Consider the following 72,089-nt stretch of genomic DNA (forward strand, 5'->3'; position numbering starts at 1 on the left):
TTATTGTCTGGCACCGGCTGAAATGCAGGAACTTTCCAGTCGACTTAACGAACTTCTCAAGAAGGGATTCATTCGACCCAACTTCTCACCATGGGGAGCACCGGTCTTGTTCGTCAAGAAGAAAGATGGATCGTTTCGCATGTGCATCGACTATAGAGAACTCAACAAACTTACCATTAAAAATCGTTATCCCTTGCCCCGCATTGACGATTTATTTGATCAACTTCAAGGAGCCAACTACTTCTCAAAGATAGATCTGCGATCCGGATATCACCAACTACGAGTATTAGAGGAGGATGTTCCCATGACAGCCTTCCGAACTCGTTATGGACACTACGAGTTTGTAGTGATGCCATTCGGATTAACTAACGCACCCGCAGTATTCATGGATCTGATGAACAGGGTGTGTCGTCCTTACTTGGATCAGTTCGTCATCGTCTTCATTGATGACATACTCATCTACTCTCGAAGTAAGGAGGAGCATAGTCAACATCTCCGTAAAATCTTAGAAACATTGCGATCGGAGAAGCTCTACGCGAAGTTCTCAAAGTGCGAATTTTGGATTTGGCGAGTCGAATTCTTGGGCCATGTGGTTAGCGAAGAAGGTTTACACGTGGACCCTTCCAAAATTAAGGCCATCGAGAACTGGTCAGCACCAAAGACACCTACTGAAATTCGTCAATTTCTAGGTCTAGCTGGCTACTATCGCAGGTTCATTCAGAACTTCTCCAGCATAGTGAAACCTCTTACAACCCTGACCCAGAAAGGCGTGGCCTTCGACTGGGAAGAGAAACAGGAAAGAGCGTTCCAAACGCTCAAACGAGCCTTGTGCACCGCCCCGATACTATCCCTTAACGAAAGGATAGAAGACTTCATTGTCTATTGCGATGCATCCAATCAAGGACTCAGATGTGTTCTGATGCAGCGAGGTAAAATCATAGCCTATGCCTCGAGACAGCTGAAGACACACGAGGTTAACTACACAACCCACGATCTCGAACTAGGAGCAGTTGTGTTTGCTCTGAAGATCTGGCGACATTACCTGTACGATACAAAAAGCACGATCTTTACAGACCATAAGAGTCTACAACACATCTTCGACCAGAAAGAGCTCAACATGAGACAACGACGGTGGGTCGAGCTACTTAGTGATTACGAGTGCGAAATTCGTTATCATCCGGGTAAAGACAATGTAGTAGCCGACGCCCTAAGTCGGAAAGAATATACTAGTCGTAGAGTCAAGTCTTTGACTCTAACTATCCATTCACACTTGTCCACGCAAATAAAGGAGGCTCAGCTCTACGCTTTGAAACCTGAAAACGTGGCGGGTGAATCCCTTAGAGGGATGGATAAGAACTTGGAAGTCAAGGGTGGCGGAGCCTTATACCTCATGGATCGGATCTGGACACCGAAACACGGTGGCTTCAGAGACTTGGTCATGACCGAAGTTCACAACACTCGTTATTCCGTCCAACCGGGTTCAGATAAGATGTATCTGGATCTTAAAAAGTTATACTGGTGGCCTAACATGAAAGCAGATATTGCTACCTTCGTGAGTAAATGCCTTACTTGCGCAAAGGTCAAGGTCGAATACCAGAAACCCTCCGGTCTTCTACAACAACCGGAGATACACGAATGGAAGTGGGAGCGGATCACTATGGACTTCATAACCAAGTTGCCCAAGACGACGGGTAGACTTGATTCCATATGGGTCATCGTCGATAGACTGACCAAGTCTGCACACTTCATACCGATCAAGGAAACATACAAGATGGAGAAACTTACCAGAACTTACATTAGGGAGATTTTAAGGCTGCACGGTGTTCCTTTGTCTATCATCTCGGACCGAGATAGTAGATTCACTTCGAGGTTCTGGCAGTCATTACAAAGTTCCCTAGGAACTAGGCTGGATATGAGTACAGCCTACCATCCACAGACCGACAGGCAAAGTGAGAGAACTATCCAAACCTTAGAAGATATGTTGCGTGCCTGTGTGATTGACTTTGGAAAAGCTTGGGATATCCATTTACCCCTTGTGGAATTTTCCTACAACAACAGTTATCATACGAGCATAAAGGCAGCTCCATTCGAGGCCCTCTATGGCCGAAAGTGTAGATCCCCTCTGTGCTGGGCTGAAGTGGGTGATACCCAGTTAGATAAGGGACGAGTTCCCGAAAGCACTCTCACGGGTTCGGAGATCATACGGGAAACGACAGAGAAGATCGTTCAAATTCGTGAACAATTAAAAGCCTCTAGAGACCGACAGAAAAGCTACGCTGACAAGCGTAGGAAACCATTGGAGTTCCAGGTGGGCGACCGAGTCCTACTGAAGGTCTCACCCTGGAAGGGCTTGATACGCTTTGGAAAGCGTGGGAAGCTCAATCCAAGATACATAGGGCCTTTCGAGATTCTCGCGAGAATCGGCCCTGTGGCTTACAAGCTCAATCTACCGAAAGAACTCAGTAACGTACATCCTACCTTCCACGTGTCAAACTTGAAAAAGTGTCTATCCGACGAGACTCTTGTTATTCCACTCAAAGAGATCGAGATCAACGAGAGCCTCAACTTCGTGGAGGAACCAGTAGAAATCATGGACCGAGAGGTCAAGCAAACAAAGCAGAGCCGTATCCCGATAGTGAAGGTGCGCTGGAACGCAAAGCGTGGACCGGAATTCACTTGGGAACGTGAGGATCAGATGAAACTGAAATACCCTCACCTTTTTGCTTAGTTATTTGTAATTTCTTACTTGCTTAAATTCTAATTTCGGGACGAAATTCCTTCTAACGGGGGGATGATGTGACAACCCTAAATTTCCATTCTGTACGAACTATATCACTTCAATAGAAGTTATAGCAGTCACAGTTAATTTTCAGACTTTTCGCGTAAGTTTGAGAAATTCAGGGTTTACACTTCAGGAAATATCAGGAGAGTGGGTGCACTAGGGTTTTGTGCAACACTGTTAATCCAACACTCTATTATATTAGAGATCATTTCAGGAATAAAAGTATTTTCTGCCAAAAATATTTCAGGACTATAAATAGATTTCTGAACCAAATTCATTCATTATTCACATTTCCAACTAGAGAAAAGCCATTTTCTCTCTCACGGATCTTCAGTTTTTTATACCAAAATGTGAGTAACTCTTTCTAGTAGGGTTAGAATGCTTATTATGTGCTTATAACATGATTTAGATGGCTAAATCATTAGATCTAGGAGTTTACTCCCCAAGGTGTTCTTGGGCGGTAAACTCCCGAAACAAAGCCAAAACCGACCCTTGTGTTATACAACTGCCTTAGACTAAATTGTAGGTGTATTAAGGACAAGAAAACAATCAAAATCCACCCAAGTTTGGGAGTTTACGGCCCAAGAATATCATAGGCCGTAAACTCCAAAATTCAAGCTCAAATGGTGCTTTTAAGGCTCCTAAAGCCTTAGACAATTACCTAGACTTGTTCCCATTTAATCAAGGGCTTGAACCACATCAAAATCACTTAACAAAGTGATTTTACGGCCAAGACATGGTTCTTGGGCCGTAAACTCCTAAAAGGGGCATCAAAGTGTGCCTAATGCCTTCATATGCTTAGAATAAAAGTCTAGAACCTATACCACAAGTGCAAGAGACTTAAAAGCATCAAAAACACACCATACTTAGAGTTTACGGCCGTAAACTCTAAGGGGAATGGCCTCTGGGCCATAAACTCCTAATTGGAGTATTTCTAGGCCTTAAACCCTTCCAAGAATTTAACCACCAAGTTAGAATAATTCTAGGAATCATTTGGGACTTCAAAACACACCAAACCCCCATGGTTGGGAGTTTACGGACGTAAACTCAAGAGTTTACAACCGTAAACTCCATGTGTGATGGTATATGGGGAGTAAACTCACATGTAGGGTCCTTTGGAACCCTAAACACAAATACCTTGTCCCACAATAGCTTAGATGCAATCCTTAAGGCTTAAAACACTTATGTAAAGTGTTTATTATGTCTAGAATGTCTTAACATTATCAATTAGTGATTAGAGTCTAATTGAGTGCATATATGTGTGATTATATGTTCATTAGGATCGTAGTGCGTGTACAAGTCCTCGCTTGACACCTAGCCATCCTATACCGTTCAGTTCATCCCAATCACCAACTATAGGTGAGTTCATACCCCTAATCAATGTTTTAAATGATTTTAAATGCTTTAAAGGGGGGGGGGGGATACAAGTAGAAACAAACATGTTATTAAATCAATGATATGTATTTTATAACTGTGTTTGTCATTTAACAGATTTCACATACTACAAAATGTGACGCAAGAAATGGTTTTTAAATCTTAAAAACACATTGTTATCAAATGTTTTACCTTTGAAATGTATATTAAATTGACATCAAGTCATTGTTAATTATTGTTCAAAATCCATAAGATGTCTTACAAAACCATTTTTACACTCTTGAACTAATGCATGTACACTTATATTCTTATATCTGTATTGATGTTATAGTTTACAACTTTCATTTAGTTTTTCACACTTTTGAGTAGTAAGAGTGTATAACCATACTTGAACAAACAATTACCTTCCAGTAAATTATCATAGGGATAATTTGGAGATTTCAAACATAATTCCTATTACAAGGAATCACACAAGAGTCAGTTCATTCATGAGTCTATACCAGTACATTACTTGATACATGAGTACCTTTACAATTGATTACCTGATACATGAGTACGTTTACATATACTTACATGATACATGAACACGCGTACATGAACGCATTATATGAGTACCTTTACGTAGATACACTTAACTATGTACATTAACATGAATACTTGTATCTCGAATTGCGAGGATGATTTATTAGTACCTTCTGTGTAAATCTTCCTGCATATCTCACAGTACCTCGGGATATCTAAGACAGGACCCTATCCCACAGTACCTCGGGATACCTAGATGGGCCTCTATCCCACAGTACCTCGGGATATACGTACGGGACTAACCATTCCGGAACTCATCTGTTAGCAACAGTGGGTGATGAACATCTATGGATGCCTATGGTTATTACTTATACTAGGAGTATCTTTACAGGGACTAACCATTCCTCCGACCTGCTGCTGCTACAGAGGACAAGCGGACAATCTTCGGATGTTCATTAGGTTATATGTATTACGTTAGCCCTAGTACCTCGGGATAACGTTTACATTCGTCGTGTTAGCCCTAGTACCTCGGGATAACACGTACATACATGATTTTTCCTGTTTACTTTATTTTGTGATACCTTCACATAAACGATGAGTTAGACTAAGTACAGTAGTACTAAACAACCAAAGGAAAACTATCATTTTACTTACAAAACATTCGGGTCTTGGTAGAAGACTACACTTCATACTTACAAAACATTCGGGTCTTGGTAGAAGACTACACTTCATACTTACAAAACATTCGGGTCTTGGTAAAAGACTACACTTCATACTTACAAAACATTTGGGTCTTGGTAGAAGACTACACTTCATACTTACAAAACATTCGGGTCTTGGTAGAAGACTACACTTCATACTTACAGAACATTCGGGTCTTGGTAGAAGACTACATTTAATACTTATAGAAAATAAGGGTTTTTCTAGGGATTTCATACTTACCTCAACATTTTCATTTAAAGGTTTACATGGCCTTCATAGAAGATTTTCATAAGCAAGATAACGACACTTAATTTCTTATGAATTCACCAGCTTTAAAGCTGATACTCGCTTTCAAAATAACTTGTATTCTCAGGTCAGCAATAGACAGGTACGATGGCCAGGTTTGGAGAAGACGGAGTAGACAAGACTTGTCTTCTATTTTGATTGTATATTTTTGGTGTCTTACTACAATGAAAGAACACACGTGTATTAAAATTCTAGTTGTAATGCAATGGATGATGTTGTTGCTTGTTTATTATATTACACTGTTGTGATACTGTACATGACGTCCTCCACCCCTGAACGTTTCCGCCGTTTATGGTTTTGGGGTGTGACACTATCACAACCATTTTCTTGGCTGCTGAGAAGCAATGGATGATGCTAGATTAGAAAACTCAACGCCCTGACATGCTTTTGGATCTTGATACTTTTGGTTTAGGTAGAATGGTTGAAGATGGGTTTGTTTTTCGTCAAAACTTTACATAACATTCATATGAAATTTATTCCATTCCTACATGACCATGGAATGTAATTACTATTCCTGATTCCATTCCATCCAAGCAAACACTGGCTTATATATTGATGTTAAGTTTGTGTTCCTTCTTCCCGTTATGTAAATGTTATCCAATGAAGGAACGAGTGAAAATTTTATAATTTGATATACAGAAATACTCCACGATTTTTAACTTCTCTTGCTAATTTTGTGTGATACATATAGGTTGGTGTATCTGTTGTGGATCGATTCACATTTTATACATTAGCTTTCTTTGTGAGGCTAAATATGTATGACAATGCATCATTAATCAGGTATAAAAAATGTTGCATTTTGAAAAATCTATTAAAGTTTTCTCGGCCTATTTTACTTCATTTTTCTTTGTTGTTTTGCAGTCTGTTTGGTTCATTTAATCCTAATCTACTGCTGTCAACTTCATATTATCGAACAGATTTATACTAACAAGAATTGGAGAAGGTATGCCATTTTTCATCACATCTCACCCTTCCTGAAAAGGGAATTTCTGTTTTTTAAGGTCTAGGTATTCATACCACTTGTAGTAGACCTTGTGGTTTATTGGTTTCTATGGATATGCTGTATCACTTTCATCGGTTGTCTTTTTTCGTCCTTAAACTACTTTTCATGATACATTTTGTCCCTAGGACGTAAAACCATTAAGTTGACCGTTTTGCCCTCATATTCTCCATATCGTTCATCTCTTTCTTCAAACTCCTAGAACCTAAGAATCAAATTCCCCAAAAATTGACGGCACTTGTTATTTTTTCAAAATGATATTTGAGTTGTGTGTGTTTGTTGTTCAGGTACCCATGACAAATCAATCATACCCTTAACAGCAGCAGCAGCCAAATCTGTCAAGTCAAATGTATGTTCAGCCTAGTCAAACATATGTTCAGCCAGCAAGAGCCTATCAAAGTACAAGTGCTCCTCATCAACCTATTTCCTCATTTCAGAATAAAGGATTGGGCTTAGGTGTTGATCAAGAGCGTGAAGGGGAGCAGATTGATCGGACTTTACTGAAGAATGTTCTAGATATATTTGTGTAGATAGGAATGGGACAAATGGAGTACTATGAGAATGATTTTGAAGCATCCATGCTTAATGATACAGCAACATATTATTCACGCAAGGCTTCCAACTGGATTCTAGAAGATTCTTGTCCAGATTACATGTTCAAAGTATACATCTAATACCCTTTTAGATCTTGAAAGTAAACTTATATTTAAAGATTATATTTTGTAAAATGCAAGAATCTTTTTGGGAATTTCAGGCAGAGGAGTGCTTAAAAAGAGAAAAGGACAGAGCGTCTCATTATCTTCATTCCAGCAGTGAGCCAAAGCTTCTTGAGGTTTGTTTTATCATTTTTTATTTTAAAATTTTGGGAAAGGAAGTTATTTATTACTCAAATACAGGACCATGATTTGATCTTGTTCTTGTTCTGATCTTCAGTCTTCCTATAGTTTCTTCATTATTAATTTTTCTGGAATCTTTTCTAGGTAGTCTTTGGTAATGGAACCGTGGACGTGGTGGTGGTGGTGGTTATCGTGGTGGTGCCCCAGTCAACCAAATCCAAACCTTAATTTAGCTGCTGCTGGGCTTACCCCTGGGTAAATGAGAGTCAAAAAGACGTTTTTGCCCCTCTTTGTTATTGTGAATCTGATTTTTTTGGTGTAATTAGTGGTATTGGTGGAGCTGAAGGACCTGATCGTATATTTGTTGGGGGTTTACCGTATTACTTTACTGAGGTACAGATAAGAGAGCTGCTAGAATCCTTTGGGTATATAGTTTTATAATTTTATGATTTTTTTTTAAATATTTTTACAAAATGAAAGTTTAAGGAATTTTATTGATTCAGACCGTTGCGTGGGTTTGATCTTGTGAAGGATAGAGATACTGGAAACTCTAAAGGATATGGTTTATATGTCTATGAGGTAATTATCACCCTTTTTTTCTTTAAATTAAACAATATGAATCTGTAAATATTCTCAGTTTTTAAACATTTTTGCACCTTGTCCTAAGTTAAGTTAAAAAAAGGGCGTTATTGTCAGTTATTCTTTCTTCCAATAAATATAAAATATTTGGGAGTTATTTTCAGGATCAAGCAGCCACAGACGTTGCCTGTGCTGCACTTAATGGCTTAAAAATGGGGGATAAAACACTCACAGCCAGACGTGCAACCATCAGGTTTTTATTTAAAATATCGTTTATTATTATTATTATTATTATTATTATTATTATTATTATTATTATTATTATTATTATTAATTTAAAATTTTCTCAATCCATGTGGGCTTTATTATTATGAACAAGTTTATGATAAATCTGATGTTTTTGGTGCTCTTTATTTTACTGCAGCGGGCTGATGAAATCTGAACAGGAGACCATTATGGCCCAGGCTTAACAACATATAGCTATGCAGGTACTACAAAGTTTATTATTATTATTATTATTATTATTATTATTATTATTATTATTAATTATTATTATTATTATTATTATTATTATTATTATTATTATTATTATTATTTATGTACTTTCAATGCTTTGAAACTTCATGTTTTTATTTGTCGAAAATGGCCTTACAAGTTGAAGGGTTTAATCTTCTCGGATTACCTAGATTACCTGATGAGATTCCAACTAAAGTTTTGTGTTTAATTGAGGTACCTTATGCTTTTTCTTTTTTAAAAAGAAAAAATGTAAATGATGTTTAAATAATATTTTTGAGAAAATGTTAGGAGTTGGTTAATGTGGAAAACCTCATTTTGAGAAAATATGATATTTTTGAATAATTTTGGTAAAAGCAAGCATGGTTTTTTAGGTGCAATGAAGGTGATCAATGCTGATAATTGATGGATGATGGAGAATATGAAGAAATATTAGAGGATATAAGGGAAGAAGGACGAAAATTTGGTAAAAAAAAAATACTCGAATCCTTTTCTATAATTTATGGAATATTTTATTCACTTCAGGGTTTTTTGAGGGCAGTGAGAGTAATTCTTGTCCAGATTTGGGTGAAGGTCTGGATGGTGGTTTGAATGATGCATGTCTCAAAGTGTGTATTCCAATATCAAGTTAATCTACTCGTATTAATTCATGTCTCAAAGTGTGTATTCCAATATCAGGTATCATGATTTGTGTATTTACAAAATTTTGAAATAGGGTCTTGTTCAATGCTTTAGCTGTGTTTGCTCTAAGGGAGATCAACTTATCAAAAGTAAGTTATTCTTTTCACCCTTTTATTTAATATTTTTGTGATTGAATGAAAGTATTAATGAAAGTAATTGATAACCCTTTTCTGTAAATGATGTTGTGATTGTGGGAGAGGTGTTGTGTTTTTCTCTGTTGCTAGGTAACCTATTCAACAACAACATTCTACTTAAGCAGGTGAGTAATCAAGATTAAGGGAGACTTGTAATCATGTTTGACATTCCTTTCCAGTAAGAAACAGAGTTGTATGATTATTTGTTAGTTTTATAGGAATGTATAACACATGTTAGCAATGTATTATTTTTGTTTAACATTTGAATGATTCTTTGTATGACATTATAATTTGTGCAATTTATTTTATTTTTTGAGTATGAAATTTTATTTTATATTATGCAATAGATTGTATTTTTTGTATATTGTATTTTATTTCTATTATAAGAAATTAAATGCAAATTTAATTTAAAAATTAATAAATATATAAATTTATTTTTTTTAAACATTTAAATTTACGATACGCAAATATGTGTGTCATCTTCATTTATGACATGGCCTTTCTTGACAGGGGCTTTCTTGATACGCATTGCGTGTCATTAACACGCGTGTCGTAAGGTTACGACACGCGAATGCGTGTCGTCTTCCTTTATGACAGGGCCTTCCTTGATACGCATTGCGTGTCGTAAACGCGCGTCGTAATTGCGCGTCGTAAATGAGCGTCGTAAATGCGCGTCGTCTATAAACGACGCGCAAAAGCGCGTCGTCTCTCTTTATGACAGGGCCTTCCTTGACGCGCATTTGCGCATCGTCTGAGCCTTTTACGACGCGCAATGAGCGTTGTAAAAGGCTGTTTTTCTAGTAGTGTACAGTTTTAAAGACTTTAAGTGAGTTAACTCTATAACACCTTAGTTTACACACCATGTTTATATATAAAACTAGTATCCGACAGCTAGTAGGATGTGTGCTCTTCGCTGTACGTCCTGTTCCCGTTGGATGTGGGTTTACACCGACTGTACGTCCTGTTCCCGTTGGATGTGGGTTTACACCGAGGTCACCCAAGTGGGAGACTATTGGATTAGTGTCTAAGTCCATAACTATTTTGGTATGTACTTGACCCGATGCTGCATGGTCCTTTTGGGTTGCCTTCACCAAAGCAACTTGATAGGATGAATTATGGAGAGAAAGGATTAAATATGATTTATTAATATATTATGGGAATAATATATTAAAGGAGAAATCATATTGTTTAATTAATATTAGTCAATAATTAATTGGTAATTGGTTTTGTGACTAAAAGAGATTAATTAAACTTAAGGGACTGGAGTTGTAATTATAAGATAGTTGCAATTTGGGCCATGGATTGCCTTATATTATAAGGTGGACGAATTCTATGGGGGAAGCCCATATGAAATCGTCCAAGGCCTTATGGAAAGGGCTCCATGGGTTGCTTAGGGCTTAAGCATCCAAATTAGGGTTTCTTGTTAGATAACCCTAATAGCCTCCTATATATATGGATCCCTTATGACCCAAAAACGTGGCTAAGACTTCTCTAGGGTTTGTAGATGTTTTTGGGCAGCCTCGTTTATCTCTCCTCTTCATCCTCTTGCTTATGGTGTTTGTGAACCATTAGAGGAGTGACATTTGTGACTCTAAGCTTTCTAAAGTCAATACAAGGAGATTTGGGATTGTTATTGCTACATAACAATCAAGGTAATATCTTAAACCCATTCTCATGTTGATATGATTACTTGTATGATAGAATTAGGGTTTATAGTCTTGGATTACTTGCATGTACAATAGAGAAACCTAGATCCAAGCATTAGGGTTTGTATGAGCACATAGGTTGTTCTTAGGACTAAAACCCATCAATTATTGTGGCAGGGTTTGGGTTCTAGTTGTTGGTGGGGTTAGAAGACATTATTGGAAGAGACTAATAAGTCGAAGTTATTTATCCATCTAGGCGCCACGAAGATGTATAGATACTTGAGGTTGGATTATTGGTGGCCCTATATGAAGAGGGAGGTAGCATGGTTTGTGAAGCGTTACTTGACTTTCTGGAAAGTTAAGGCTAAACATCAGAGACCCCACGAGAAAAGGTAGCCATTATGTATTCCCATTTGTAAATGGAAAGCGATCAACATGGACTTTATCACCAAGTTGTCGAGGACAACACGTGTGTAACATCCCAAAAATCAAGGGTAAAATTTTCATTTTTATTAGATTCAAAACACTAGAGTAATCTCTTCCAAACATTGAAAAACATTTCAATACAAAACATTTATCATAGTTCATTCCCAAGATCACATATTGCGGAAAACACGGGTGTATGCGCTGCGATCAAGCGGGGCCCATCCCTAACGAACCGAAAGTACCTGAAACCATAAACCACAAACTGTAAGCACAAAGCTTGGCGAGTTCCCCAAATACTACATACCACACATACCAAACGAGCCATAAATAACATTCATAACATCGATCCATACCTATCATACATATATCATAATCAATAAAAGTGTTATGTGTCATCCATAGTCTTGCCATTATGCCACGATCCACCTCTTGGTCTTCCTTGCCAGGCTAGGGGCCAAAACCTTGGGTCTTACAGACAAGTGCCAAAAGCCACCTTTGGGTCTTCCATGCAAGCATCACAAAGACAACTACCATACAATCTACACTACTTAACTAATTAACTGTCAGAGTTCAGACTATAGTCTTGCATACAATTTGCCAGGAGCCGCCTCCTGATCTTTCATACAAACTACCACAGGTTACCCCTGGGTCTACCCATAATATATAAACCAAATGGGCCAACGTTGGTGCCTTCGAACCATAGAACAGTGAGGAGACTCACCTCGAATGCAGAAGCTCACTGAAAGAAATCCTTAGCTGCTTCCCTGCCGGCTTCCCAAGCTATCAATACCAACAAAAAACCCAATTAGCAATTGGGTTCCAAGCTATAATCCATAATCCTTACTTGGGGTAAAATGGCCATTCTACCCCTGACCCAACATGAACCAAAACTGAGGCCCAAATCCAAAAGATCTACAAAGGCCCAATAATGGCCCAATTTTCCAAATTGGGCCCAACCCCATATGTGTCTTATCCTTCAACTCGTCGAGTTATCCTTCTACTCGTTGTGTTCCTCTATCAATCTGCAAAGTCGGGGAAAAACCAAGCCAACTCGTAGATTTTATCCATAAACTCGCCGAGTTTACCAGAAACCCACATCTTAATACATTAAGTCGACATTATTGACTCCAAGAGCTTCACAACTCAGATCTCGACCAATTATGAGATCTAGAAGGGTAATGTTTCCAACTTTACCTCTTGGAACCACCGAAATGTGTCCAAGCGTAAACCCTACACTTAAAAGAATGAGGGCTTAACCATTAAACACTTAATACTCAAAGACAAAGCCCCAAATTGCAAATTTGATACCCTAGAGCTGGAAGACCACGTAAAGTTTTTACGCTCACAGATGACTAAGAGAGGCTCAAATGCTCAAAAAGGGCTTAATAAAGGACTTAAAAATGCATGAAGCACTTAAATCCATAAAGTTTGAACCTTTATGCCAAAAGAGTCCATGAAAATCCCAGATCTGAAAGAACAAGGATTTGGGACGTCCTAATCCCAACATTCATCCATCCCATTGTTGGATTTGGTGTCTAAGCCCATAACTATAACTGAGATGTACTTGACCCGATTGTAGCACGGTCCCTTTGGGTTGCCATCACCAGTGCAATTTGATATGATGGATGTAACGCCCTGTTCCTAGTACGCATCAGTTTAATAAGTATTAATTTTTGTAAAAGCTACTCGACGAATTGGTAGCCCTAAATCGTCGAGTAGATGCCAGAAAGGACATGGGGATTTAAATGGTCTACTCGGCGAGTCCAATCCTGGACTCGACGAGTAGGTCTGGCAGGAGGAAACCCTATTTTCGGGGATTTGCACCCTATTTAAGCAACTTATACCCCCTTTTGTGCCTCCCTTACCAGCCTCCCTGTCCTCCAAAATCCTAATTCGTGTGAGCTTCATCCTTGAGAGATTTTTGAGATTTGCAGTGTGTTTTTGTGGCACAGAAGAGAGTTAGAAGAGCTTGGAGCAATCATGCTTGTGGAGAAGATCAAGATCTAGGATTTCATCCATCTTTGGCAACCTTCTGAGGTAAAAAGCTCTTAGCTTGATAACCTATAGCTTAGATCTTCTTTAGTGTTGATTTATGGGTTTTTTTGACCCCTTTGAGAATGAAAAGTTACTCTTTATGGGGTGTATGCTAAGCAATCCTTCTTTCCCGTGATATTGTATTATGTTGGATTAACACTATTTTTTTATAACTTTGTTATAGATATTTTCTTATTAAACTATTGTACTTTGAAAGAACATTGCTATAATTAGCTGAATGTTTTTAAATTTTACTGCTTCCAAACTAAAATGATTTAATTACTTGCAAATTTCATTATCTTTAACTAAACTTTTTCTTATTTAAAACTTTTTTTTAAATTACTTGGCATACCTGTGATAATATTCATAAGAAGATAGTTCCCTTTTAACCAAAATTCATTGTTTTTTTTATGTATTCTTTATGATTTTTTAAACAAAAGATATGAATAGATAAAAATATGTGTTAAACTCATTAGTACTATATAAAATGATATAAACTGAAACGATAGTCCAAAAGACATAAAATTGACCGATAATAATATGTATGTAAGAGATATGTTCTTGGAAATATAAAATGTTTTTGAACGAAAAAGTATTTGTTGTCGTTACTTATATAATAATATGTCTTTGACGCTTAATGGTAAATAATATTTAACTATAAAGGAACCTACTAAAAATATGATGTATAAAGAAGTGTTGCACGATTATTAGTTCATAATCAATCATATGTATATGTACATCTTTAAATAATCCCAACATTTTATTTTTAATTGTTATTGATTTTGTTTAACCTAGCATGACTATTATTGATACTAGTTTATAACTCGTGGGCACCACGGATTAGAAAGGTAAAAATAATTTTAATTAAATTATAAGGTAATCATTGAGCAATGATAAAAAAAATTAATAATTTAATAAATTAGACAATAAATATTACAAATAAATTTTTTGTTGACGTGTTTGATAGGTGTAAAATGGAGGATTGAATTAGTGGAAATTTAATTAATGAGGAAAAACCTTAGAATGACAAGTGTCAAATAATTAATGTGAAGCTCTAATTGATTGACATGTGGCATGTGCTTATTAGGTAGGGAGATTTGATAATTGTTAGATGTAGTAACTATTTGTCCAAAAGAACTAATCCTCTCTAGAAAACTAATTTCTGAAAAAATATTCGCATCCGACGTTTGGGCACGGATAAATGGCTAGTATATGTATATATATATATATATATATATATATATATATATATATATATATATATATATATATATATATATATATATATATATATATATATAATTACTAATGTCTTATGATACATAAAAAAGAAAAATCAATGATACTAAAATTACAAAGCCATGAGAACCAACAATGGGTCTATGCTATTTATATTTTCCATGGTTCCGATTCGTATCATCGGGGCACATGTGTGGAATAAACGAGACTGCTATCGATACTAAAACCCGAAGAGAGTTCAACTGTAGTAGAATACGGATTAATCGACTCACCATAAAGATCCTCTTGTTCATTCTCGGTGTGTATCAAGCTCGTGTTTTCTTCATCCCCTAGATTCGCCCATGGATGCTGAGTAAACTTCCGCAAACCTTCAAGTTGAGTGGCCACTTCTTTCATCGTAGGTCGTTCATCACTAGTAAGCTTAACACATCTTTTCACAAGCTCACCAATTTCCTGAAGTTGATCTAGGCTTCCTTCCCTTACAACTCTAGGATCAAGAATTTGAAACAAACGGTTTTCTTTTAGCGCCATTACAAAATACGTCGTCAAATTCCTTTCTTCCTCGGTTCTTTCCATACACAACGGTTTTCTCCCTGTTAAAAGCTCAGCTAACACAACTCCAAAGCTATAAACATCGCTCTTTTCAGTTAACTGACTTGTATGGAAGTATTCAGGATCCAAGTACCCTAAAGTTCCTTGAACAAGTGTTGTAACTTGTGTTTGATCTATGGGGACTAATCTTGATGCCCCAAAATCCGCGATTTTTGTTGTATAATTTTCGTCTAATAATATGTTTGCAGACTTGACGTCTCGATGAATCACGGGGGTTGATGTTGCCGAATGAAGATATGAAAGTGCACCAGCCGATTCTGCAGCTACTCTTAAACGATTCTCCAATGATAACCAATTTGTGCCTTTGTCATGAATATGATTAAAGAGAGTTCCATTTGAAACATATTCATAAACTAGCAACGGGACCTCACTCTCTAAACAACATCCCAAGAGCTTGACAACATTTCGATGGTTGACTTGCGTTAAGATAATGACTTCATTGATGAACTGTTCGATTTGGGATTCATCCATTACACGAGACTTCTTAATAGCAACGACTTGACCGTTGCTAAAAATACCTTTGTATACAGTTCCGTAGCCACCACGACCCAAGATTCTGTCTTCAGCGTAGTTGTTGGTGGCTTTTTCTAACTCTACGGCGGTGAAGACTTTTGTTGAGTCAACGCTGCCTTCGGTGCTAATGATTCGTTGTTTCAGTAGTAAACCACCGTTTTGCTGAAACAGTTTTTGTCGGAGTTTGATAAGCTTCCTCTTCTTGAAGGCAAAATACAGCCATGTTATTCCGACTAAAAGGGCCATAAAACCAAATCCCATACCTGCATGCATGAATCATGATACCACATAAACTAATGAAAGATGAATAACAATGGACTAACTATTTCATGTTTTCAACCAATCCATCGACTTAACTCGATCAGTCAGCCGAGGTACTCGAAGATCCTTTTAAGAACACCAAAGCGATAAAATTACAAGTGGTTAATTACCTAGGGAGAATTTGATAACTGGGAACTCCGAAGTTTGAGCAAGACAACCTCGACCGTTGCTAAATTCATCTACAACGTAGCCATTTTTACAAGAACACGAGTAACTTCCAGGAGTGTTGGTACAGATCCCCTCGCACAGATTACTGTTGGGATCTTCACATTCATTGATATCTGTGATGATCGAAAACAAAATCAGTATAAATGAAATAGTTATATATAACAGAATTGAAAATATTCAGATTGTGAAAGTTTTAACCTTGACAGCCTGGATCAAGATATGGTTGACCTTGATAGCCTTGATTACAAACGCATCTGTATCCCGGAGCTCCGGTATCAGAATCAATACAATGAGTATTTGCTTGGCAAGCCAAGACGCCGGCGTTTCTAGCTTCACTGCAGCTCGAGTTCCCGACCACCCAGTCCACCAATACCGGAACACTAGCCCGGGTCCGGTTTATGAAATCGCTGTCCATAAAATCCGACACCCCTCGAAACGTAAACCGTTCTTCCTCACCCAAAAACGAGTAAGTACAAGGATCAAAAGACCAAACTGTGGTGTGATTAGACACCATACTACCAACAGAAGCGTAGTAGTATTTGAGTCCTTTTGGTATCGATGTTTTGCAGCATCCGACTCCGGTGCACGACCCGTTGATCACCTCCTCAGGTCGTGAACACAATGTGATGCAACCGCTGGTGAAGTTCACTTGTTGTGGGCCTAAGAACAAAGCGAAATCATCGCATCCGATTAAAGTGAACTGATTTTTTTGGGAAAACGTGTAGGGTGATGTCCAGCCGAGACCTATGGAAACGGGATTGTTTTCTGTGAGATTTCCGAATGGGTCGTAACATTTACTTGCCACTTTGCTAGGGATTCGTAAAGTGGAATCGGAGATTTCAAGAATTGGGAGAGCATCGATGAAGGGTTTTGGAGGGTTGAAAGTGGTGTTGCAGGTCATCTCGAACCATTCGCTTAGAAAACAGCCCGGGCCGATGCCGAAGGGATATGGAATGGTTACGTTTCCACATTGGCTTTGGCATCCGGGTTTGGTTACGTTGGCGGCTTTTGTGATGGTGGTGGTGTCATCGGCGGTGGTGTTTGTGGTGGTTGATTGGGATGTAGACTGTGTAATTGCTAGACCAAACAAGAACAGAAATAAATGAAGACTTCTTGAGAACTGCATTGTTCTTAACGAAGAGGGGGATCTTTTTTCCATTGGTGATCGTTTTAAAGGCAAATGGGTTTTGTTTGTCTGTGGAGTATGGATGCATTTTTGTTTTTATTTGAGTTTTTCCGTGGCATATTGTGAAGTTGATAATTAACTTCTACAGCCATTCACGACTTTCCACGTCTGGTGGCGTTTACTTTTGCTCACGGACAAAAACGAATGTTGAGTTTCGTAAAATCTTTTATCAAAGATTCATGACCATCCTATTCAAATCGTCGAGTTTTTCTTTATTTGTACATGTCATTGCCAAATATTTTCCCTCACGTATACTTCTCAACTTATTAATCGATTTAACCAATAAATTTTACTTTCATGGGATCTACGTACGTTACATGAACGTAAAATGTTGTCGTTTTCCACTTATATCTTTTATTCATGCATTAAAAAAAAAGGTGGTTATTGACTTTTATATTCTTCATTTTAATTTATGAGAAAAAATCATGATAAAAATATAAAAATCAAAACATCGTATTTTTAAATGGATAAATAAAAAACACAAGGTGAAATATCACCTATTAATTATTTCCTTCTTTCGTTTAATATCTGGTTTCAAATCATATTAAAAACAACTATTTTTTCTTATTTTTCATACAAAATATTGGTGCATTAACTTTGTGCAGGTTTAGATTGATGTAATCGACATATCGGAGAGCAAAACAACTACATTTAAAATTGTTCAGAATTTTTTTGATACCATCATACTAGCTAGTATCGTCGTGGTCCTCTTCCACTTGCTTCTCTAAGTCATAGGAAATTTTTGAATAGTTGGAAACTAGGAACAGAAAGTATTATGGCGAAAACTATGCAGTTTAAGATGTAATAATACGAAGCAAAAAAACATCAAAAATAATAATATATAAATTTAGTAAATTTAAGCATGTAAACAAAATATCTACATGTTAATGCTACATAGATGACACACCAATACTTTCAACTTTGGCGATTGGTGAACATATTGATCTTAACTTTTATAATTTTTTTAATCAACACTTAACACATATCATTAATTCTCCTCTTAAAATGTGTACATATGTCAATCACAGTACTTGAATCCTTAAAAAAATTTGGATTCCTCAACTTTAATTGGTTGAGAGATATTTTTTCATATATATTATCCTAATCTACAACTAGACCAAAGAAATTTTAATCATTGACCTATGTAGAACACATTTTATAAGGACAATGCTTTAATATGTATGAAATAGATTCAATTCTGTACATGGGATGTATAAAAGAAAAAATTAATTAGTATCTAGTTGGTACGTATTAGGTAACATATGATTTTATATGTTAGTGAGTTAAAGTTTTATGTTCTTTAATTTGAGATCCTATTTGATCTTTTGGCATAGATCATGTTGTATTTTTTTTATAAAACCATACATATTTGCATCATAAGTTAAGTACTTAAGTGAACCTTGATATAAAAATCTCAAGAATTTATATTTAGATAACTTTCTTAGAAAGTAATACAAATGATGTAATTTATTGGCATGAAAAATAATTCTAATATAAAGTAATTAAAAGTCACTATTAACTTTGTAACAGTTCTGTATAGTTGGTCAACTCGTTACTCACTAAATCAAATTGAATTCGGAAGCTCAATACAAACAAAATAAAAAGAAAATCAGAAAACCCAAGATTCGGGGTTAATATTTACATTAGGTGTGAAATCCGTGTAATATACGTGTTGATTTTAAAAAGATTAAACATTAAAGTGTAAATAGAAAATATTTTTTAACGAACAATTTTAAAATAAAAAAGAAACATATTGATTGCAATTTAATATCATATATATGATATTTAATACTTTACATATATAAGTATATAATTTTAATTTTAAAAATTAAAACAAATCAAAATTTAACTAGTGGATAATATTTATTTCAAAAATATCATTGACAAATGTCAAAACTCATAAAAGATTAACATTTGGCAAAAAAAAAAAAAAAAACTTTTATTTATTAAGGAGAATTTCGTATTAGTTGACTAAATGTTATATAAGTTAACGGAGAATATGCACCAATCAAGAGTAGTTATAGCTGACTTTTGGTCCGCAACAAGAACCGGTCAAAATTCTCTAAGATGGCATTGCTTTTGGGAATATAGTGTGATTCACACCTCTGGTGTTTTGTATTATTGATATCACAACTTGTATCTAAAGCCAAAATGAATTTGTCTTATATAATATATATTTATTAAGTTAACATGATGATTTTCTGGCTTTACTTTTTCTGGGTTCATTTGCGGTCGAACATCTTGAACTCATCTAGAGACGGTCTTGTCTGTGGGTTACTAATGAATGAAAATAAAAAAATAATATATGGTTTAATATTATTTATAGTTGTTTTTATAGTTAATTAATTTGTTAAAATTTATTAGCTCAACGTTTAAATTTCTATCAATATAATTATTTAAAATATTAAAAATTATTTTTTTGTTTTTAAAAGTAACAATATAATCATTTATATAATATTATTTGTAGCTATTGTTATTGTAATCTATTTATTTGAAAACTTTTAATGATTATAAAAATATATTTATGAAATATTTTAGTTAAATTGAGATTACAATTTAGTTTTTGCATTTAACACTATAATTTATCGTTTTTAATTATTCACAAAGTATTGTTTGAGTTTTTTTAATTAGAACTGAAATCTATATTTAAGTTGACCATATAATGTTATAGTTAAATTAACAATTTACTTATTTTATTCAAACTGTTCAAAAGTTATAGCTTTAAAATGATAATGGTTTGCATATAACAACATATTAAATATATTAAATTAAGTATAATTTTTTAAAAGCTAAACATATAACTTTATTAGTAGAAGTAAAGATATTATTTTAACTATGAAATTTAGTTTATTTTTTTTATTACACTTTAGGTTTGATGTTTATTTAACATTATTAATCAATTTATAATCACTAATAGAAAGACACTACAATTTATCCCCTTTAACTATTTATAAAATATTTTTGGGTTGTATAAGTTGAACTAAAATTTATATTTAAGTTGACCCTATGATATTACACTTAAATTAACAATTTAAGTATTTTATCCAAACTGTTCAAAAATTGTAGCTTTAAAATGATAATGGTTTATATACAATAACATTTTAAAACTAATAAATTAAGTATAATATATTAAAAGTTAAAGACATAAGTTTACAAGCAAAAGTAAAGATATTATTTTAATATTGAAATTTACTTTATTTATGATTACACTTTAGGTTAGATATTTATTTTACCTTATTAAACAACTTATAATCATTATTAGAGAGAAATTGAAAAGTTATGAGAGTTTCAAAAGAATGTGGTGAAAGGAAAATGCTTCATCTAATGCCCGCGCATTACGTAAAAATAGCTATATAGTTGAAATCATTACAATATATATATATATATATATATATATATATATATATATATATATATATATATATAACGTTGTTAAATTTGATATAACAATTCGTGTACTAAGTTGATATAATATATTGATTAGTTTGAATTATATGATAATATATACATCTTTTATAACTGTATAATCTCAACCGTTTGAATGACTTCTACCCGCGAGTTACTCATTAATAAAATTAAATATAATATATGGCTTAAGGTTATTTATAGTTTTTGTTATTGTTAATTAATTTTTTTAATTTTTTTCTTAACGTTTTAATTTCTGTCATTATAATTATTTAAAACATCAGACATTGTTTTTTTTTTATTATTATTTTAAAGGTAACAATATAATCATTTATATAGAGTTAATTTTAACTATTATTATTATAAGTTATTTTAAGCTACTTATTTGAAAACATATAACGATTATATAAATATCTTTAGAAAATATTTTAGTTAAATTGATATTATAATTTAGTTTTTTGCATTTAACACTACAATTCATCACTTTTAACTATTCACAAAAGATTCATTGATTTGGGGTTATGATCGACTGTGAGTGATAGATGGTGACTATACGAGACCCTAGTGGGGGAGTGCTTACTGTGTATGGTGAGGGTACCAGGTCCGGATAAGCTTTTTGCTCTGCTTCCAAAGCGAGACAAAGTATACAACAGTGCTATATGGGCTTTTTGGCATATGTAGTGGATACGCGGGTTGCTACAAAGAGACTGAGTTCTATCTCCGAGGTTCCGATAGTGTCAGAGTTCCTAGACGTGTTTCCCGAGGAGTTGACAGGAGTGCCTCCTGAGAGGCAGGTGGAGTTTCGGATTGACTTAGTTCCGGGAACGGCACCTATCGCCAAGGCACCTTATCGCCTTGCGCCGCCTGAGATTCAAGAGTTATCCTCTCAGCTTCAAGAGCTGCTGGGGAAGAGTTTTATCACACCGAGTAGCTCTCCATAGGGAACATCGATCCTTTTTGTCAAGAAGAAGGATGGTTCACACCGGATGTGTATAGATTACTAGGAGTTGAATAAACTGACAGTCAAGAACCGTTATCCACTTCCGAGGATCGACAATTTATTTGATCAGTTGCAGGGGGAATTTATGTTTTCCAAGATTGATTTGAGATCTGAGTATCACCAGATGAGAGTGTGCGAGGAGGATATTCCGAAGACGGCCTTTAGAACTCATTATGGACATTACGAGTTTGTGGTGATACCTTTCGGGCTCACCAAGGCACCGGCAGCCTTCATAGATCTTGAAGAGTTAAGCAACTCTTTGATCGTTTAGATCTTTGAACAGGTTAATCACAGAAACGTTAAACAGTAATATCAAGCACAAGAATGAATCAAAATATGTCGAATGATTCAATAGATTCAAGCCTCAGCAGAGCTCGATAAAGAACTTCCGCTGTAGAGGCTATTAGGGTTACAAATGATAAAGATAATATCTTTCAAATAATCGACTTCAAAATCTACGTACTAAGATGCATGCAAGCATCTATAAATACTAAACCCTAGAAATAACTCACGGATGGACAGGCCTAATCTGGAGACAAAAATGGACTAAAGAACGAGCCCAAGACGTAACACCTTTCAGACCCTACAATCTCCCCCTTTGCGTCAATTGGAGCGAGACTTCTACTTCGGCTTGCTGGGTCCAGCTGCAGGAACTTTCTTTGTGGTTTCAAACAGACGTGGAATTAGGGCAAGGATGGTCTGTCTGAAGCGAATGTACCACTGGATCATGTCGTCAAAATACTTCTTGTCATTTGCTGAATTCTGCTTACATCGATGAATGATCCCCATAACATGTTCCAAGCACGCAATGGTGTATAGGTGCTTATCTGCCAAGGCGAACAGGCATTTTTGGCCTTCGTTCCTTGTGAACATGACAGAATTCCGCTTCGGGTCAATTCTTCCCATCTGTATCATATTCAAATCACTAGCAGAGCCAACAGGAAAGATAGTAGGCTTTTTCTTGAAGATACTTGCGATCTCCTGATCCATCTTGGCAACCTCCATGATGTAGCATACAAGCATCCTTTTGAAGTGATCGATGATTGACCCATACTCCGCTTCGTTGGTGAGGAGGATGTTATGCAAATAATCCAATCATGTGGATTCAGGTTGGGAAGATCAGCAAGTGATATAGCATGTTCAGTTTTAGCAGAACCCCTCAGCACTTTGAACCGAACGTTCGTGAAGTTCCCCTCACGAAACGGTTTGAGGACCCGAACGTTGATGATCTTCTGAGCACTCCATGTCTGATACTGAGGTTGAGCAGACCTCAGATAGAATTCAACAAGCTCCCTATCAACCTTTGGGTGAGGATGAGGGACATCAGCCACATTATCAAAAGCATGGAAGATGAAGGCCTTTCGGGTCAGTGGCATATTGAACTGAGAGTCAACAGAATTGATCCGATCCAAAGAGATCACTGGTTCGAGCCATAAGATGCTGGGAGTTTCAATTGCTTCTTTTATAAGCTTCTCGAGAGTCCACGTAGGAAAAAGAGTTTTTCTACTCTCAAGAAGATCATGAGCCTCCTTCATTTTTCGTTCGTTCGCCTCGAACTCTCTGGCAACGCGAGCGCTCATGTCAGCATCTTTTTCCTGGCCTTGTTTCTTCAAGAGATCAGCGATGGTCTCTTTATCATCATCATTACTGTCTTCAGCTATCTTCTTTCCTTTGTCTTTGACACCCGAACCTGAGGCTTGACTTGCTGGAGGAGGTTCGGTTGCTTTAGCTGATGTGGAAGTAGGAGGCGGTTGAGACACATCTTCTCCCCCTTGTTTCAGATGGGCCACGAACTCAAGAAGCCCTTCAAGTTTGCTTAGTAGGGCAAGGGTAGGAGCAAGCTTCTCAGCTAGAGTGCGCCTCACAGAGTAGTTCAAGATAGGATCATGTGCTTCGATGATGTTGGAGAGGGCAGCGTGGACATCCGAAACACACGATGAGATAACCCCACGCTCAGATCGGAGAGATGCAACTTCCTTTTCTGATTGGAAAAGATGAAAAATCTTGACCTTCAGAGCAGTAGTCTTGCGAGCAAGAGAATCCATCACTGAGTTCTCTGAAGCGAGATCTTCTTGCAGCTTTGTCAAGCGCTCCTCAACAGTTGCCTGGAATGATTTATTGTCATCGTTGAGAGACTGACGAAGACTGGCAAAGGACTGAAGTTCGGAGGCAAGTAAAGTGGTCAGCTTGTTGACAAGAGATTCAAGCTTCTCTGCATTGGAGTCAGCGGCTCCCTGTAAAGACTGCAAAAGAGAATTAGCATCAGCAAATAGTTTTTCGACTTTTTCGGTGGCGGCAGCACACACCTTGGTAGAGGCGTCGATAGCAGCAGTGGCAGAGTTGATGGAGGCTTCATGAGCCTTGGTGAACGTATCAACGAGCCCCTGAATAGTAGTCTCTGAGATAGTAGACCGAGAGGAAGAGGAGGAGGAAGCAATGAGACTGTCGATTTTCTCATGAAGGTCCTTGAGATGCTTCTTGGTGACTGGAGCATCATCATCATCATCATCACTTTGAACTTGATACGGACTGTAGTAGACCGAGTCAAACGTCATGTCCTCTCCTCCAAGAAAAGGTTCATCATCTTCTGCTGAGTGATCGGGAGATGAAGGCGAGGGTGGAGGTTCGGTTGTGGTAGTGGGTTCGGGTGTGGATGTATGTTCGATAGTGGGAGTGGGTTCGGGTGCTGAAGTAGGAGCCCCCGTATCAGATACGTTGGTTCGAACGCCAGCGGTGGTTGTTGTGGTAGCTTCTGTGAAAATAGGAGGTGGTACAGGGATAGAGGAGGGTGGTATATGAGTAGTGGAGGTTATGGGGGGAATGGAAATAGAGATGGAGATTGGGGGAGGAGAGACAGGTTTAGAGGAAATAGGTATCTCAGGGGAAGGCGAACGTGGAGGAGTATTACCTCAAAGTGACTCTTCTGAGTCTGAACTCTCTTCCTCAGATTCACTGGAGGAGGAGGCAAGAATCAGTTTACGCCTAGGCTGAGTCTTCCTCTTCTTTGGTGGAGGTGCTTGAGCTGCCTTGGAAGGTTTGCGCTTCTTTGGAGAAGGACCCTTCGCTTCTTTGACAACTTTCTTGTCTTTTCCCTTGTCTTGTTTCTTTCCCCTGGGAGCAGGCCTGTCAGCGTCATGGATGGATTGAATCATTTCAGGAGTGAGCTCTCTGGGACCTGAGCGAAAAAATTCCTTGTAAGTTCTGATGATGCGACCGTCCTTTGGAACACACGCATACATTGACTCAGGGATTGAGCCAACGAACTGAAATTTGGAGGAATTAGACACTATGATCTTCGTAGTGCGGAAAGTTCCTATCGAGGAGAGTGGAGAATCAGCAACAACAGGGACATGATACTTGTCCATCGCCCACTTTGTGACCAGCGTCTAGAATCTGGCATAAGAGATTTTAGAATGACGAGAAGTGGACGCAAGACTCTGAATCAGCTGCTGCCATAAAACCGATCGATAATCGAGATTGATGTCGTGGTACAGCCCATAAAGAATTGTCATAAACAGTCGGCTCGCCCCATTTGAACCTGCACTTTGTTCCGATACCCCTTTGAACAACACAGTGAAGAAGCCATTCCACTAAGGAGGTAAGCATGATTTCTTGAACTTTGTAACGGTGGTCAGAATCTTAGTGTCACCCATGCTGTAAAACATGGAGAACAATTGACCCACAGGGATAGATTCAGGGTTAACCCTAGACTCATCAGGTTCAAACCCTAAAAGCAAACATAATCGTTGTTTGGAGATGGAGGACTTGGTATCAAGAATGTCGAACAAGATTCGATCGACAGACTTGTCATAGTGGGCCGTTGAGAATATCTGTGACAGACACTCCATTGGAACGAGTTCGACCTTGGCTAGTGCTGAAACCAGTGGAGAGTGCTTGAGACACTCCACGATTGGGAACATGAAAGCATCGTAGACTTGAGGGGTGAGATCAATGATCAGGCTTTGTTGAGGACGGATGGACAGAATGTGGGAGGTAGCATGAACTGAAGAGGAGTCCGCCATTGAAGAGAGGATTTTGGGGAAGATGATGAACAGTGGGAGAAAGTGATCGTTTCTTGCTCTCTGAATATTTGGTGCAGTAAAGAGGTAAAAGACTGTAGGATTTACCCTTTATACCGTAGGTAGAAGAGAGAGAAGAATCTATTCCCAAATCTTCTTAAAAAAAACGAAGCGTTTCCTTAGGTGATTGACGCGTGACAGTTTAGAACCCCGATGATTACGTAGGAGAGAGAAAAACTCTTCCGTTGCACACGCCTTCCCATCAAGCGCCGTTTGAAATACCAAAAACGATTCCACTTCACACACCTTCCCATCAAGCGCCGTTTGAAATATTAAAACGATTAGACTTTCGGTTGAGTCAGCAGCTTATCCTTTTAGTATTAGCTATCTTCATAGATAAAGATAAGCACGTGTAACATTAATAACCACATCTCGTTTATAACATTAAATCCTATAGCTAAAAAATAGCTTATAATTAACGAAACCAGATTTATGGAAAATCAAAAAGATTTTCGTGCATAGAGTGTCAAAGAGAAAGAAATAAAGCAACACATATGTGGGAAATTGTGATGTCAATAAAGACACGAAACAGTGGATCCCGTGCACGAATCTCTTCCTTCAAAGTCAAGAGAGACCTTAAAGTGTTTGTGTGGTTTCCCGTTGAATTACGATCAAGCACTAATTAAGAAGTGTTGAAAGGCATCTTTTAATAAGGCTAATTTGGGAGGCTTGCGCTTCAGTTCAGAATTCCTGATCTTGACAAAAGACAGAAATCGACTGAAGTACTTGTGAGACCAATGTGGTCTGTTGAACAAGAAGGTGTGGAGAATATTTAAGTGACATGTTGAAAATACTTTTGGGTGAAATCTCAAAAAAATAAAACTGGATTCTAAGGGAAGAAATGTTATGGTATTTAACAATTTCATAAGATCACACAAAAAGAAAAATTAGAGATTTCATGGTACAACCACTTGGGTGAATTCGTTAATTCATGAGTGAAAACTAGAGCAAATTTAATTGTTCACCGTCAATGCATAGTAGGTATTGAATTGTGGGTTTCACTTAGGACGTAGTGGCACGAAGCTGAGATCATAAACACATAAATTGTGTAACCATAAACCTCAGTGGTAATTTCTGAGAGTCTCAAGGGTTACTTGTATGAAGCGAATATGATGGAGAAAAATATTTGAGATGGTGTAAAGAAACCAAAGTACCTCTGCTATTAAATTAACGACTAAGCAGAAAACTCTTATCTCAAATGAGAAAAGAGTAAGGTAGCTCATGATTAGAATAAATGTTATAGCCTAATTGGGAAGACAAGGTTTGTATATACCAGGTTAGTAAGGTTTTACTCGGAATCAGTAGACGCTTTGGACAACATGCCGCAACATGCTTCTAGGGACACTTAACTATTAAAAAGTGTGAGAACAATACCTGCCCCATCGATCATCCACTAACGGTAAAGACAAACATAAGTAAATATAAGATAAAAAAATATTTTTGGAGTTTATGAAATTTTGATTTAAAGAAAAACAAAAATAAAACAAACAAAACAAGAAAATTTTGGAACCGAACCCGAAATAGACCGAACGCTCGGTTCATTTCGGTTTTAAAAAAAATTGTTTAAAAATAAAAATAATTGGGAAATAAGTGTACAAAAGGTTTACAACCAAAGAAACTAACTCTTAGAGATAAGCGAAGACAAGTGCAATAGGACCGAACCCGAGCGCTCGGTTCATTTCGGTACGCATGCGAACCGAACCCGAAATAGACCAAACGTTCGGTTCATTTCACTTCCAACTTTTAGTTTTGAGAAGGAGTTTTTGGTACTGACTCTGATTCCATCATACCTAGTCCTTGTAGAATTTTATTAAAACTTGCTTCAGAAAGGGCTTTGGTGAAGATGTCAGCCAGTTGATCAGTAGTTCGAACAAAGTGAATCTCTACGTTTCCGTCTTCCACATGATCCTTAATGAAGTGATACCTCAATGCAATGTGTTTGGTTTTGGAATGTTGCACGGGGTTATGACAGATCCTAATTGCACTTTTGAGTCACAATATAGTGGGATCTTTTTCATATTGAGTCCATAATCCCGGAGTTGGCTTTGGATCCAAATCACTTGAGATGTGCAAGAAGCAGCTGCAATATACTCTGCTTCGGCTGTCGACAGAGAAACACATGTTTGTTTCTTAGATTGCCAGCTCACCAGCTTCCCGTCGAGGAATTGATAGCCACCTGTAGTGCTTTTCCTGTCTAAACCACATCCTCCAAGGTCTGCATCTGAGTAGGCTTGAACAAAGAAACCTGAGTTTGAGGGATACCAGAGACCGAGAGAGGTGGTTCGCTTCAAATATCGGAGTATGTTTTTCACTGCTAGCATGTGTGGTTCACGAGGATTCGCTTGAAACCTATCACAATAGCACATAGAAAACATTATATCAGGTCTGCTAGCTGTGAGGTACATCAGGGAACCAATCATTTGGCGGTATAGTGTTATGTCAACTGCCGTTTTTTCCAAGGATTGTGTGAGATTGGTACCGAACGCCATAGGGACTTTGACCTTTGATTCTCCCATCATGCCGAATTTAGCAAGAAGAGTCTTGGTATATGCTTCCTGGTTAATAAAGATGCCTTCGGGTCCCTGTCTAATATTTAAACCAAGGAAAAAGTTAATCGGATCCATTGAGCTCATTTCAAATTTTGTCTCCATTAACTTTCTGAATTCAGCTGTTAAGCTAGGATTCGTTGAGCCAAAGATGATATCATCGACATAGATCTGAACTATCATAAGGTGGTTACCTTCCTTTTTACGAAAGAAAGTTGGGTCAACCGAACCTTGTTTGAATTTAGACATCTTTAAAAACTTAGTTAGTGTTTCATACCATGCCCTAGGTGCTTGTTTCAGACCATAAACGACCTTATCTAGGATGTAGCAATGATTTGGATGCTTTTCATTCACGAAACCAGGAGGTTGCTCCATGTAAACCGTTTCTTCAAGTTCCCCATTCAGAAAAGCGCACTTCACATCCATTTGGTAGACCTCGAAGTTCTTGTGTGCAGCATAGGCAAGAAATATTCGAACATATTCCAGCCTTGCTACCGGAGCAAATGTTTCTTCGTAATCAATTTCCTGGCAGTATCCTTTTACCACAAGACGAGCTTTATTTCGAATCACATTACCCTCCTTATCCATTTTGTTTTTGAATACCCATTTGAGACCAATGACTGAGGCATCTTTCGGTGTTGGGATGAGACGCCAGACCTTATTTCTTTCGAACACATTGAGTTCATCCTGCATTGCTTGAACCCAATCAGAATGATCAAGAGCAATATTGACGGTCTTCGGCTCAACTTTGGACACAAAAGAATTAAACATGCAGAACTCTACTTTGGAGAATAGGGAAGTTTGCTTTGCCTTCACTTGAGATCGAGTTAGGACCTTTTCAGATACATTACCCACTATCTGAGATACAGGATGATCTCTGGTCCATTTGGTGATTGGAGGATAGTTTGGATCATAGGATGGATCCAATTCAGCATTGACCATTTCTTCCAACTCTGATTGAATATCATCATCATAGAACATATCGGAATTCTCCCCATCGACAGATGATGAATCATTTGGACCTTCAGGTTGATTTGGACCTTCGGGTGCTACTGAACATTCGGGTGTAGCTGGGCTTTCGGGTGCTACAGGACTTTCGGGTGTAGCCGGACTTTCGGGTGCTACAGGACTTTCGGGTGTAGCCGAGCTTTCGGGTGCTACAAAGATTGGATTCTCCCCCTAAATTTGTGATTCCTATTTGTTTTGAAGAGAATTGATTCTCCCCCTCAACCGAAGTGCCGCACTGAGGTTCTTCTTCTACCATTTGTTTGGCTGCATCTTCAACAATTTGCTTCAGATGATCGATTTTGTTGTTTGCTGCCTTGGCTTCCGAGAGAGTGGCTTTCTCAGGTTCATCAAATAAGTCTACAAACTGGTCAAATAAATTAGCAATCGAGGCTGTGACTTGACCTGTTTGAGAGAAAATTTCTCCAATTGCTTCTATGGTAGTCTTTAGTTTCTTGACGTAATTGTCATTGAACATCACATAATATGTTTCTTCAATTCTTCTAGAATGTTTATATAAAACCCTATATGCCTTTGAAGTAAGAGAGTATCCCAGAAAGATTCCTTCATCAGCTTTAACATCAAACTTATTGCGATGTTCTTTGGAGTTGAAAATGAAGCACCTGGAACCGAACACATAGAAGAATTTGACATTCGGCTTCCTGTTGTTGATGATCTCATAAGGAGTGAGAGAGAAACGCTTGTTGAGATAAGACCTATTCTGCGTAAAACATGCTGCAAAAATAGCATCAGCCCAGAAATATAAGGGAAGAGAAGCAAAACTTAGCATGGTTCGGGCCGCCTCACACAGGGATCGGTTTCGCCTTTCGACAATTCCATTCTGTTGAGGTGTATAAGGGGCTGAGAAGTTGTGACTGGTCCCTTTTTATTCCAAGAAGTCTTCGAATTCTTTGTTCTTGAATTCCAATCCATTGTCGCTCCTAATGTTTCGAATGACTTTCCTCAGTTGCACTTCGACCTGCTTGATAAAGATTTTCAGTTTGGGAGTCGCTTCAAATTTGAGCTTTAGAAAGAATACCCAAGTAAAACGTGAGAAGTCATCAACAATAACAAAAATATACTTGTTACCGCCAATGCTCTTGATTGATGATGGACCACATAAGTCGATGTGAAGCAACTCAAGTGGTTCAACAACTTTTGTGTTTATAATCGATGGGTGACTTTGACGACTCTGTTTCCCCATTTCGCATGCAGCGCACAAGTGTTCACGATCAAACTTGAGCAATGGAAGACCCCGAACATGATCGCCGGTGACAAGCTTGTTGATGTCTTTGAAGTTGAGATGTGAAAGCCTTCGGTGCCACAACCAACTTTCGTTTGAATGAGCTTTGGACAAAAGACATATGGCTGGATTCCCTTTGATTGGTCTGAGATTCAGAGGAAACATTTCACCTTTTCGATCTGATTTGAGAATGACCTTGTTGGATTTCTTCTCTATAATTTTTGAACCTTCGTCATCGAATGAAACTTTGAGACCGGTACCTCCCACCAGCTGAGATACACTGATGAGATTATGCTGCAACCCTTCTACATACGCCACCTTCCTTATTGTGAAGTCTCCATTGGTTATCATCCCATAACCCTTTATTGTTCCATAGGAGTTGTTACCGAACTTGACATTGCCACCATTTTTAAGTGATCGAAACTCCCTTAGCTCTTCCTTCCTTCCTGTCATGTGACGTGAGCAGCCGCTGTCTATGTACAATTTTTCATCAAACTGCTCGTCACTGATAACCTGCAAAAATTAAACAGATTTAGGAACCCAAAGTTTCTTGGGTCCACGTGAGCCTTTCACAAAAACAGGAATAGTAAGAGAAACATCAACGAGATATGTTCGTTTTATTCAGGTTGTTTCATCTTTTCTTTTAATAGTAAACACTTTGATTTTATTAGAATTAGTTGCAGGCGTTTTGGATTCAGATTCTGGTGTTTGGACTTTAGCCTGCTTTCAGTCTTCCTTAGCTGAGGAAATCTTCCTTTTTCCTTTCAAATCCTTTGACGATCTTGAATTTTGTGTAGGAACAAAATTGGGCTTAGAAGAAGATTGAGAACAAGAAGAATTAGAGGAAAAGAAATTAGAATGAGAATCTTTCCTAAATTGAGGTTTGGAATAACCCTTTCGGTTGTGATCATTTGAGGGACCAAACTTGGACCTTCGGTAGCTGTTTGATGATGAACCGAAGTTGGATTTTTGGTTGTCATTGGTTGGTGGTCCGAAACTGTGTCTTTTATTGTAAGAGCTTGATGGACTGAAATCAGGTCTTTGCTTGTTGTTATTTGGCGAACCGAAACTAGCTTTTCGGTTGCTGTTGCTTTCGGGACCGAACCTATCCTTTCGATTCTGTTCTTCGTGTGGCCCGAAAGTCTTTCTCTGGTTCTTTTGACTTTTGTTTTCTTCTCCTTTTGACTTAGAATCTTTGTCAAGGTAAGTGTAGTGAGGATTTTGGTAGCACCAAAACTGCTTTCGCTCTGAGAGATTTTTTTTGTATCTCAGGTTTCTCTGCTGCTTTTGATTTTTCACCTGTTTCGGTTGTCTGTGGATATTTGCCTTTTGTTTCAGCTTCTTAGCAACCGGTTCACTCTTCATGGATGAGGTTTCGCTTGTGGAGGTGACTTCTTCCACTGGAATCTCTTTTGTGCCACTGGTACTTGGTACGTCAAAGTTGGTAGGCTTATTTAGATGTTCGGGCACATATCTACCTTTGGCCTTCCAGGATGTTCGCTCTGACAGACCAACTGTTTCGTCTGCGTTGTCTATCGGTGTTGACCAGAAAAACTCATCACAGCCATATGCATTATCTTCGTTCACTATGGCAGTGAGTTCAGCTGTCTGATGTTCGGTTACTCCTGTGACCTTATACACCTGATTGGGAGTTGTTCTAACCTTCTGAAACACGACGGCTTTTTCTTTAAGGACTGGGGACTTAGTTTTGGACAAACGAGCAAATTCCACAGAATTTTCAGAAATCAGGTTTTTGTGGTTTTCGGGTTCGCTCCTGACGAACTCGGAACAATCAACTTCGTCCTCTACAGAAATTTCACTCATATCATCGTCCTCATTAAGTTCAGATGCATTTTCAACATCAATTTTGTTTTCTGAACTCAAATTGGTACTCAATGAGTTGAATTTTTGTATGGTTTCGGTCCTGAGTTTCAACTTATCATTTTCATCCAAAAGATTTTTAAGCATGTCCTTATGGTCTTTGGACTTTATAAAAGATTCTATTTTGTCCAGACCATACATGTAAGTGGGATTAACATCATTGGAAGATACAACACTTTCACAGTTGTATGCTTCGGCATCAATTTCATCCTCCTTAAACTCAAGGAAGGGTAGAATCATGCGATGTATCTTCTGCCCTATTTCACAATTTAGATGCAGTTGAGTAATGTTATCATAAAGCCTTTTGGCAATCAAACAAAAAACATTCCTTTGTTTTAACAATTTGAGACTGACTCTTTGCAAATAAATGTTTTCATCCCTAGACTTAATCAGCTCCAACTCTTTCTGCTCTATCCACATCCTTCGCTCCTCACTCTTGGATGACACCATGCTTATTTGGTCAGTTAGATTAGAATTCGTGACCCGTGTTTGCGTTAAACAACTATCTAGATTTGAAATTCTTGAATTCAAGTTATTTAATTCCTTTTCATATGATTTTTGTGGAATTTTAAATGAAACAAAAACAGATTGTACCTTCTTGATCAGTTCATCAAGTTCACTGATCTGCACACTGAGAGGTTTTGCTGTAAAGCATAAGTCCTCTCACTCCTTGGCCTCTTCATTTCCACCATCAGTGTTGTATCCCCTCATCTGAGATACATTGGTCACCATAAGACATCTTCCATCAGTTTCGCCACTTTTTTCAACATAAGCCTTTCCATGAGAAGGCTTTCTCACTTCATCGTCTTCTGAGTCAGTCGACCACACCTGCACACCACCGAACTCATCATCATCTACCGAATCCTGAACAATATGAGCATTCATAGAGGGATTAGTAGCAGCTTTCTTCCTTTTTATCTCTTCCAGTCTTTTCATAAGACTCGCTTCTTCATCTTTCTCTGCCATCTTCTTCAGCATGCAATCTTTTGCATAGTGATTCTTCCCACCACAGTAGAAGCAACTGACACCAGAGTCAGCTTCACCCTTCGCTTTCTTTTTTGATTCCTCAACCTTCGGTTCATCTTTCACCTTTTTCAGAACTGTAGCTTCCCTGCCAATTACGATTTTTGTTGGAAGGGAACTTTTTCTTGATGAACCTTCTGGGATTTGACACCATCATAGCATAGTCTTCGGCTGTCAGATGGTGATCTCCCAGATTTAGATCCTCTTCGTCTTCTTCTACACTCTTACCCTTGGAAAGAAGCACCAGAGACCCCAGATTTGAAACCACGCTTTTCTCTTGCAGTACTATCTTTTCCTGGGATTTCAGAATCCCCACCAATTTCGCCAGCGAGTAGGATTTGAACTGCCCGTGTGCTTTAACCGTTGACACAACAGCTCTCCATTCGGATCTTAGACCATTCAGAAAAGTGAGCTTCTGTTCGATAAGCTTCCTTTCAATATCATGTTTGATCATCTTGCTGAGAAGATGATTGAAGCGATCAAATGTCTGTGTAACAGACTCATCAGGATTCTGCTTGAACTCTCCAAATTCAGATAGAAGTAAAGTCTGAATTGAGTGCTCCAGATCTTCATTTGTGGAATACAGCTCTCACAGCTGATCCCAGATTTCCTTTGATGTACTGCAAGTACTCACCAATCTAAACGTGTCAGATTGAAGAGCGAATCGAATTAGTCTCAATGCCTTAATGTTGCATTGAAACTTCTCCTTTTCGTCCTGAGTAACATCTTTCACATCTTTCAAAAAATCACTATACTCCTTTTGAGTTTTAATGATTCTGGATGTTCTTGAATGAGCAAATGGGCCAGATATAATAGCTTCCCATATCAGATACCCATTATCTTCAGATCCAATGACGTAGTCTTCAAAGTGGTGCGTCCATACCTCGTAATCTTGAGTGTAGAGAATTGGAATCTTGGTTGTAGATCCTATACTGTTTGAGATGTTAATGGGATTAGATTGAGAATCATCCATGCTTGATCGTATAACCTGTTATAAGATCAGACTTTGTAATACGTAATATTAGGGCAAGATGAATAAATAATGAGATACGTCAATTATGGAGTGACGGCTCAATAAATATCAATAAATGCGGAATAAACCCTAATCACTTCTTTCATAGAAGAGATGTGTATGAATTACACAGTCTCCTGCTCTGATACCAATTGAATTACACAGTCTCCTGCTCTGATACCAATTGAAGAGTTAATCAACTCTTTGATTGTTTAGATCTTTGAACAGGTTAATCACAGAAACGTTAAACAGTAATATCAAGCACAAGAATGAATCAAAATATGTTGAATGATTCAATAGATTCAAGCCTCAGCAGAGCTCGATAAAGAACTTCCGCTGTATAGGCTATTACGGTTACAAATGATAAAGATAATATCTTTCAAATAATCGACTTCAAAATCTACGTACTAAGATGCATGCAAGCATCTATAAATACTAAACCCTAGAAATAACTCACGGATGGACAGGCCCAATCCGGAGACAAAAATGGATTAAAGAACGAGCCCAAGACGCAACACCTTTCAGACCCTACAGATTTCATGAACCGGGCGTCCAGGCCTATGTTGGATCGGTCGGTGATCATGTTCATTAAAGACATCTTGGTTTATTGGAGGTCCAGAGAGCAGCATGAGGAGCATCTGTAAGAGGTTCTTAGGGTTTTGAGGTCGAAGAGGCTTTATGCCAAATTCTCCAAGTGTGATTTTTGGTTACGAGAGGTCCAATTCCTTGGACACCTCGTTAATTAGAATAGGATATTGGTCGATCCGGCCAAGATTGAGGCAGTTATGCGATGGGAGGTGCCGAGATCCCCATCCGAGATCAGGAGTTTTCTGGGATTGGCCGGCTACTATCAGAGATTTATCAAGGATTTCTCCAAAAGTGCGGTTCCTCTCACCAGATTGACCCGAAAGGGTGCTACTTTTATTTGGGGGCCTGAGTAGCAGGCATCATTCGAGACTCTTCGCCAGAGGTTGTGAGAAGCTCCGGTGTTAGCCCTTCCGCAGGGAGTGGAGGACTTCATAGTCTATTGTGATGCGTCTATTTCAGGGATGGGTGCTGTGTTGATGCAGAGGGGTCATGTGATAGCATATGCGTCGAGGCAGCTGAAGCCTCATGAGACAAGGTATCCCACCCATGATTTGGAGTTGGGGCGGTGGTGTTCGCCCTCAAGATTTGGTGCCACTATCTTTATGGTGTCCGGTGTACCATATACACGGACCATAAGAGCCCGAAGTACCTGATGGATCAACCCAACCTGAATAGGAGGCAAATGAGATGGTTGGATGTAGTGAATGACTACGACTGCGAGATCTTATATCACCCAGGAAAGGCTAATGTGGTAGCCGATGCATTGAGTCATAGAGCCGATAGCGCTCCGATCTGAGATGTGTGTATGAGGATAACGGTGATGACTCCAGTCTTAGATACCATCCGAGAGGCTCAGTTAGAGGCTATGAGACTGGAGAACCATAAGAGAGAGCATGTGGTCAGTCAGGTTTCCGAGTTTCAGTCAGATAGTCGGGGACTTATGACTTTCCGAGGTCGGATTTGGGTGCCATATAGATGTGGAGCTTGGTGTATATTGATGGAGGAGGCACATAGATTGAGATTTTCGATCCATCCTGGGGCCACTAAAATGTATTTGGATCTAAAGAGGGATTATTGGTGGCCCTGTATGAAGAGGGAGCTGGCTTGGGTAGTCGAGAGATGCTTGACCTATCGTCGGGTCAAGGCAGAGCACCAACGCCCCTATGGGCAGCTGTAGTCTTTAGAGGTTCCCCAGTGGAAGTGGGAATAAATCACCATGGATTTCATCATCAAGCTATCGAAGACCACGCGTGGGGTAGACACGATATGGGTGATTGTAGATCAGTTGACGAAGAGTGCTCACTTCCTCGCTATCAGTGAGAGCTCTTCTACAGAGAAAATAGCCGAGATATATGTTTGAGAGGTGGTGGCACGACATGGGGTTCCGACATCGATAGTGTCAGATCGGGATGTACGTTTTACTTCCAGGTACTGGAAGAAGTTTCATGAGGATTTGGGTACCCAACTGCACTTCAGTACAACATACCACCCACAGACAGACGGTCAGAGTGAGCGGACGATTCAAACGCTCAAGGACATGTTGCGTGCATGTGTTATGGACTTTGGTGGAAGTTGGGACACTTATTTGTCCTTGGCTTAGTTTTCATACAAGAACAGCCACCATTCAGCATTGGTATGCCTCCCTTTGAGCTACTGTATGGGAGGAGGTGTCGGACTCCCATCTGTTGGGGAGAGGTAGGGCAACGAGTGATGGGTGGCACTGAGATAGTGGTAAAGATGACCGAGCAGATTCAGCAGGTCAGAAAGAGGTTACTAATAGCCCAGATCCCCAGAAGAGTTACGCAGATCAGCGACGATCTGAGCTAGAGTTCCAGGTTGGATATTCTGTCCTCCTGAAGGTATCCCCATGGAAAAGGGTGACCCGATTCAGGAAAAAGCGCAAGTTGGGGCCCCGGTACATTGGTACTTTCAAAGTGATTTCCAGGTTGGTGGGGTAGCCTACCGGTTAAAGCTACCAACAGAGTTGAGCCAGATTCATAACACCTTCCACGTGTATCAGTTGACGAAGTGTGTAGCCGATGAGACGGCAGTGGTACCCTTAGAGGACATTCAGGTGGATGCGAGCCTGAATTATATTGAGAGGCCGCTTGCGATTCTGGATCAGAAAGTGAAGGTTTTGAGAAACAAAGAGGAGCCCCTGGTTCAGGTCCAGTGGCAACATCGGAAGGGGACCGAGTGTACTTAGGAGCCGGAGTCCGAGATGCGCAAGCAGTATCCAGAGTTATTTCTGGAGCCTGACTTCGAGGGCGAAGTTTGATTCTAGTGGGGGAGAATTGTAACATCCCGACTCCCAGGTATTTCTTTTATTATTTATTTATATATTTATTATTGGGATTTCATGAGGGACTCGACAAGTTGTGAGCCTCACTCATCGAGTAGAGTCTGATTTGGTCACATGGGTTTAATGATCGACTCGACGAGTCAGAGAGCTGACTCGCCGAGTTGGCACTGTGAGGTGAAACTCTAAATCTTCGAGGTTGGGGCCTATTTAAGAGAAATTATGTCCTCATTTCCTCCTCACCAGCTGCCCAACTCCCCTGTGTGAAACCCTAAATGTTTGTAGTGAGCTAAGAGAGTTATAGAGATAATCTTTGAGTATTCTACTACATCTTTTAAGGAGAATAGGAGATTATCCAGCAAGGAACGAGGAGAAACTATTGGATCTAGTGCTGTATCGACTAGAGCTTCTGTGGAAGGTAAAAAGCCTACACATTTCTCATATTGTTCGTTAGATCTCATGATTATGGAAGTTGGGGCTTTTACCACCTTTTATTGGGACATTGAGTGCATTGAGTCTATCAAGAGGTCTAGACTTCAGATCTGGACCTTATGAGGTCCATAGAGTCCAAAGGTGCCAGCTTTATTTAGCCATATAAGAGTTATTGTGCTTAAACACCCTTGTTAGAGTTGTATTGGCATTTTGGAGCAAAATATGACATGCATGAATGTAAAGATCGAAGCTTTATGTGACATTCGAGCCTTGGGAGCCTAGATCTAGAGTGTGGAGTAGTAAATCTGCCTTAAAACGTCTGAATGAGAATTCATACTTATGGGACTCGCCGGGTCAACGAGATGACTCGACAAGTCGGCTAGGGTTTTTCCCGATAAGTCTGGACAAGGGTGACTCGGCGAGTTGATGAGACAACTCGACGAGTTAAGATAGGTTTTCACGACATTCTGAGGAACAGCGAGGACTCGGCGAGTCACATAGGTGCACTCAGCAAGTTGGGTCAACATGGACAATTGACTCGAGTGTTCACTTCTGTTGACTTTAGGGTTTAGTCAAGACAGGGTTTATGGGGGCCATGGTGGGGTAAAATGGTCTTTTACCCATCTCAAGAGTTAGAAAGAGTTTAGCGTGAGTTATATGGCGTTGTGATCTTTATGAGTTAATTAGAGATTCTTATTACGTGTAGGCGGAAATTAGGCCGTTCAAGGGGTATCCAGTTTTCTTTGCTTACTTACTGGATGAGTCTTTTCACTATACTTACCATAAATGGTGTCTATGTGTGACCGGAGGGTCTTTTGTGCTTATTTGAGTTACGTCATATTATGTATCTTGTATGTGTGATATATATGCTATATTCTGTGTTTTACTGAGATAGGACTGGAGGTTCCAAATCGAGTTGTGGGACCGGAGGGTTTCCATTGAGACAGGACCGGAGGGTCCAAACCGAGCTGTGATACCGGTGGGTCCTCATTGAGACACATGACCGGAGGCTCCACACTAAGACGCATGAGCTCGGAGGGTCGATGTCGAGTTATAGCCATGAGAGGCTTATTATTTGTGTATGTGGTATTTTGGGGAACTCACTAAGCTTTGTGCTTACCGTGTTGTCTGATATGTGTTTCAGGTACTTCTCAGGACCGCGGAAAGGCGCCGACATGATTGTACACACCTGTTTGAGACTTTGTTGAGGATTCTGGGATTTGACTTTTATTTGTGGATTTATGTTGACATTTGAGACAATTATGGTTTTATGAAATATAATATATGAGTTTTATGTGTTTTTAAAAATGAAAATTTTGGTTTGAAAATTTACGGTGTTACATTATGAAAATAGTTTATTGTCCCAAAGAGTTATTGATGTGATTTGAACTTCAACATCACACTCCATCTGTAGTAGAAAAGTGTTTCCACTTGCTTGTAAATGACGTATAATCTGTTATTTTAATCTTTAACATTTTATCCTATTTTGTTGGTGTAGGAAACATCCTTAAAGTTGGAAATATTAGATGATTATGGAGTCCTCCGGTCCATATGTAAGCAACCTATATTTGAAACAATTAAAGAAGTTGTCATTCTTCCTTGGATTAGATTTTTATAGAGTACGCCCATTTAAAGTTGCAAGTTTTGGCTACATTACCAGAAGAAGTAGAGTCTTTAGTGGTTAAATTTTTGGATATTGGTGCTAAAAGATTTTCAATGGCTGCAAGTGTTGCAATGTTTAAAGAAAACATCAAGGTTTGTAGAACGCGTCAAGGTTTGTAGAAAGAATCAACGAATGCAAGTGTTGCAATAGTTGAATTTGTTTGCATATTGTTGACAGTCCAACATTTAGGAAACAATTTCCTAAATATGTGGATAAGTATGAAGAAAATTGGCTATCATAACAACCTTTTGTGGAAGATGTGCATCGATCACCTTCACTTGTAAGGAAGAAAGAGAATTTACAACCATCGGTGGACAAATTGGAGGTGAAGAGAGTGGAATTAAAAACTAAGGAGGTGAAACAAGGCTGAAAACAGTAGTTCCCAACTTAGATGTTGCTCTTGATGGGTTTTATCCATAAGAACTTTCCTATGTGTGCATGCAAAACCCTAATGCTCGGATCTAGGCTTTCTAATAAACATGCTTTGAATCCAAGACTTCTAATGGCTAATTAGGTTAAATAACAACATTGAAACAAATCTAGAATCATACCTTTGAATTCCTTGTTGATCTTGAGGTCTTGGAGCTTCTAGAGTCACAAATGTCACTCCTCTAATGGCTTACAAACACCAAAGCAAGGAGGATGATTTTGGAGAGAGGAGAGGGGAGGAATTTCGACCAGAGGTTCCTTACTTTAGGTCAGGTGTCGAATTCCCCATGCCATAGGGTCTATTTATACCTGTAGACTCCTTAAGGGTTACAACCTAAACCCTAATTGGATAATCTTCTCTTAAGGCTATCCAAATCCATTCCTAGATAACTCATATGGACGATTTTTGCTATCCCTAAGCTCTTAGAATCCGTACAAAGCATATCCCAATGGATTTACAGTCTAAAGTTTAACTATCAAACAATTGACAGTTTATACCCCTTTATTTAATTAATCTCTTTAAGTCACCAAATTAATTCCAATTAATTCTATGACTTATATTAATCAAATAACCATATATTATTCTTTATAATATTTACTCTCTCTCAATAAATCATCCCATCAAGTTGCTATGGTGAAGGCAACCCAAAAGGACCATGCACAACCGGGTCAAATACTTGTCTAATATAGTTGCAGCCTTAGACACTATTCCAACAGTCTCCCACTTGGATAAGTCTAGTAACTATACAAGTACAATTCGGTTTGCAATCGTAGCTTTCAAAGACGCTGTCAACTCTGATCTAATAAATCTTGTCCTTTAGATAAGGGATCGTACAGTCCTCTGTCAGATATCATGCTGACAATCCTATGGAATGATTAGTCAAGCATTTAGGTTTCTCGATCTCTGATTTATTTGACATAGAACTTAATCGAACACATCAATTCAGTTCTGACCGGGCCCGACACATAAGTCAAATCAAATCATCGAGCGGCCGAGATATCACTTTTACCTTCTTAGATAAAAGTTTACAGATAAACTTCGACTTATATGCATTTACTTACTCATTAACCAACTATACACAACAATACGTTTTATAACACCAAGTTACTGATGCGTTTTCGTATTATCAATGTACAATCAATTAACAAATAATAAACCATATATCTAGGTTTTAAGACTATATGATATTATCGTCTTGCGATCACCCTTTTATATCGTATTCCATAAGGTGATTCCAGAAAGTGCGGGTTTATTCCAATGCTCAAAACTAGTTCATAAGCACTCATGAACGTTGCAGCAACCCTTTGCTATGTCTAACACCATTTAGACAATCTACATACCAATTCATGACAATCTTCATTCATATCTACTTCCAACATATGAACGATTGTGGACAATTTGAACAATTCCATTATTCTTAATAATTTCAATTATTCTGGAAGTCAAAACATGCAAAGTGAAACAATAGTTAAACAATTAACATAAGACAGTAACATTACTCATAAATAAAACTCCTTTGTTTAATCATCAAATGTTAATTACATTTATCTATTACACGTTTCTAATACTATCTAATCTATGCTAATATCATCCTTCAGCCCAATACTCCTAGCATGCTGCAAGTGCTTAACCCTACTCAGTCCCTTCGTAAGCGGATCTACTGGGTTATCTTCTGATGATATCCTCTTCACTACGAGTTGTCCTTCTTCTACATGATGTCTAATGAAGTGATATTTTCTGTCGATATGTCTTGATCTACCATGATCCCTCGGTTCCTTGGTTAAGGCAACCGCTCCTTCGTTATCACAGAAAATCTCCATGGGCTCCTTTATGGCAGGTACAACTCCAAGATCACCGATGAAGTTCTTTAGCCATATTGCCTCCTTCGACGCTTCGCTCGCTACAATGTACTCTGATTCGCACGTTGAATCAGCTACGGTCTCCTGCTTGGAACTCTTCCATGTCACTGCTCCTCCATTTAGGGTAAAGACCCAGCCCGACTGCGAACGGTAGTTGTCCCTGTCGGTTTGAAAACTGGCGTCACTATACCCTCGCACCTTCAAGTCATCACTCCCTCCGAGGACTAAGAACCATTCCTTCGTCCTCCGAAGGTACTTAAGGATGTTTTTCACCGCAATCCAATGTGCTTTGCCAGGATTCCCTTGATATCTGCTAACCATGCTCAAAGCGAAGGCTACATCAGGGCGAGTACAAGTCATAGCGTACATGATTGAGCCAACTGCGGAAGCGTATGGTACTCGGCTCATTTCTGCTATCTGAGCTTCGGTACTCGGACTTTGAGTCTTACTCAATTTGGCATTACTTTGTATCGGTAGTTCTCCCTTCTTCGAGTTTTTCATACTAAAACGTTTTAGTACTTTCTCTAAGTAAGTATTCTGACTAAGTCCAATTAGTCTCTTACTTCTTTCTCTCACTATCCTTATTCCCAAAATGTAAGAAGCCTCTCCGAGGTCCTTCATAGCGAAGCACTTCCCGAGCCAGGACTTAACCTCCTACAGAGTCGGGATGTCGTTTCCTATGAGTAATATGTCATCGACATATAGAACGAGGAAGCTTACTATACTCCCAATGGCTTTGACATATACACAAGATTCGTCTTCGCTTCGTACAAATCCAAACTCTTTGACTTTCTCATCGAAGCAAAGATTCCATCTGCGAGACGCTTGCTTAAGTCCATAAATGGACTTCTCAAGCTTACACACTCTATTCGGATGTTTCGGATCCACAAACCCCTCGGGCTGAGCCATGTAAACATCCTCAGCCAACTTCCCGTTAAGGAAAGCGGTCTTGACATCCATTTGCCAAATCTCATAATCATGAAATGCGGCAACAGCTAGCATCACTCTAATAGATTTAATCTTCGCAACTGGTGAGAAGGTCTCATCATAGTCAACTCCAGGAGTTTGAGTAAAGCCCTTCGCAACCAATCACGCTTTATATGTGTGCACGTTTCCATCCATGTCGGTCTTCTTCTTGAAGATCCATTTGCACCCAACGGTCTTACGTCCGGGCACATAATCAACCAAATTCCAAACTTGGTTATCATACATGGATTGGATCTCGCTATCCATTGCCTCTTTCCATTTCGCAGACTCCGGGCCTGCCATGGCTTCCTTATAGCTATTAGGTTCATCAAGATTTATTAGTGTACTATCACTAATATACGTGTCCCCTTCGGTGGTAATATGAAGGCCATAAAACTGGGGATGAACTCTAACTCTATCGGAACGTCTAAGAGGTAAGGATTCGTCAATCGGTTCAACCGGAGTTTCCTCCTCGGGTTGAGTGCCAGCGGTAGAGGTTCCTTCATCTATCGACTCTTGAATCTCTTCAAGTTCGATTTGCCTCCCACTGTCTCCTTGGCTTATGAGTTCTCGCTCCCGGAAAACTCCTCTTCTCGCAACGAAGACAACATTGTCCTTCGGTCTATAGAAGAGATATCCAAAGGATGTCTGCGGGTAGCCGATGAAAATACATCGCTCACTTCGAGGTTCAAGCTTGTCGTGAGTATCTCGTCTTACGAAGGCCTCGCAACCCCAAACCTTGATATGTGCCAACGAGGGAGCTTTCCCTGTCCACATCTCGTGAGGTGTTTTGGCAACCTTCTTAGTAGGGACTCGGTTAAGGATATGGGCGGCAGTCTCTAAGGCATACCCCCAAAAAGAGATTGGTAGTGAAGCACGATTCATCATAGAGCGAACCATATCCAATAAGGTTCGATTACGCCTTTCTGCCACACCATTCAACTGCGGTGTCCTAGGAGGCGTCAATTGCGAAACTATTCCACACTCCTTGAGATAATCGTGGAATTCAAGACTTAGGTACTCTCCTCCTCGATCGGATCGAAGCATCTTGATTTTCCTGCCCAATTGATTCTCCACTTCATTCTTGAACTCTTTGAACTTTTCAAAGGTATCTGACTTTTGCTTGATTAAGTAGATATACCCATATCTACTATAGTCATCGGTAAAAGTCACATAGAAGCGGTTCCCATCCTTCGTGGTTGATCTAAATGGTCCACATACATTGGTATGTATTAGGTCCAATAGACCCTCTCCCCTTTCACATGTACTCGTGAAGGGTGACTTAGTCATCTTTCCAAGCAAACAAGATTCGCATGTGTCATCTTCCCTAAGGTCGAATGACTCCAACACTCCATCCTTTTGGAGTTGGGCTATGCGTTTCTTGTTGACATGTCCAAGACGACAATGCCACAAGGATGCTTTATCCATACTAGTGGAAGAATCAATATTCAAAACATCATTTCCTAAGTTATCAACAATCATAACGGTTTCATATATTCCATTACATGGTATAGCTTCAAAGTAAAAGACACCATTTAGATAAGCCAAAATAGAACCATTCTCATTATTAAAAGAAAATATAAATCCTTGTCTATATAAACCATGAAATGAAATGATGTTTCTAGCCTGACTTCGAGGGCGAAGTTTGATTCTAGTGGGGGAGAATTGTAACATCCCGACTCCCAGGTATTTCTTTTATTATTTATTTATATATTTATTATTGGGATTTCATGAGGGACTCGACAAGTTGTGAGCCTCACTCATCGAGTAGAGTCTGATTTGGTCACATGGGTTTAATGATCGACTCGACGAGTCAGAGAGCTGACTCGCCGAGTTGGCACTGTGAGGTGAAACTCTAAATCTTCGAGGTTGGGGCCTATTTAAGAGAAATTATGTCCTCATTTCCTCCTCACCAGCTGCCCAACTCCCCTGTGTGAAACCCTAAATGTTTGTAGTGAGCTAAGAGAGTTATAGAGATAATCTTTGAGTATTCTACTACATCTTTTAAGGAGAATAGGAGATTATCCAGCAAGGAACGAGGAGAAACTATTGGATCTAGTGCTGTATCGACTAGAGCTTCTGTGGAAGGTAAAAAGCCTACACATTTCTCATATTGTTCGTTAGATCTCATGATTATGGAAGTTGGGGCTTTTACCACCTTTTATTGGGACATTGAGTGCATTGAGTCTATCAAGAGGTCTAGACTTCAGATCTGGACCTTATGAGGTCCATAGAGTCCAAAGGTGCCAGCTTTATTTAGCCATATAAGAGTTATTGTGCTTAAACACCCTTGTTAGAGTTGTATTGGCATTTTGGAGCAAAATATGACATGCATGAATGTAAAGATCGAAGCTTTATGTGACATTCGAGCCTTGGGAGCCTAGATCTAGAGTGTGGAGTAGTAAATCTGCCTTAAAACGTCTGAATGAGAATTCATACTTATGGGACTCGCCGGGTCAACGAGATGACTCGACAAGTCGGCTAGGGTTTTTCCCGATAAGTCTGGACAAGGGTGACTCGGCGAGTTGATGAGACAACTCGACGAGTTAAGATAGGTTTTCACGACATTCTGAGGAACAGCGAGGACTCGGCGAGTCACATAGGTGCACTCAGCAAGTTGGGTCAACATGGACAATTGACTCGAGTGTTCACTTCTGTTGACTTTAGGGTTTAGTCAAGACAGGGTTTATGGGGGCCATGGTGGGGTAAAATGGTCTTTTACCCATCTCAAGAGTTAGAAAGAGTTTAGCGTGAGTTATATGGCGTTGTGATCTTTATGAGTTAATTAGAGATTCTTATTACGTGTAGGCGGAAATTAGGCCGTTCAAGGGGTATCCAGTTTTCTTTGCTTACTTACTGGATGAGTCTTTTCACTATACTTACCATAAATGGTGTCTATGTGTGACCGGAGGGTCTTTTGTGCTTATTTGAGTTACGTCATATTATGTATCTTGTATGTGTGATATATATGCTATATTCTGTGTTTTACTGAGATAGGACTGGAGGTTCCAAATCGAGTTGTGGGACCGGAGGGTTTCCATTGAGACAGGACCGGAGGGTCCAAACCGAGCTGTGATACCGGTGGGTCCTCATTGAGACACATGACCGGAGGCTCCACACTAAGACGCATGAGCTCGGAGGGTCGATGTCGAGTTATAGCCATGAGAGGCTTATTATTTGTGTATGTGGTATTTTGGGGAACTCACTAAGCTTTGTGCTTACCGTGTTGTCTGATATGTGTTTCAGGTACTTCTCAGGACCGCGGAAAGGCGCCGACATGATTGTACACACCTGTTTGAGACTTTGTTGAGGATTCTGGGATTTGACTTTTATTTGTGGATTTATGTTGACATTTGAGACAATTATGGTTTTATGAAATATAATATATGAGTTTTATGTGTTTTTAAAAATGAAAATTTTGGTTTGAAAATTTACGGTGTTACATTATGAAAATAGTTTATTGTCCCAAAGAGTTATTGATGTGATTTGAACTTCAACATCACACTCCATCTGTAGTAGAAAAGTGTTTCCACTTGCTTGTAAATGACGTATAATCTGTTATTTTAATCTTTAACATTTTATCCTATTTTGTTGGTGTAGGAAACATCCTTAAAGTTGGAAATATTAGATGATTATGGAGTCCTCCGGTCCATATGTAAGCAACCTATATTTGAAACAATTAAAGAAGTTGTCATTCTTCCTTGGATTAGATTTTTATAGAGTACGCCCATTTAAAGTTGCAAGTTTTGGCTACATTACCAGAAGAAGTAGAGTCTTTAGTGGTTAAATTTTTGGATATTGGTGCTAAAAGATTTTCAATGGCTGCAAGTGTTGCAATGTTTAAAGAAAACATCAAGGTTTGTAGAACGCGTCAAGGTTTGTAGAAAGAATCAACGAATGCAAGTGTTGCAATAGTTGAATTTGTTTGCATATTGTTGACAGTCCAACATTTAGGAAACAATTTCCTAAATATGTGGATAAGTATGAAGAAAATTGGCTATCATAACAACCTTTTGTGGAAGATGTGCATCGATCACCTTCACTTGTAAGGAAGAAAGAGAATTTACAACCATCGGTGGACAAATTGGAGGTGAAGAGAGTGGAATTAAAAACTAAGGAGGTGAAACAAGGCTGAAAACAGTAGTTCCCAACTTAGATGTTGCTCTTGATGGGTTTTATCCATAAGAACTTTCCTATGTGTGCATGCAAAACCCTAATGCTCGGATCTAGGCTTTCTAATAAACATGCTTTGAATCCAAGACTTCTAATGGCTAATTAGGTTAAATAACAACATTGAAACAAATCTAGAATCATACCTTTGAATTCCTTGTTGATCTTGAGGTCTTGGAGCTTCTAGAGTCACAAATGTCACTCCTCTAATGGCTTACAAACACCAAAGCAAGGAGGATGATTTTGGAGAGAGGAGAGGGGAGGAATTTCGACCAGAGGTTCCTTACTTTAGGTCAGGTGTCGAATTCCCCATGCCATAGGGTCTATTTATACCTGTAGACTCCTTAAGGGTTACAACCTAAACCCTAATTGGATAATCTTCTCTTAAGGCTATCCAAATCCATTCCTAGATAACTCATATGGACGATTTTTGCTATCCCTAAGCTCTTAGAATCCGTACAAAGCATATCCCAATGGATTTACAGTCTAAAGTTTAACTATCAAACAATTGACAGTTTATACCCCTTTATTTAATTAATCTCTTTAAGTCACCAAATTAATTCCAATTAATTCTATGACTTATATTAATCAAATAACCATATATTATTCTTTATAATATTTACTCTCTCTCAATAAATCATCCCATCAAGTTGCTATGGTGAAGGCAACCCAAAAGGACCATGCACAACCGGGTCAAATACTTGTCTAATATAGTTGCAGCCTTAGACACTATTCCAACAGTCTCCCACTTGGATAAGTCTAGTAACTATACAAGTACAATTCGGTTTGCAATCGTAGCTTTCAAAGACGCTGTCAACTCTGATCTAATAAATCTTGTCCTTTAGATAAGGGATCGTACAGTCCTCTGTCAGATATCATGCTGACAATCCTATGGAATGATTAGTCAAGCATTTAGGTTTCTCGATCTCTGATTTATTTGACATAGAACTTAATCGAACACATCAATTCAGTTCTGACCGGGCCCGACACATAAGTCAAATCAAATCATCGAGCGGCCGAGATATCACTTTTACCTTCTTAGATAAAAGTTTACAGATAAACTTCGACTTATATGCATTTACTTACTCATTAACCAACTATACACAACAATACGTTTTATAACACCAAGTTAATGATGCGTTTTCGTATTATCAATGTACAATCAATTAACAAATAATAAACCATATATCTAGGTTTTAAGACTATATGATATTATCGTCTTGCGATCACCCTTTTATATCGTATTCCATAAGGTGATTCCAGCAAGTGCGGGTTTATTCCAATGCTCAAAACTAGTTCATAAGCACTCATGAACGTTGCAGCAACCCTTTGCTATGTCTAACACCATTTAGACAATCTACATACCAATTCATGACAATCTTCATTCATATCTACTTCCAACATATGAACGATTGTGGACAATTTGAACAATTCCATTATTCTTAATAATTTCAATTATTCTGGAAGTCAAAACATGCAAAGTGAAACAATAGTTAAACAATTAACATAAGACAGTAACATTACTCATAAATAAAACTCCTTTGTTTAATCATCAAATGTTAATTACATTTATCTATTACACGTTTCTAATACTATCTAATCTATGCTAATATCATCCTTCAGCCCAATACTCCTAGCATGCTGCAAGTGCTTAACCCTACTCAGTCCCTTCGTAAGCGGATCTACTGGGTTATCTTCTGATGATATCCTCTTCACTACGAGTTGTCCTTCTTCTACATGATGTCTAATGAAGTGATATTTTCTGTCGATATGTCTTGATCTACCATGATCCCTCGGTTCCTTGGTTAAGGCAACCGCTCCTTCGTTATCACAGAAAATCTCCATGGGCTCCTTTATGGCAGGTACAACTCCAAGATCACCGATGAAGTTCTTTAGCCATATTGCCTCCTTCGACGCTTCGCTCGCTACAATGTACTCTGATTCGCACGTTGAATCAGCTACGGTCTCCTGCTTGGAACTCTTCCATGTCACTGCTCCTCCATTTAGGGTAAAGACCCAGCCCGACTGCGAACGGTAGTTGTCCCTGTCGGTTTGAAAACTGGCGTCACTATACCCTCGCACCTTCAAGTCATCACTCCCTCCGAGGACTAAGAACCATTCCTTCGTCCTCCGAAGGTACTTAAGGATGTTTTTCACCGCAATCCAATGTGCTTTGCCAGGATTCCCTTGATATCTGCTAACCATGCTCAAAGCGAAGGCTACATCAGGGCGAGTACAAGTCATAGCGTACATGATTGAGCCAACTGCGGAAGCGTATGGTACTCGGCTCATTTCTGCTATCTGAGCTTCGGTACTCGGACTTTGAGTCTTACTCAATTTGGCATTACTTTGTATCGGTAGTTCTCCCTTCTTCGAGTTTTTCATACTAAAACGTTTTAGTACTTTCTCTAAGTAAGTATTCTGACTAAGTCCAATTAGTCTCTTACTTCTTTCTCTCACTATCCTTATTCCAAAAATGTAAGAAGCCTCTCCGAGGTCCTTCATAGCGAAGCACTTCCCGAGCCAGGACTTAACCTCCTACAGAGTCGGGATGTCGTTTCCTATGAGTAATATGTCATCGACATATAGAACGAGGAAGCTTACTATACTCCCAATGGCTTTGACATATACACAATATTCGTCTTCGCTTCGTACAAATCCAAACTCTTTGACTTTCTCATCGAAGCAAAGATTCCATCTGCGAGACGCTTGCTTAAGTCCATAAATGGACTTCTCAAGCTTACACACTCTATTCGGATGTTTCGGATCCACAAACCCCTCGGGCTGAGCCATGTAAACATCCTCAGCCAACTTCCCGTTAAGGAAAGCGGTCTTGACATCCATTTGCCAAATCTCATAATCATGAAATGCGGCAACAGCTAGCATCACTCTAATAGATTTAATCTTCGCAACTGGTGAGAAGGTCTCATCATAGTCAACTCCAGGAGTTTGAGTAAAGCCCTTCGCAACCAATCACGCTTTATATGTGTGCACGTTTCCATCCATGTCGGTCTTCTTCTTGAAGATCCATTTGCACCCAACGGTCTTACGTCCGGGCACATAATCAACCAAATTCCAAACTTGGTTATCATACATGGATTGGATCTCGCTATCCATTGCCTCTTTCCATTTCGCAGACTCCGGGCCTGCCATGGCTTCCTTATAGCTATTAGGTTCATCAAGATTTATTAGTGTACTATCACTAATATACGTGTCCCCTTCGGTGGTAATATGAAGGCCATAAAACTGGGGATGAACTCTAACTCTATCGGAACGTCTAAGAGGTAAGGATTCGTCAATCGGTTCAACCGGAGTTTCCTCCTCGGGTTGAGTGCCAGCGGTAGAGGTTCCTTCATCTATCGACTCTTGAATCTCTTCAAGTTCGATTTGCCTCCCACTGTCTCCTTGGCTTATGAGTTCTCGCTCCCGGAAAACTCCTCTTCTCGCAACGAAGACAACATTGTCCTTCGGTCTATAGAAGAGATATCCAAAGGATGTCTGCGGGTAGCCGATGAAAATACATCGCTCACTTCGAGGTTCAAGCTTGTCGTGAGTATCTCGTCTTACGAAGGCCTCGCAACCCCAAACCTTGATATGTGCCAACGAGGGAGCTTTCCCTGTCCACATCTCGTGAGGTGTTTTGGCAACCTTCTTAGTAGGGACTCGGTTAAGGATATGGGCGGCAGTCTCTAAGGCATACCCCCAAAAAGAGATTGGTAGTGAAGCACGATTCATCATAGAGCGAACCATATCCAATAAGGTTCGATTACGCCTTTCTGCCACACCATTCAACTGCGGTGTCCTAGGAGGCGTCAATTGTGAAACTATTCCACACTCCTTGAGATAATCGTGGAATTCAAGACTTAGGTACTCTCCTCCTCGATCGGATCGAAGCATCTTGATTTTCCTGCCCAATTGATTCTCCACTTCATTCTTGAACTCTTTGAACTTTTCAAAGGTATCTGACTTTTGCTTGATTAAGTAGATATACCCATATCTACTATAGTCATCGGTAAAAGTCACATAGAAGCGGTTCCCATCCTTCGTGGTTGATCTAAATGGTCCACATACATTGGTATGTATTAGGTCCAATAGACCCTCTCCCCTTTCACATGTACTCGTGAAGGGTGACTTAGTCATCTTTCCAAGCAAACAAGATTCGCATGTGTCATCTTCCCTAAGGTCGAATGACTCCAACACTCCATCCTTTTGGAGTTGGGCTATGCGTTTCTTGTTGACATGTCCAAGACGACAATGCCACAAGGATGCTTTATCCATACTAGTGGAAGAATCAATATTCAAAACATCATTTCCTAAGTTATCAACAATCATAACGGTTTCATATATTCCATTACATGGTATAGCTTCAAAGTAAAAGACACCATTTAGATAAGCCAAAATAGAACCATTCTCATTATTAAAAGAAAATATAAATCCTTGTCTATATAAACCATGAAATGAAATGATGTTTCTAGCCATTTCTGGCGAATAGCAACAATTGTTCAAATCTAAAACCAAACTATTCCTAAGCACTAAAGAATACACTCCAATCTTGGTCACAGGCGACGATCTTCTGTTCCCCATGATTAGATTGATCCTTCCTTGCTCCACATCCCTACTTCTTCTTAGTCCCTGCACATTAGAACAAATGTGATAACCACAACCGGTATCAAGAACCCAAGAAATAGCATGATTATAATCGTTAGATTTGATTGTGTATATACCTGCGAAAGATGGCTTGATCTTTCCCTCTTTGATTGCTTGCAGGTAATCCGGGCAACTTCTCTTCCAATGTCCTATCTTGTGGCAGTGGTGGCACTCTGCCTCCTTTGGGTTAGAGCAGGGCTTAGCGGGATCAACTTTGGTCCCACTAGAAGAGGCACCATCTCGGGCTTTCACCTTGCGATAGTTCTTCGATGAAGCTTTCCTCTTCTTTCCCTTCCCTTGACCAATAGTCAAGACAGGAGCAGCGGACGGATTAGGAGTGGGTGCAACAGACTTGTCCTTGAAGTTGCTCTCAGCGACCCTCAAGAGACCTTGGAGTTTGCTTAGGGTGACCTCTTCTTTGTTTATGTGGTAGGTCATCCTAAATTGGTTGTACATCGGAGGCAAAGAGTGAAGCACCATGTCGATCGCCAAGTCCTCACCGAAGTCAACATTTAACTTGCGAAGGCGGTCGACATACCTTTGCATCTTTTGCAGGTGCACGGTAAGAGATTCTCCATGACCCATCTTCGCGGAAATCATGTTGGTGAAAATCTCATAACGCTCTTGTCTCGCGTTTTGATGGTATCTCTCCAATAAGTCTTGGTGCATCTCGTACGGGTACATGTCCTCGTAGGACTTTTGGAATTCGGAGTTCATGGTGGCGATCATGATGCAATGTACCTTCGTTGCATCTCGCTCATGAGTTTCAAAGGCGGTGATTTCGGCGGGAGTAGCAACTTCGGGGTTGATTTTCTCGAGTTTCTCATCGAGGACATACTCCTTGTCCTCATAACGAGCAATGGTGCGAATGTATCTTATCCATTCACTAAAGTTCGTTCCATCGAAGGTGACCTTTTGGCAAAGGCTCATCAACGTGAAAGAACTAGCAGCAGCGTTGTTAGCGTTCGACATCTATAAGGACAAAGATAGATTAGAATAAGAATCCCTAATTATCACCCAATAAGAAAAATTAGGGCTAGGATCCAACAATAACATTTACATACTAGAAAAGGGATGCCGTAATCTAACATGCAAATAAATTGAAGGTAAGTGAATGACGATTCACTAATTCTCCATCACAAAACTTAAACTATTAGTCCTAAGTGTTTTTGAGAATTCCTAGGTTCGGATGAGATTCATTGAAACTATTCAATGGCATGTTTAAATCTCGATATGCCCCTCTTGTTTGTGACTGGGATGCCGAGGATCACAAAGCGGGTGTGAATTACCATGCAAATTCACATGGTGCCTTCATTGTAACGATCACCTATTCGATGTGTCGGTAAACCACACACGCTCCATCAAACTATGATAAACAATGAATCACCCTTTGCCACCTTCGCTTAGAACCAATTAGTGTGCCGGTAAACCACACACGCTCCACTAACATCTTAGCAAGGTGCAAAGTGTAATTTCATGGGATTGCATCAATTCACTTTTCCTAAAGTAACTAGGATTGGGAAATTTTAAAAATATGTGTAGTTACTTTATATTTCTTATTATACTTTTAATGAGGGGATGAGGTTGCCCTATCCTACCCGTTCGGCTAACGACCCTCCACCAATCAAGCAAGCGGTGGGTGTGAGTGTACACCCATTAAGCGCCATTTTATAGGCCGCAACCTTATACCCACCTTATAGATCGGCTTCGTGAATGAGGCCTACTAACGGTAAGACTAGCATTTAGTTATACATATATATATTATACTAGTAATATCATATTAGTATAGGGTTGTATTTTAAACCTTTTAAAATCTAGGGTTTTGAAATTTAAGTTGTCTAAATTAAAACTTTTAATCATAAATATAAATTTCAAAACTTGAGGGCAAGTTTTAAACATTTGAAACATGGAGGATCAAATAACAAATAATTCCAATTAACAATTAATATCCTAATTATCTATATTTGATTTATTCAAGATTTCTTTTAAGATAATTACCAAAATAATCAAAATAATTAATTAATTATCATATAAGGAAATTAAATATTTTATTATATGATAAATATCTTTAATTAGATCAAGATTGCAGTTATATTTATCAGAAAAACGAATTAACATTGATCTAATTAGTTTATGGAAAGATTAGATAAGATAATTACAAAGAAATCTCGAATCTGGCCATTCCTGACGCCTGGACTCGCCGAGTGCACAAGGGGACTCGCCGAGTCAGGCCTACTCGCCGAGTCCACCTTGGAACTCGCCGAGTCAGTGACTCAGAAACCTAAAAATCGAATTTTGCAGGTTTGTTTCAGTTAATCAAGCAACAATTTAAAGAAAACCAAGCTAGGCTCTGATACCACTGATGGGTTTTATCCATAAGAACTTTCCTATGTGCGCATGCAAAACCCTAATGCTCGGATCTAGGCTTTCTAATAAACATGCTTTGAATCCAAGACTTCTAATGGCTAATTAGGTTAAATAACAACATTGAAACAAATCTAGAATCATACCTTTGAATTCCTTGTTGATCTTGAGGTCTTGGAGCTTCTAGAGTCACAAATGTCACTCCTCTAATGGCTTACAAACACCAAAGCAAGGAGGATGATTTTGGAGAGAGGAGAGGGGAGGAATTTCGACCAGAGGTTCCTTACTTTAGGTCAGGTGTCGAATTCCCCATGCCATAGGGTCTATTTATACCTGTAGACTCCTTAAGGGTTACAACCTAAACCCTAATTGGATAATCTTCTCTTAAGGCTATCCAAATCCATTCCTAGATAACTCATATGGACGATTTTTGCTATCCCTAAGCTCTTAGAATCCGTCCAAAGCATATCCCATTGGATTTATAGTCTAAAGTTTAACTATCAAACAATTGACAGTTTATACCCCTTTATTTAATTAATCTCTTTAAGTCACCAAATTAATTCCAATTAATTCTATGACTTATATTAATCAAATAACCATATATTATTCTTTATAATATTTACTCTCTCTCAATAAATCATCCCATCAAGTTGCTATGGTGAAGGCAACCCAAAAGGACCATGCACAACCGGGTCAAATACTTGTCTAATATAGTTGCAGCCTTAGACACTATTCAACAGCTCTTGCTAGTTTCATTTGTTGGTCTGGTAATGGCTTTACATAATGGATTTTATTAGTTATAAAAATCAATGTGCTTTTGGAATTTCACTTAACACTTAAGGGCACATGCAACCTAAAAGATCTATGTCATAACACTTTGAATGAAACATAATATGAACCACAAAACTAACATGAACCCTAGTATATTTGAAATCATTGAATTAGGGTTACATACCTTTGATTTTTTATAGCAAAAAAAAATCACTTCTATATCTTGTAGTTGTTGGTCTTGCAAAGCGTAGCATTAAAAGGATGATGCCTATAATGGCTCACACTCAAACCCTAGAACTAGAAGACAAGAGAGGAGAGAGGAGGCTAGTAATGATAAAATCATATTTCTCTAGGTAAAGGAGATCACGAAAGTTGCTAACCCAATGGTCCTATTTATAGTTGTCAGGAAACCCTAGAAACCCTAAAATTGAACATATAATAATAATAATAATAATATTTCAATTCAGACAGTTATCTAGTTTCCTAATTCTCATTTGGAGGCTTCTAGAAACCCTAATAGGGTCCTTAAAATTGTCCATATGATGCAGGTTTCTAGATTCTCTCATTTATTCAACTATTGAACAATTACATATCAGTCCTTGTATCTTTAATTAATTCCAATTAATCTCAAACTAAATTAATTCCCATAAATAAATAATAAATTCTAATTGATTTCATATTAACTTATTAATCATATAAATAAGTTGATAAGATTACGTGAGTAATAGAAAGACGAATGCAACAAATTGTATTTGGTGTGTTATTTGCGTGACGGAACCAAATTTGTTCAAACTGGACCCAAATGACCAAAAAGTGGATTGACAGAAGTCATACGATTAAGTTAAGTGAAAAACATCAAACTGATAACCCGAAATCGAACTTACCCTCATGAGGATCATGCCTAGATGACATGAAGTATATTAGGTGGTTCGATATTCTTTAGGTAAAATGACATCATTTCTCACATTTGTTTCTATGTAAAAATGTAATTAAATATTTTTTAAAAGACAACTAATTGTAGATATAGATCATAAATTTTTATTTATGAAGGAGAATGAAAGGAAGTATTTATTGATGCATTCTATAGAAAAATGATAGATCAAGTTGTTATTGTTAGAGAACAAAAACATGTTTGAATATATATCATTGAGGTAATACAATTCTAAAAGATACAATTGATTAATTATCATAATAGCTAATAATACCATAAATTAAAACTTAATGAATATTATCCAATAATAAACACTGACATAACAATTTTTAAGAACATATATAAATTATTTGTTAATAATCTATATAATGCGTAGGGGTGTAAACGAGCCGATCCGAGCCCGAGTCTTACCAAGCTCGAGCTCGGCTCGTTTAATTTTGAGGAAGCTCGATTCGAGCCTTAAAATGAAGCTCGAGCTCGGCTCGTTAATAATTTAGTGGGCTTGCGAGCCTAATCGAGCCTAAACGAGCAACTATGTATATATATATATATATATATATATATATATATATATATATATATATATATATATATATATATATATATATATATATAGGCTCGTTTAAGCTCGTTTAGGCTCGCGAGCCCATGAATTGAAGCTCGGCTCGAGCTCGTTTAATAAACGAGCCTCGTATTTAGGCTCGAGCTCGGCTCAGGCTCGTTCAATTCGATCTCGAGTCGAACTATTAACGAGTCGATCATGAGTAACTCACGAGTAGCTCGGCTCACTTACACCCCTAATAATGCGCGAATATTTGCCCAATATTCTATATTAGTATCAATTTGAAGGTATTGATGAAATCATTGTAACGATATAATTTATTAAAAACAATATATTTGTAATGCCTGTGTTTCTAGGCTTGTCATTAATGTTGATATAATAGTCTAGGTTAACCTTTGTAACCCGTTTTGAAATAATAGAAGTGTATTATTTGAGTATTATGTGTTTTGTGCTTAACTGTGTGACTTAATTAAATTAAGAATAAAAAAAGCATCAAAATAGAATAGTAGATAAAGCCGATATCTATGGATAATGTCGTAGTAGTTGAAACTAGGTTTCTGAATATATAAAGAATGTCGAAATCCGAGTTATAACGAAGAAGTTATGACTTGTCGAAGTTTCGCGACAGAACCGGCACGAAGCTGAATAACGTAAAAAGTGAAATTTACGTTAGAGCAATATTTAGCCTTAGTGATATAAACGAAATACGTAGAATTCGTTAAACCGAGAGCGTGCATAAAAAGAACGCCAAAATCTAACTTCGTATGAGGAAGTTATGATTTTCTGAAGTTTCGACTTAACAGTATGCAGCCCGAATACTCGATTTGAGATCGAGCGGTTTTTAGCTGAAACAATCTAAACGAGAATCGAAGATCTCATTAATATTAGTGAAACGATAAAAAGATAGGTGAAAACGGACGTCAGATGAAGAAGTTATGATTTTATAACGGGGTTTTCCTGTCCCATCATACTAAAAATAATATATAAGTAATATATTTATAATATATTAAAAATCAAGTCAAAATTAGCCAATGGAGTCTAAATGAGAGTTGTAGAGAATAATCTCACCCTCGCGTCGATATAAAGAACGTCGAAAACAAAGTTTGTATGCGAAATTTATGAATTTCTGAAGTTCGGGGCGCGAAACCCCAAAAGTGTCAGATACCACGACGTGGCAAACAGTGTCACGATGTGGCAAATCTTCTGACACCTCTGAGAGTCCTCCAGACGCAACTTGCGATGACGCATGCAGTGACAATCAAGCCCACGACGTGGAAAAAGGTGCCACGACGTGGCAAGGGCCAAATTTGCCCTATAAATAGATTTTAAGGGCCAACCGTTTAGGGTTGCTATTTTCTCTTCTCTCTCTCTCTCCCGTTTTACCTCGATTTACGTGCAAGATATCTTGAAGCCCTGATATTATCCCCGAGCCCCGAAGCAAGTCCCGAAGCTCCGAAGATCCCAAGAAGTGCGATTCCCGAGCCGAAGCTCTGTCCGCGAGGAGCCCGGTTTTTGTGAAGATCTTCCAGATCTACCGAAGAATACTACTTCTACAAGTCGTAGTGTTGTCTGATCATCTTCTGATCAACTGGGTGTGTAGTTACCTTCTTTAACACATAAATATGGAGTATTTTATACAAAATACGTGTTATGTGTATATTTTGTTGTTATATGCGTGAATGTATATTCACTTTCTTCTATCTCATAGATCTGATTTATTCTCTATGAAATACGTGTTATGTGGGTGTGCCTCATCTGTTATGTGGAATATGTATTGAATGGGAATGCTATACAGGTTTTAAACTATGTATAAAACTATATATTTTTATCTAGTAATATGTTGGGTAGAACATGGGTAGATGGTTGATGTGTGATAAACAGATGAGAGGGCTCGATGTTGTCGTTGTTGATCTAGTTATTCAGCGGAGTATGGATAACGACCACATACTCTTTCTAGACAGTCCTGTGGAACGCTAGCAGGTTCATAACCTGTAGGTGTTGTGAACGATGTGTTCACCGGTGTAGTCTATCCCCCTCATGGTTGCCTTTAGGATATCTATTGTTGAGGAAACCCCTTAGCAGTAATGTCCGTCCCGATGAAAATCGTAGATTAGGTCCCTTGAGATAGATGTTGTTTTAGGGACATAAAGTGAGGATAACGGGAATGGTTAATCAGGTTATTGTTGGTTGGTGAAATTAAATATAATTATTTATTGTGGTTTGAAAACTCTATATGCTCACTAGGCTCCCAAGCCTGACCCACTCAGTTTATTCGTATTACAGGTAGTGGCGCGAGGGCATAAGATGGATGAATCATCAAGTTGTTTTTTTTTACAAGTCTGTATATGTATATATTTGTTGAATGACTTGTAATGTTATCGTTTATGCTTTATGGTCTGTATCGGAACATGACATCCCGAGTATTGATTATATAATGAAAATGCATCTCTTGATGAAATGCTTTGAAATATATTATTTTATCATTTTTTTTTGGGAACAAATTCCGCAACTCTTTTAAATCAAAAGGATTTACTCTGAAATTATTTTAAAAAACATAAATGAAATCGGTCTTTTCTGGCCGAGATTTTGGGGATGTCACAGTTGGTATCAGAGCATTAGATTAAGCGAACTAGGAATTCGTAGGATTTCTAGACTTAAACTTAGAATGCTAAGTGGAGATTCTGAGATGTGTGTCTGTTATATTATAGACACGAGCATTAGTATATTTTAGGAAGCTGCCTAAATGCTTTTATGTGCTAAATGTTATATGTTGCCATATATGATATTATTTGTTCGGATCTATGGTCTGTTGCCGACCAGATCTGGAAACCTTATGTGTGTAGGATTCTAAGCGTACGTCTACGGTATTAGAACTAACATGTAAAAGTTTCGGAGTGATAAGGATGATTTAATTATCTATCATGGATGAGGATCTAATTTCACCTTATTCGGTGTGTAAATCAAAAATGGTAAGAACCTGGAGTGGCGTTGGAAACGCGGATGAAAACAGGAATCAACCACCAGTGATTGAGCAAGCACCTGTTGTAGCAGCAACACCAGAACCAATAACGATGGCTGGGGTGCAAGCCATGATTCGGGCTATGTTAGTCGAACAAAGGGATGAAATGCGACAGATGTTTCATGATAATAGGGACAAACCTATCATACCTATTGAGGAACCCGAATTGATTCCCGAGCAATCGGAGGAAGGGAACAATAGTCGCATGGTGAGTCAAGTTGGGACTCATGGAGAACGAAGGAATGACCCGGAAAGGAGAAACAAAAAGGATGGGCGAATGTACAAGAATTTCTTGGGCGCCAAACTGCCAAGTCTTTCTGGAAGCCCGAAGCCTCTTGAGATTATGGATTGGATCTCTGAAATGGAGATGGTATTTGAAAGTTGCGAATGTAGCAACAAAAAGAAGACTGTCTTTGCAGTTAGACAACTGAAGACTGGAGTCTTGAGTTGGTGGAAGTTACTGGCAGATACTATGCAACGAGGAGAAGCCCTGAAAATGTCATGGGAGGAGTTCTTGGAACAACTAAGGGTGCAATATTGTTTAGAGATAGATCTGATTGATCTGAACAATGAGTTCCAAAACTTGACGAAGGGGAGGATGAGCATAGATGACTATGCTACTGCATTCACTGAGAAAATGAAGTTATTTCCGTACCTAGTGCCAACGGAACTCTCCAAGATTGAGAGGTTTGCTAATGGATTGGCTGCAGACTTTGGCCCGACAGTCAAGATGGTAACTACTCTGAAAACAGTTATTCGAGCAGCTAAGAATGTGGAGGCCCAGCAGAAGTAAAAGGGTTTGGAAAGGATAGAGGTTGGTGAAAAGAGGAAGTTCGATGAAACTTCAGGGTCCAACAAGAAAAACAAGTTCTCGAAGTCTAGTTCGAGAGGAGGAGGAGGGGAAGCGAAATGGTGCGAAAAATGTAAGAAGAAGCATCATGGAAAATGTGAGGTAGTGGCCACATGCTTCAAATGTGGAAAGCCAAGGCACTATGCCAATGAATGCACCCTCGCTAAGAAAGTTTGCTATGGTTGTGGTGAGGAGGGACACATGTCGAGGGACTGCCCGTAAAAGAAGGAGGCAGCAAGACCCAACATTCCACCAAAGTCGAAGGCGAGAGCATTCCAGATGACACTGGAAGCTGCTAAAGATGAAGCTGATGTCGCTTCAGGTACCTTTCTCATAAACAAATTGTCTGCCCAAATTTTATTTTATTCTGGAGCCAACTACTCCTTTATTTTGCATGAATTTGATAGAAAACTAGCTTTGTCTGTCGATAGACTAGATAATGCTTTATTAGTCGAAGTTGCTAGTGGCAAGTTTGTACCTGTTAGCCATCATATGAAAAACATCTTAATTGACTTAAATGGGAATAAGTTCCACGAGGAATTATTGCCTATAGAACTTAATGGTTTTGACATCGTGTTGGGAATGGATTGGCTTAGCGCCAATGACGCCAAGATATTGTGCAAGAAAAAGATATTCAAAGTAAACCCGCCAGGGAAAGAGTAGTTTATGGTGTATGGAGATAAACGCAGATTAAATTCTGGAATCATTTCATTGATGAAAGCCAGAAAGTGTTTGGCCAAAGGATGTACGTCGTATCTAGCATTTGTGATAGATGCTAAGAAGGAGAAAAAGGCGATGCAGAGCATTCCTGTTGTATGTGATTATCCGGAAGTATTTCCCAAAGATCTTCCCGGATTACCGCCTGATAGACAAGTGGTGTTTAGAATAGACTTGTTACCAGGGACGACGACAATAGCAAAAGCACCTTACCGATTAGCACTGACAAAGATGAAGGAGCTGATGATGCAACTTTAGGAGTTATTGGACAAAGGTTTCATTAGACTTAGTTCATCGCCTTGGGGAGCTCCGGTGTTATTCGTAAAGAAGAAAGACGCGAGCATGAGGATGTGCATTGATTACAGAGAGCTGAATAAAGCAACAATAAAGAATAGATATCCATTGTCGAGGATTGATGACCTGTTCGATCAACTTCAAGGTTCGAGCTATTTCTCGAAGATCGATCTTAGTTCAGGATATCATCAGCTGAAAGTAAGAGAGCAGGATATATAGAAGACTGCATTCAGAACACGTTATGGGCACTACGAGTTTTTGGTTATGTCGTTTGGACTAACCAATGCTCCAGCAACATTCATGGATTTATTGAACAGGGTTTGTAATCCGTTCCTAGATAAATCTGTGATAGTGTTCATAGATGACATTCTGATTTATTCGAAAAGCCAAGAGGAGCATGGCAGACACTTGCAAGAAGTGTTGGAAGTCTTGAAGAAGGAGAAGTTGTATGCTAAGTTCTCCAAATGTGATTTTTGGATTCGAGAAGTCCAATTCTTGGGTCATGTGGTCAACCAAGAAGGGATAATGGTTGATCCAGCAAAGATTGAAGTTGTGATGAAGTGGGAGCAACCAAAAAGTCCCACGGAGATCTGTAGCTTTTTAGGATTAGCCGGATATTACCGAAGGTTTATCCAAGGCTTTTCTTCGATCGCTACTCCATTGACAGCTTTGACCCACAAAGGAGCTACTTATGCTTGGAGTGATAAGCATAAAGAAGTATTCGAGGAGCTAAAGAAGAAGCTATGTGAGGCACCGATTCTTTCTCTACCCGATGGAGTTGAAGACTTCGCTGTTTATAACGATGCGTCTGGGGTTGGATTGGGTTGTGTTTTGACCCAAAGAGATAAGGTGATCGCATATGCGTCTTAACAATTAAAAGAGCATGAAAAGAACTACCCGACTCATGATTTGGAGTTGGCAGCGGTAGTTTTCGCTCTAAAGATATGGAGGCATTACCTCTATGGCACGAAGTGCAAACTTTTCACTGATCATAAGAGTCTCCAATATCTCTTTAATCAGAAAGAATTGAATATGAGGCAACGACGTTGGCTAGAGTTACTTAAGGACTACGACTGTGAGATAATTTACCACCCCGGTAAAGCAAATGTTGTTGCTGATGCTCTCAGTCGGAAAGTCAATCTTGAAAGGAAGAGGCCAAGAGCGTTGAGAATTGAAGTTGTCTCGACCATTGTGGAAAGTATAAAGAAAGCTCAAGAGGAAGCTTCTGAGAAGAATGACTGAAAGGAGGAACGTTTGGGCAAAACGTTGGTGTTCGGTATAAACAGTCATGGACTGAAGGTGTTCCAAGATCGGATTTGGATACCTAAGACAGGAGGAGTCAGAGATCTTCTGATGGAAGAAGCTCACAAAACCATGTACTCGATTCATCCCGGTAGCACTAAAATGTATAGGGACCTAAAACCCTACTACTGGTGGCCGACGATGAAGCTTGATGTTGCAAGGTATGTGGCCAAGTGTGTGACTTGTGCAAGAGTCAAGACACAACATCAGAAACCATACGAGAGTGTAGAACCTTTACATGTGCCTATGGGTAAATGGGAAGACATTGTTATGGATTTTGTCACTAAACTGCCCAAAACGAAGAGTGGTCATGACATGATTTGGGTGGTCGTTGATCGATTCACTAAGAGTGTGCATTTCATAGCAGCCAAGGAGAAATGGTCTATGGAAAAGCTCGCGAATTCTTATGTGAAGGAAATTGTGAGGCTTCACGGTGTTCCGTTAACGATTGTATCGGATCGTGATAGCCGTTTCACCTCAAGGTTTTGGAAAAGTCTACAAGAGGAATTGGGTACCAAGTTGTGCTTGAGTACAACTTACCATCCACAGACTGATGGTCAGAGCGAACGGATGATACAAACACTTGAAGATATGCTGAGAGCATGTACCCTGGAATTCCAAGGTAACTGGGATGAACATTTACCTTTGGTAGAATTTTCCTACAATAATAGTTTCCACTCGAGCATAAAGATGGCACCTTATCAAGCTTTGTATGGACAGAAGTGTCGTACGCCGTCTTGTTGGCTTGAGGCTAGGGAAAAGCAGTTTATGGGACCGGAGATAGTCCATCAAACTGCTGAAAAGTTGAAAATAATTAGGGAAAGAATGTTAGCAGCTCAGGATCATCAAAAGAGCTATGCTGACAACAAGAGAAGACCGATGACTTTTGAAGTTGGAGATTTGGTTTTGCTTAAAGTCTCGCCGTGGAAGGGACTTATAAGATTTGGTAAAAGGGGAAAATTAAGTCCAAGGTTTATTAGACCGTTTAAAGTTCTTTAGAGGATTGGGAACCAAGCTTACAATCTCGAACTACCAGAAGAACTGAATGAAATTCATAACACTTTTCATGTGTGTTATTTGAGGAAGTTCACGGGAGAAGTTCCCGGCATGATTCCACTTTCGGAGTTGAGAATCGATGAGAACAAAAGGTTGATTGAAGAACCAGAGGCAATCGTTGACCGAAAGACTAAGAAGTTGCGATGCAAGATGGTCGAGTTAGTGCTTGTCCGATTGAAACACTTGAATGGACCAAATCTCACCTGGGAGACGGAGAGTGACATGATGAGTCGCTACCCGTATTTGTTTGTTGATGTGTGATTCCGGGGACGGGATCATTCTAAGGTGGAGAGAATTGTAACGCCTGTGTTTCTGGATAATGTTGTAGTAGTTGAAACTAGGTTTCTGAATATATAAAGAATGCCGAAATCCGAGTTATAACGAAGAAGTTATGACCTGTCGAAGTTTCGCGACAGAACTGGCACGAAGCTGAATAACGTAAAAAGTGAAATTTACGTTAGAACAATATTTAGCCTTAGGGATATAAACAAAATTCGTAGAGTTCGTTAAACCGAGAGTGTGCATAAAAAGAACGCCCAAATCTAACTTCGTATGAGGAAGTTATGATTTTCTGAAGTTTCGACTTAACAGTATGCAGCCCGAATACTCGATTTGAGATCGAGCGGTTTTTAGCCGAAACAATCTAAACGAGAATCGAAGATCTCATTAATATTAGTGAAACGATAAAAAGATAGGCGAAAACGGATGTCGGATGAAGAAGTTATGATTTTATAACGGAGTTTTCCTGTCCCGGCATACTAAAAATAATATATAAGTAATATATTTATAATATATTAAAAATCAAGTCAAAATTAGCCAATGGAGTCTAAATGAGAGTTGTAGAGCATAATCTCACCTTCGCGTCGATATAAAGAACGTCGAAAACGAAGTTCGTATGCGAAAGTTATGAATTTCTGAAGTTCGGGGCGCGAAACCCCAAAACTGTTAGATACCACGACGTGGCAAATAGTGTCACGGCGTGGCAAGTCTTCTGACACCTCTGAGAGTCCCCCAGACGCAACTTGCGATGACGCATGCAGTGACGATCAAGCCCACGACGTGGAAAAAGGTGCCACGACATGGCAAGGGCCAAATTTGCCCTATAAATAGATTTGAAGGGCCAGCCGTTTAGGGTTGCTATTTTCTCTTCTCTCTCTGCCGTTTTACCTCGATTTACGTGCAAGAAATATCCCGAAGCCCTGATATTATCCCCAAGCCCCGAAGCAAGTCCCGAAGCCCCGAAGATCCCGAGAAGTGTGACTCCCGAGCCGAAGCTCTGCCCGCGAGGAACCCGGTTTTTGTGAAGATCTTCCAGATCTACCGAAGAATACTACTTCTGCAAGTCGTAGTGCTGTCCGATCATCTTCTGATCAAGTGAGTGTGTAGTTACCTTCTTCTAACACATAATTATGCAAAATACGTGTTATGTGTATATTTTGTTGTTATATGCGTGAATGTATATTCACTTTCTTCTATCTCATAGATCTGATTTATTCTCTATGAAATACGTGTTATGTGGGTGTGCCTCATCTGTTATGTGGAATATGTATTGAATGAGAATGCTATACAGGTTTTAAACTATGTATAAAAATATATATTTTTAGCTACTAATATGTTGGGTAGAACATGAGTAGATGATTGATGTGTGATAAATAGATGAGAGGCCTCGATGTTGTCGTTGTTGATCTAGTTATTCAGCAGAGTATGGATAACGACCACATACTCTTTCTAGATAGTCCTGTGGAACGCTAGCAGGTTCATAACATGTAGGTGTTGTGAACGATGTGTTCACCGGTGTACTCTATCCCCCTCATGGTTGCCTTTAGGATATCTATTGTTGAGGAAACCCCTTAGGAGTAATATCTGTCCCGATGAAAATCGTAGATTAGGTCCCTTGAGATAGATGTTGTTTTAGGGACATAAAGTGAGGATAACGGGAATGGGTAATCGGGTTATTGTTGGTTGGTTAAATTATATATAATTATTTATTGTGGGTTGAAAACCCTATATGCTCACCAGGCTCCCAAGCCTGATCCACTCAGTTTATTCGTATTACAGGTAGTGGCGCGAGGGCATAAGATGGATGAATCATCAAGTTGTTTTGTTTACAAGTCTGTATATGTATATAATTGTTGAATGACTTGTAATGTTATCGTTTATGCTTTATGGTCTGTATCGGAACATGACATCTCGAGTTTTGATTATATAATGAAAATGCATCTCTTGATAAATGTTTTGATAAATATTATTTTATCATATTTTGTTTTGGAAACAAATTCCGCAACTCTTTTAAATCAAAAGTATTTACTTTGAAATTATTTTAAAAAACATAAATGAAATCGGTATTTTCTGGCCGAGATTTTTGGGATGTCACAATATTAGATTTTAATTATATATTATTTAATGAAGAAAGTTATATAGTTGATATAATAAAAGTAAAAAGTAGAATATTTAAAAGTAAAAGTTATATACAAAAAATACAATTTAAGTTGATGGAACAAAATGTTTATTTAAAAGTTAAAAACAATAAAATTAATAAAAGAACATCTTCTTTAAATAAAAAATTTAATATATAAAATAAAAGGTATTAACAAAAAATATGATAAAAGATTTAAGGACTAATAATTTTAACGGATTAAAATAGACAAATCTTAAATGGAAACTTATTTGAGGTGGGGCCAAAAGAATTTATCGTATTTTTTAAAATTTAAAATAGCCCTATATTTAAAGAGAATTTACAAAATACCTTAAGTATATAAAATAAATAAATAAATAAATAAATACTAATGTCCTAAAATACATCATAATGAAAAATTAATGATACTAAAATAACAAAGCCATGAACCAACAAAGGGTCCATGCTATTTATATTTTCCATGGTTCTGATTCGTATCATCGGGGCACATGTGTGGAATAAACGAGACTACTATCGATACTAAAACCCGAAGAGAGTTCAACTGTAGTAGAATACGGATTAATCGACTCACCATAAAGATCCTCTTGTTCATTCTCGGTGTGTATCAAGCTCGTGTTTTCTTCATCCCCTTGATTCGCCCATGGATGTTGAGTAAACTTCCGCAAACCTTCAAGTTGAGTGGCCACTTCTTTCATCGTAGGACGCTCATCGCTAGTAAGCTTAACACATCTTTTCACAAGCTCACCAATTTCCTGAAGTTGATCTAGGCTTCCTTCCCTTACAACTCTAGGATCAAGAATTTGAAACAAACGGTTTTCTTTTAGCGCCATTACAAAATATGTCGTCAAATTCCTTTCTTCCTCGGTTCTTTCCATACACAACGGTTTTCTCCCTGTTAAAAGCTCAGCTAACACAACTCCAAAGCTATAAACATCGCTCTTTTCAGTTAACTGACTTGTATGGAAGTATTCAGGATCCAAATACCCTAAAGTTCCTTGAACAAGTGTTGTAACTTGTGTTTGATCTATGGGGACTAATCTTGATGCCCCAAAATCCGCGATTTTTGTTGTATAATTTTCGTCTAATAATATGTTTGCAGACTTCACGTCTCGATGAATCACGGGGGTTGATGTTGCGGAATGAAGATATGAAAGTGCACCAGCCGATTCTGCAGCTACTCTTAAACGATTCTCCAATGATAACCAATTTGTGCCTTTGTCATGAATATGATTAAAGAGAGTTCCATTTGAAACATATTCATAAACTAGCAACGGGACCTCACTCTCTAAACAACATCCCAAGAGCTTGACAACATTTCGATGGTTGACTTGCGTTAAGATAATGACTTCATTGATGAACTGTTCGATTTGGGATTCATCCATTACACGAGACTTCTTAATAGCAACGACTTGACCGTTGCTAAAAATACCTTTGTATACAGTTCCGTAGCCACCACGACCCAAGATTCTGTCTTCAGCGTAGTTGTTGGTGGCTTTTTCTAACTCTACGGCGGTGAAGACTTTTGTTGAGTCAACGCTGCCTTCGGTGCTAATGATTCGTTGTTTCAGTAGTAAACCACCGTTTTGCTGAAACAGTTTTTGTCGGAGTTTGATAAGCTTCCTCTTCTTGAAGGCAAAATACAGCCATGTTATTCCGACTAAAAGGGCCATAAAACCAAATCCCATACCTGCATGCATGAATCATGATACCACATAAACTAATGAAAGATGAATAACAATGGACTAACTATTTCATGTTTTCAACCAATCCATCGACTTAACTCGATCAGTCAGCCGAGGTACTCGAAGATCCTTTTAAGAACACCAAAGCGATAAAATTACAAGTGGTTAATTACCTAGGGAGAATTTGATAACTGGGAACTCCGAAGTTTGAGCAAGACAACCTCGACCGTTGCTAAATTCATCTACAACGTAGCCATCTTTGCAAGAACACGAGTAACTTCCAGGAGTGTTGGTACAGATCCCCTCGCACAGATTACTGTTGGGATCTTCACATTCATTGATATCTGTGATGATCGAGAGCAAAATCAGTATAATGAAGTAGTCATATTATAACAGAATTGAAACTATTTTGATTGTGAAAGAATTTAACCTTGACAGCCTGGATCAAGATATGGCTGACCCTGATAGCCTTTATTACAAATGCATCTGTATCCCGGAGCTCCGGTATCCGAATCGATACAATGAGTGTTTGCTTGGCAAGCCAAGACGCCGGCGTTTCTAGCCTCACTGCAGCTCAAGTTTCCGACTACCCAGTCCACCAATATCGGAACACTAGCCCTGGTCCGGGTAATGAAATCACCGTCCATAAAATCCGATACCCCACGAAACGTAAACCGTTCTTTCTCACCCATAAACGAGTAAGTACATGGATTAAAAGGCCAGACTGTGGTGTGATTCGACACCATACTACCAACAGAAGTGTAGTAGTATTTGAGTCCTTTTGGTATCGACGTCTGACAGCATCCGACGCCGGTGCACGAGCCGTTGAGCACCTCCTCAGGTCGTGAACACAATGTGATGCAGCCGCTGGTGAAGTTTATTTGTAGTGGGCCTAAGAACAAGGCGAAATCATCGCATCCGATTAAAGTGAACTGGTTTTTTTGGGAGAACGTGTAGGGTGATGTCCAGCCGAGACTTGTGGAAACGGGATTGTCTTCGGTGAGATTTCCGAGAGGATTGTAACATTTGTTTGCCACTTTGTTAGTGATTCGGAAAGTGGAATCCGAGATTTCAAGAATTGGGAGGCCACCGATGAAGGGTTTTGGAGGGTTGAAAGTGTTGTTGCAGGTCATTTCGAACCAGTAGCTTAGAAAGCAACCGGGACCGATACCGAAGGGATATGGAATTGTTACGTTTCCACATTGACTTTGGCAGCCGGGCTTCGCTACGTTGGCGGCTTTTGTGATGGTGGTGGTGTCATCGGCGGTGGTGGTGTTTGTGGTGGTTGATTGGGATGTAGACTGTGTGATTGCTAGACCAAACAAGAACAGAAATAAATGAAGTTTTCTGGAGAACGGCATTGTTCTTGACGAAGAGGATGATCTTTTTTCCATTGATGACAGTTTTAAAGGCAAACCGATTTTCTTTGTCTATGGATCCATTTGTTGTTTTTATTTGAGTTTTTCGGTGGCATATTGTCAAGTTGATGTTATATTTCGAATTAACTTCACCAACCATTCACGACTTTACACGTCTGGTGGCGTTTACTTTTGCTCAAGGACAAAAACTAATTAACTTCATGATTATCCTATTTAAATCATCTAATTTTTTATTTGTATGTCATTGGTGAACTTAATCGATTTAACCAATAAATTTACTTTCATGGCATCTACGTACGTTACATGCACAATTTCAAATGTTGTTGCTTTCGACTTATATTTTTTATTCATGCATTAAAAAAAGGTGTGTATTGACTTTTATATTCTTCATTTTACTTGAAGAGAAAAAAAAAAAACATTAAAACAGTATAAAAATCAAAATATTTTTGTTTTTAAATGGATAAATCAAAAACACAAGTGAAATATGACCTCCCATTAAAAAACCCTATTATTTCCTTCTTTCGTTTAATATCTGGTTTCAAATCATATTAGAAACCACTATTCTTTCTTATTTTTCATACAAAATACTGGTGCATTGATCACTTTGTCAGGTTTAGATTGACGTAATCGACATATCGGAGCAAAACAACTACATTTAAAATTGCTCAGAATTATTTTGATACCATCATACTAGACTATCGTTGTGGTCCTCTTTCACCTGCTTCTATAAGTCATGCTTCTCTAAGTCAGTAAATTTTGAATAGTTGGAAATTAGGAAAAGAAAGTCTTATGGCGAAAACTAATTTAAGATGTAACAATATGAATAAAAAAAATCTAAAATAATAATATGTAAATTTAGTAAATTTAAGCATGTAAACAAAATATCTACATGTTAATGCTACATAGATGATACGCCAATACTTATAACTTTGGCGATTGGTGAACCTATTAACTTTGTATTTAGATAAATTTCTTAGAAAGTAGTGAAAATGATGTAATTTATTGGCAAGAAAATATTTCTAATTATATAAAGTAACTAAAAGTCATTATTGACTTTGTAACAGCTGTTTGTATAGTTGGTCAACTCCTTAATCACTACATCAAATTGAATTCGGAAGCTCCATACAAACAAAATAAAATGAAAATCAGAAAGCCCAAGATTCGGGGTTAATATTTACAAATTTTGTATTCGTTGACTAAATATTTTATCAAGTCAATGGAGAATATATACCAATGAAGAGTAGTTATAGCTGACTTTTGGTACGCATCAAGAACCGGTCAAATTTCCCTAAATGGCATTGCTTTTGGGAATATTTTGTGATTCACACCTCTAGTGTTTGTTTTGTATCATGGGTTTTACACAAAATAACATCTTATGTGCTCATGCAAACCTAAAGCTTGGATCTATGTTTCTTTATTGTACATGCAATTCATCCAAAACTTATGAACTCTAGATCTAGCATGCATATTTCGAAATTATCATAAGAAAAACAAATCTAGATGATTACATCTTCAACAATGGCTTGAATCTTCTTTTCTTGGAGCTTAGAGTCACAAATGTCACTCCTCTAATGAGTTACAAACACCACACAAGCCAGATGATGATATTGGAGAGAGGGGAGAGGCACAATTTCAGCTATGAAGACTCTTAGGGTTTCAAGTGGTCGAAAATTGGATGCAATTTGGTCTTATTTATACTGGTGCTGCTAGGGTTTCAGTCAAAACCCTAATGGACAACTTAGGCCTTAAGCAATCCAAGGAAGCTTTTGGAATAGGGCCCTTATGGCCGAAATTAGGATGGAAACATCCCTAATTTCGTCCATGCCTAGTCCATGAGCTTTCTCAGCCCGATATTCAACTATCACACATTTGACAGTTTAGGTCCCCTTTATTTAATTAATGTATTTTAGTCATAGAATTAATTCTTAATTAATTCTTGTCTAATATTAATTAATCTATATGATTTCTCCTTTAATATATTATTCATATAATATATTAATAAACCATAATAACATCTTTCTTTATAAATCACCCTGTCAAGTTGCTCTGGTGAAGACAACCCAAATGGACCATGCACAACCAGGTTAATTACTTACCAAATATAGTTACATGCTTAGACACAAATCCAACAGTCTCCCACTTGGATAAGTCTAGTAACTATAAATGCAAATACAATCCGATTCGCAATTGTGGCTCTCAAAGACGTTGTCGAACTCTGATCTCATAAATAATTTGTCCTTCAGATAAGGGATCATATAGTCCTCTGTTCTAGATATCGTGCGGACAATTACATGGACCATAGTCATACTTATTGTCCAGCAGTTTGTTTCTTGATCTCTGATTCTTCTGACATAGAACTTAATTGAACATATCAATTCAGTCCTAACCGGGCCCGGCACGTAAGTCAAACCAAATCATCGAGGGGCCCTGATATCGCTTTTACCCTCTTAGGATAAAATGAACAAATAAACTTCGACTTATATGCATTTACTATTCACTAATCAAATCATACACAACAATGTTTTTTATAACATCAAGTTACTGATGCGTTTACGCATTATCAATGCACAACCAATTAGCAAACAATAAACCATATATCTAGGTTTTAAGACCATATGATATTATCGTCTTGCGATCACTAGTGATAAATTTCATGATGTGATTCCAGCAAGCGTATGTTTTTTCCAATGCTCAAATCTTATTCATAAGCACTCATGAACGTTGTAGCAAACTTTTGTTATGTATAATACACTTTAGACAATCTACACACCAATTCATGACAATCTTCTTTCATACCTACTTCCAACATTTAAACGAATGTGGATTGTTTGGATAATTTTATTATTCAGGAAGTCAAAACATGCAAAATGAAACAACAGGTAAATAATTAACATAAGACAGTAACTTTACTCATAAATAATACC

The 72,089-nt window shown here is 38.5% G+C and overlaps 2 protein-coding genes across 2 annotated transcripts; both read right to left on the minus strand.

The window, feature by feature from the left end:
• Positions 1–14,851: 14,851 nt before the first annotated feature.
• On the minus strand, positions 14,852–17,662 carry LOC145065839 (wall-associated receptor kinase 2-like). Its single transcript, XM_079012931.1, has 3 exons — positions 16,587–17,662; positions 16,331–16,501; positions 14,852–16,162 (listed from the first exon to the last, which is right to left on the minus strand). The coding sequence occupies exons 1-3, from the start codon at positions 17,545–17,547 to the stop codon at positions 14,952–14,954; spliced, it is 2,343 nt and encodes a 780-aa protein (XP_078869057.1). The 5' UTR covers positions 17,548–17,662; the 3' UTR covers positions 14,852–14,951.
• Positions 17,663–66,442: 48,780 nt separating this feature from the next.
• On the minus strand, positions 66,443–69,206 carry LOC145065838 (wall-associated receptor kinase 2-like). The gene is made up of 3 exons (XM_079012930.1): positions 68,217–69,206; positions 67,960–68,130; positions 66,443–67,791 (listed from the first exon to the last, which is right to left on the minus strand). The coding sequence occupies exons 1-3, from the start codon at positions 69,178–69,180 to the stop codon at positions 66,581–66,583; spliced, it is 2,346 nt and encodes a 781-aa protein (XP_078869056.1). The 5' UTR covers positions 69,181–69,206; the 3' UTR covers positions 66,443–66,580.
• Between the last annotated feature and the right edge of the window lie 2,883 nt (positions 69,207–72,089).

The sequence above is a fragment of the Lactuca serriola genome, chromosome 8, assembly GCF_051521515.1.
Source record: "Lactuca serriola cultivar US96UC23 chromosome 8, Lser_US96UC23_V15, whole genome shotgun sequence".
Taxonomy (NCBI): Eukaryota; Viridiplantae; Streptophyta; class Magnoliopsida; order Asterales; family Asteraceae; genus Lactuca; species Lactuca serriola.

Bases quoted from the DNA above. Each gene is read 5' to 3' on its own strand.
- LOC145065839 (XM_079012931.1), bottom strand. From the start codon at position 17,547: ATGGAAAAAAGATCCCCCTCTTCGTTAAGAACAATGCAGTTCTCAAGA. The intron at 16,502-16,586 runs GTTAAAACTTTC...CGATCATCACAG, and splicing joins TCTTGATCCAGGCTGTCAAG to ATATCAATGAATGTGAAGAT. The intron at 16,163-16,330 runs GTAATTAACCAC...TCATGCATGCAG, and splicing joins AGTTATCAAATTCTCCCTAG to GTATGGGATTTGGTTTTATG.
- LOC145065838 (XM_079012930.1), bottom strand. From the start codon at position 69,180: ATGGAAAAAAGATCATCCTCTTCGTCAAGAACAATGCCGTTCTCCAGA. The intron at 68,131-68,216 runs GTTAAATTCTTT...CGATCATCACAG, and splicing joins TCTTGATCCAGGCTGTCAAG to ATATCAATGAATGTGAAGAT. The intron at 67,792-67,959 runs GTAATTAACCAC...TCATGCATGCAG, and splicing joins AGTTATCAAATTCTCCCTAG to GTATGGGATTTGGTTTTATG.